General features: G+C 47.0%; 1 protein-coding gene across 1 annotated transcript; it reads right to left on the bottom strand.

The window, feature by feature from the left end:
- Positions 1-25,450: 25,450 nt before the first annotated feature.
- Positions 25,451-54,096, bottom strand: LOC144806006 (uncharacterized). The gene is given in 3 exon segments (XM_078672464.1): positions 25,451-28,182; positions 52,279-52,717; positions 52,802-54,096. Coding segments are annotated over 3 exon segments (2,910 nt in total). The 5' UTR covers positions 53,973-54,096; the 3' UTR covers positions 25,451-26,882.
- Positions 54,097-72,089: the final 17,993 nt, after the last annotated feature.

Genomic DNA, 72,089 nt, shown 5'->3' with positions numbered 1-72,089 from the left:
TGTAAATTTTACCATCCGCACAGAAAATGTTGGCTTCTTCCCACATTTAGGCGGTGGGGTCTCAGACAGTGTCGACCAGCATTTTATCGACTGCAATTGCTAAAGACCGAAGAAGTGTGTTATGTAGCTCTAAACTTTTTAAAATGTATCATGAATCACAGAAAAAATCTTTAAAATATTTTTCCTGATAAAGTAATAACATTGAAATGCATTACTATTTTAACATGCCTGCTTATATTCAATTTATACTGTCTTTTGTATGAACCTTTTTAAAAAAAAAAAATCACTGTATAACCTGCACCTTTTTATCAATTGTATTGCTAATTGTCTCTTTTATGCTTTTCCTTGTGATAAACCGAATAAAGATTTGTTATATTATTTAACTGAGAGACTTTAATCATCTTTTAAGTAATCTTAAGTGTGATATTGTGGATTTTTGTTGTTTGTGGTCTTGTGTTTAAGTCTATATAAAGAACACTTATTTTTATAAAACCTATGTTGTGTCCATCTGTAGTGTTTTCAATGTATTACTGTGTATATTCACAAATGCTTAACACACTCCCTATGAGATTAGCCTGTCTGCTCGTGTCAAGCTACCAAGGGGGTGAGCAGGGGTTATTAAGGAGTGTAATCCCCTTATCCTGACTTAGAAGTAAGGGTCCCTATCTGGACAAAGGTGAATACCATTGCCAACTAGATACCCCCAGATCTAACATTGGTGGTCAGCAGTGAGGATTTGGACTTTGCATTTGTGTTCATATACAGTGATTGGTGTACACTACTAGTGAGTAAAGACCAAACGCGACCACATACTTTGTTTAGAATCTTTTTCCTTGGACTGTTAGTTTTTCATGAAAACTTCCCATTTTTACTACCATGAGTAAACCGTGTTCTATATAAAGGGGGTAACCCATATATACTACCTGGCCTGGGTCAATGAGTACAGTATCAAAATGTGTGGTCGCGGCAGCAAACAAAACTTTTCATGCAATTATAGTAGCATTCCTTTTTCCTACCTCACCCAGAGCACTGTAAAATATTGCACATTTGTTTCAATGTGCAATTGTATGGCTCCTATCTGTAAATACTTTGAATTGAATTGCATCAGATATCCTTGAACGATATAAAGTCAAAGAAGTGGACTTAGACCACATAAATTTGAGTTGTGTTTTGTGCTACTATATTTGCATGAAAAGTTTTGTTTGCTGCCGCGACCACACTTTTTGATACTGTACCATGATTAAACCAGCATCTTTTGCATCTATGGATCTTGAATTTGAGGAAGAAAGGTTGGCAACCTACACTGTGAAACAGCTCAAGTATCTCTGCAGGAAATTGAAAGTTGCTACACCAGGCATTTCTAAAAAGGAAGATTACCAGAAGGCGCTGAGGGCCTGGGTAGAAGCAAGAATTGCCCCTGATCTTGTAGAGCAGCCAGTTGGGGATGCAGATGGGCAAATTGATGGGCCAGAGTTTCCAGCCAGGGGAGGGGTGCCGTCCCTACCTGGCAGCAGCATCTCTTGCAAAGAACTGTCTCCCAGAGAGCTGGAAGACAGGGAGAGAAATAGGGCACTAAAGCTGGAGTTGGCTAAGCTTAAGATGGAGTCAGAGGGAAACAGAGAATAACAGGTTGCCTTTGGAAAGAGAGAGAATGAGAATGTAGCATGAGAGAATGTTGAGGGAGTTAGAAATCAAGGCCAAGGGCTTAGAACTCAGTTCCTCTGGTGGCAGCGCACCATCTGTGCCTTCAGAAGGTGGAGTACATATTCCCAAGGATGTCATCAAAGATTTTCACAAGAATGAAGATATTGGGCAGTGGTTTGCAGCCTATGAGATAGCAATGTTGGCCCACCGGGTCCCTGAGAAGGATTGGGGAGCGGGGTTGAGGGTCGCTTTTTAACTGAAGGTAGGGATACTTTGTTAGACTTGCCCAGTACTCACAGGATGTCTTATGCCCACATGAAGGAAGCACTGATGACAAGGTATGGATTAACTCCAGAGCTCTATAGACAGAGGTTCAGGAATTGTAAGAAACTGGAGGGAACCACTTGGGTAGACTATGTGTCTTTCTTTTGCAGAGCTATGGATGGTTGGGTGAGGGGTAGCAATGTTGATAATTTTCAAGAGCTCTATGACTTGATTGCTAAGGAACACTTGTCTGCTAATTATTTTCCAGAGCTACGCCAACACCTTATTGATAGCAAGTTGAGTAACCCTAGAAAACTTGCTGAAGAGGCGGACCGCTGGGTCAGTACAAGGGTCCACAAGGGTCTTGTGGGAGACTCTGCCAAAGGGGGGCAGGGTCCCCAGCAGAGGAGTGGTGGGGCAAAGGGTAAACAGAGGGAGTTACAAAAAGGTCCCCATAGTAATTCCCAAGAGAACCAGGGTAAGGGTTCCCAGCTTCCCCCTGAAAAGAAGTCAGGACCCCCAAAGGGTAAACATGTTCATAGGGGGCTTGTTACCTGCTTTCAGTGTAAGCAGGTGGGACACCGTTGGTATGATCCCGAGTGTCCTCAGAAAGGACAGTATGTGCCACCCCGTGCACCACCCCGTCAGATGGCCAGTGTAGCCCTGGGTGGGGAGGAGATGGGTGCCCAAGGTGGGTGGGGTCCCGCAGAAATGTCCCTTGTCTCATTAGGAGACTTTGAGGTGGTCCCTCAAACTCAGCTGCCTGCTAACACTAAAAAATACAGGCAGTGGGTAACCATGATTGGCCATAATGTGGAGGCTCTCAGAGACACAGGAGCAAGTGTGACATCTGTCAAGTGTCACTTGGTCTCTGAAGAGCAGGTAGTCCCCAATGCATTCTTCCAGTTGTTGCCGCTGACAAAACAGAGAGCCATTGCAAGGTGGCTCAAGTTCCCTTTGAGTGTGGGGGGGTCTCTGGTACTCTTCAAGTAGCTGTGAGGCCATCCATGCCTGTTGGCTGTCTGTTAGGCAACGATTTAGAAGCTCCCCTTGGGCTAAGGTGTAGAGGAAGTCGCATTTAGAGATGTTGGTCTGCCTGAGTGGGCATGTGTGACCACTCAGTCTATGGCAGTTAAGGGTGTTCAAGAGACCCTGGAGCCTGGTCTTATTCTGGGGCAGAATAAGACCTTTGAAAGGCTTGTCTCCCACTTTTATTGGCCCCAGATGCGGAAGAGTTCAGATACTCATCATAGGACCTGTCAAACTTGTCAGGCAAGTAGGAAGAGTAGGAGGAGGCACAAGGCCCCTCTCCAACCCTTCCCTATAGTCAGTACCCCCTTTGAACGGGTAGGGAGTGGCATTGTGGGGCCACTGGACCCCGAGGCAGCCATGGGCAACAGGTTTATCCTGGACTTGGTGGACCATGCTACCTGGTACCCAGAAGCCATTCCGCTCAGGACAGTGACGGCACCCGTGGTGGGACGTGCACTGATGGGGATCTTCTCCCGTGTGGGGTTCCCCAGAGAGGTTGTGTCTGACCGAGGTACAAAATTCATTTCTAATTATATGAAGTCTCGGTGGAAGGAGTGTGGTGTTCGCTACAAGTTCACCATTCCTTACCACCCACAAGGTAATGGGCTGGTTGAAAGATTCAACCGGACCCTTAAAGGCATGATCATGGGTCTTGAGGAACCAATGAGGTGTAAGTAGGACGTCCTCTTGCCATGCCTTCTGTTTGCCTACCGAGAGGTGCCACAGAAGTCTCTAGGGTTCAGTCCTTTTGAGCCTTTGTATGGTCACCCGGTAAGAGGACCTTTGAGTTTGGTCAAGGAAGGCTGGGAGCAATCTCCCAGGAAACCTCCCCAAGATGTATACAGCTACATGCTGAAACGGTAAACAATATGCTAGATTCAAGATCCTAAACAATTACAAACAGTGAACAAAGCCAGGTCACTGTTTGTAATTGTTTTGGATCTTGTATCAAGCATATTGTTTACCATTTCAGATATTGTGCCCTACAGCTAGCAAGATACATTATTGTTTTGTAGGGGTCCCCGTTTTTCAAAATAGTATAGCTACATGCTGGCCTTCAGGAACCAGACTCAGCGTTTCAGAGATCTTGCTCAGGCGAATCTGGAAGCCAGCTAGGAGGAAATGAAGCGGTGGTACGATCAGAATGCCACTCTGATTGAGCTTCAGCCTGGACAGAAAGTTTATGTCATGGTCACTGTGGAGCCTTGAGCGCTCCAGGACAGGTGGACCGGTCCATATGAGGTGGTGGAATGCAAGAGTGATGTCACCTATCTGGTGAACTTTTGGTCTCCCAGGAACCGCTTGCGGGTTCTGCATGTTAACCGCCTCAAGCCCCACTTAGAAAGGTCCAAAGTGGGCATGCTCCTAGCGACAGATGGTGAAATGGAGGAGGAGACTGAGCCTCTTCCTGACCTCCTGTCTGCAACAGAGCAAGATGGGTCAGTGCATGGTGTCAGCTTCTCTACCACACTGAACCCTGATCAGCAGCAAGATTGTCGCCAGCTGTTGGGGCAATTCTCTGATCTATTTTCCTTGGTTCCTTGTGTCACAGAGTGGTGCGTCCATGATGTGGACACTGGCAACAGTCCTCCTGTCAAGCACAAGGCTTACAGAGTGACTGACAAGGTTAGGGCTTACATTAAGGAGGAAATCTCCAAGATGTTTGCTTTAGGGGTCATTGAGTCCTCCAACAGTCCTTGGGCCAGCCCAGTGGTCTTGGTCCCAAAGGCTGCCTCGCCAGGCGCCACACCCGAACTCTGGTTCTGTGTGGACTACAGAGGGCTCAATTCAGTAACCAGGACTGATGCACACCCCATCCCCAGGAGCTCATTGATCGGTTAGGGGCTGCACGGTACCTCAACACTTTTGATTTGACGTCTGGGTACTGGCAGATTGCCTTGACTGGTGGGGCTAAGTAGAGGTCAGCAATCTCCACACCAGATGGGCACTACCAATTCCGGGTTATGCCCTTTGGGATGAAGAATGCCCCTGCTACCTTTCAGAGGTTGGTCAACCAGGTGTTGGCTGGGCTGGAGGATTTCAGTGCCGGCTACCTGGATGACATTGCAGTGTTCAGCGCCAGTTGGGAAGAGCACTTGCAGCACCTCTGGGAAGTGTGGATGGCACTGCGCAAGGCAGGCCTCACTATCAAGGTGAGTAAGTGCCAGATCAGGCAGGGTTCTGTTGTGTACTTGGGTAACCAGGTAGAAAGCGGCCAGGTGGCGCCCCTACAACCCTAGATTGATATCATCCTGGCATGGGGACCCCCAAAGACTCAGACACAGGTGAGAGCCTTTTTAGGACTCACAGGGTACTACAGGAGGTTTGTCAAGGGGTATGGCAACATTGTTGCACCCTTGACTGAGCTGACTTCCAGGAAGCAGCCAAGAAAGTGAACTGGACTGACACCTGTCAGAAGGCTTTTGAACCCCTGAAGACTGCCTTGGGTACAGCCCCCGTGCTTCATGCGCCCAACTTCTCAAAATATTTCATTGTTCAGACAGACGCTTCAGAGCATGGTGTGGGGGCTGTTCTATCACAGATTAATGAAGAAGGCCTAGACCAACCTGTAGCCTTCATCAGTAGGAGGTTACTCCCACGGGAACAGAGGTGGAGTGCAATTGAGCGTGAGGCATTTGCTGTGGTCTGGACACTGAAGAAATTGAGACCATACTTGTTTGGGGCTCACGTCCGGGTTCAGACCAACCGCAGGCCCCTCAGATGGCTGATGCAGATGAGAGGTGAGAACCCAAAGTTGTTGAGGTGGTCCATTTCCCTACAGGGTATGGACTTTACGGTGAAACACCGCCCTGGTACAGAACACGCCAATGCTGATGGTCAGTCCAGATTTTTCTGCCTTAGTGAAGAGAACTCCCAAGGGGAAGGGTAGGTCTCCCCACATTTCAGCTGGAGGGGACACGTGTTAGACCTGGCATCATTGGCGTGAGTCTCCCTTCCATTTTTTCTGATTGCCTCCTCTGCGTTGATATATTTTTGCTGGTTATATGCTTTGGGCACTGTGGCATTGCTAATCAGTGCCACAGTGCAAGTGCTCCTTATGTTAAATTGATGTACTGATTGGATTTCATGATTGGGTTATTTGATTTATCTGTCAGCCCCTAGTACAGTGCACCATGTGTGCCCATGGCTTGTAAATCAAATGCTGCTGGTGGGCTTGCAGCACTGGTTGTGCCACCCACAGAAGCAGCTTGTAATGTGTGTCTACGGCCTTCCATTGCAAAGCCTTTGTGCAGCCTAGCACTGCCATGTCGACTTGGCCAAGTGCACCCACTTGCCAGTCTCTAAACCTTTCCTTTGCTTCATATTAGACACCCCTATGGTAGGCCCAAGGGCAGGGTGCATTGTAAGTATAAGGTAGGAATGCTCTGATGGGTGTAGCATGTTCTAATAGTGATTTACAGCCATTTTCGTTTTTCACTATTAAAGGCTACCTGTTCTCATAGGCCAGAATGAGCAGCTAGAATATTACACTCTTATAATCCTAACTGACTCAGGGAACACAGTAGAAATTTGAATTTAGTATGCCTGAACTCAGAATAATAAAATACATATTTTAGTAAAGTTTATTTTAATATTCTGTGTTTGCAAATACCACTTTTAGAAAGTAGGTATTTGCTTGCCTAACCATTTGAGCCTGCCTCTGCTGGGTTGTGTATTCCTTGTCTGGGTTTGTGAGTGATAGGGCTGGGGAATTCCAGGAGACCGGCTGGGGTAGCCCGGTGGTGAATTGAGAGATCTACATCTAGATGGGCGGGAGGAGTTGCACCTGGGACCTGAATAGGGCTGGGCCTTCCTTCTACAATGCTGGCCCTGTGGCCTGTCTGATGTCTCGACCCTGCACTGTGAAAGGAGAGGAGGAATCATGTCAACAGAGTGCCCCAGAGCTGTATCTTCCCTCCCCTGTGCTGGCTCCACCTCCTGTGGGGCATCTGATGTCTCTGCCCTGCACAGTGAAAAGAAGAAGAGAGTCATTTAAACAAAGTGCTCAGGAACTGGTTTGGACTAGGCAGAGGCCTCTCTGCCTTCAGAGAACAAAGGATTTGGGGTTATAAATATTGGGACCCTGATCCCAAGAAATTAGATCACTACTGAAACAAGAAATCTTTCTGCCTAGGAGAAGAACCAAGGAAGCTGCAGGAGTTGGACTGCCCCTCTGCCAGTGTGCTGTTTCCTGGGTTGGCCTGCAGTGGTTGCTTTATTGCCGAGGGAAAGGAGAAGGAACTTTGTAAGGACTTTTATCTACAGAATATTCTTCAAGGGCTTGAACTGTACTTGCCTCCTGCTGAAGTCTCAGGTACAAAAGACTTCACCTCCAGCTCCCTCCTCAATTTCCTTGCTGGGAATTCTGACTCCAGTCACTGGAAGCTGGAAGCGCCATGCATCGAGAAGAATCGTGTAGCCGCCGCAGCTGAAATTATCGCAATGTGGGAGAAGCTAAACTTCGTTGCATCTCTCTCGAAGCGTGTGTTCATCAAAGCTGCCTGCTGTCGCATCACCGGAGAAACGTGACACCATCGAGAGAGTCGCCATCGCATTACCGGAGAAGAGTGTCACAGGGCCTGTCGCGGCTCCAAAGTACAGAGTCATCACAAGGCTGCCAGGGCGTCATTGCATCGTCATCCCATCGCCGCATCAAGGGCGCCATCTTCTCGCATCGCAACCAGATAATTGCATCAAGGCGCCATCTTGCGCACCGCAACGGGCCCGCAAGCCGTGAATCTAGGCATCACCTTCGCTCCAGTAAGGCTCACGACGAGTAACCTACCCTGCGCAAGCATTGAGGCAGGACGCAACCGTTCCCCCGGAACACGGAACCGACGCAACTCCCCTTTTGTGAGCCTTTTGTTTACTTTGCGTAGCGCATCCAGGTACTTTGTTGAGAACTTTGTTGCATTTACCAACAACTTGAACTAAGCAACTTGCATCATCTTTTAAGTCATCTTAAGTGTAGTATTGTGGATTTTTGTCATTTGTGGTCTTGTTTAAAACCTGTGTTGTGTTAATCTGTAGTCTTTTCACTGCATTACTGTGTATATTCATAAATGCTTAACACACTGCCTCTGAGATAAGCCTGTCTTCTCGTGCCAAGCTACATAGGGGATGAACAGGGGTTATTAAGGAGTGTAAACCCCTTATTCTGACTTAGAAGTAAGGGTCCCTATTTGGACAAAGGTGAATACCATTGCCAACTAGAGACCCCCAGATCTAATACATCCTCATACATAAAAGTACTTGTAGTTCTCACAGTACACTAGCTGCACATCAGAATCGGCTTGCTCCTATGCAATTCCTCTGTGGCTTCCTTGGTCTTGTGACGTGAATGTTTAGGCCACCAACTTTCGGACCACAACCACCTCAAAACGATGATTCAGTGGAGCAGAAGACATGCACCAGTACCTATTAGGAGGCGGTAAGCCCCGGCCCTACAGGACAGAGACTTCTGTGATACTATAAGTACACATATCGCCATCTTTGAGGAGAACAAAGGGACTGCCTCTATGTGAGAAGTTGGCCTGGTAGGGGATGTTTCCAATTCTGGAACCACCTACTACCTGACCAAACAATCCCTTATGGTGTCTGGTTGTAAGTCAACCTTATTAGACAAGCTATCCTAGGGGTAGCATGGACTAAGCAGCCTAAAGGCTTAACTTAAGAGGTCGTGTTAAGCGAGCTGTTTTACCACATACAATCCTGTAATACCAAATGAAAGGACACCACACAAGTATATATTATAAAAATATATGTGTTTATTACTAAAAACAATCCCCAGTATTCTTTATGAATAAAGGGGCACAAGCGTTAAATCAAAAAGCACTGTTTAAACATACAAGTTGCACAATTATGGATGAGGGCGGGGGGCCACTCAAACCATATACTAAACAAGTGGTATAAGAGAGGCCACTCGAACAGTGGTTAGGCCTAGGGCCTAGGGAATCGCTGGGAGCAGTCAGGACAAGCAATGCTGAAGTCGGGAATGGCCCTCGGGATTCGGGAGATGTGCGGAAAGCGCACGCATGCACCAATGTTAACCAATGGTGCGTAAAAGTCAAAGAGTTAAAGTTTAAGGACACTTCCGCTGAACCTAGAGGAACAAAACTTAACACACAGACCCTAGAGGTGTGCACCAGTGTGGGAACACCGGCGGAGCAAAGTTACCTCACCCACAGGAAGTGGGTGCACAGGGTCGAAGTGGCGTCGGGTTTTGACACGCAGGCTCTTGGTGCTTGAAGCTGAAAGGGCTGCAGGCAGGGTGAAGACGAAGTGTCCGGTGGAGTCCAAGGGTGGACTCAAGTTGTAGAGTACCTGAAAGCAGAGGGGACAGAGTCTGGGTCACTCAGCAGTGACCAGGGTGGAACCAGGACGGAACCAGGCAATGTCGGGCGCAATCAGGTGGTCGTCGAGGAGCTTCTCTCCGCTGTCACGTGGGCTCTGGGGCATCTGCGACGTCCAGGAGCAGGTCACGATCTGTCCCACGCAGGCTCTCACCGTCGGTGCAGTCGGCTTCAGGTTTGGAGCAAACAAGCCTTGGTAAGAGCAATCCACGCAGGATCGGAAGATTGCTTCTCACTCGGACCAGGAAGGTCAGAGTCGGGGCTCCTTTTCAGGAGAGCTGGTGTGGATCTGGAGCAACCAGATTCACGAGTCTTCTTCGGTAGTTCGTCGGCACAGGGACCACAAGCCAGCTGGCAAGTGACCGGGCCAACGCGTTGAGCCAAATCGTGCCAAAGGGCCCCACGCAGCACTCGTCGAGTGTGGAGGGCTGAACTTCGGCTCAGGAGTAGCTCAGGGTGGGGGCTTCTCAAACCCCGGTGTACAGCTTCGAGGGTCACTCGTGGGCTGCACGGTCAGCGTCTCGTGGTCACTTCAAGATGGCGTGCCCCACGCTTCCGGTCGCCTCCACGGGTCTCAGCTTTGCATGGACTGTGGATCGGGCTGTTAGAAGCTGGGCAGGCTTGATCTCGTCGATCTCAGTCGCTCGAGTTCCGGCGGGAACTGCAACTAAGTAGACGTCGAGGGCTGGATGGTGCCTGCTGCTGCAGGGTGGTCACTCCTTGACCACAAGGGAGATTCTTCGGGCTTCCACGTTGAGATGGAGGTCCAAGGGTCCAGAGTTTCGTTTCAAATGTTTCTTCCAGGAAATCTGATGTGCATTGGCACTGCTCCCACTCTTATTCCAATCTGGGGGGCGTGATTACCTGCTAGGTCCCTCCCTATGGGTGGGACCCAGGAAGGGGGTGGATACACCCCTTTCCTTTGATCCAGGCCGCCCTGGCACGAGGGCTGGAGTGCCCCAGAACCGGTTTGGCCGGATTATGCAAGGGGCAGCCTTGTGCGCCCCAAGCAGTGTCTGGTTTCTTTCAAACCTCCCTGCTACAATACACTATCTCCTGTCTGGAGGGCGGTGACACCCTCTTGTGACAGGAAACCCTTTGTCCAGGACCCCCTTGACTGAGTTTCGGTCAGCTCCAGGGGTCCAGACATTTGTCTGTGGCAGAGGCATCCATTTTGTGGATCTTAAGGTCTTTGGAGAAATCAACCGCATTAAAGTAAAGTAACATGTCTTACCCCTCTAGAGGGGTGGAATGCCATCCCCGTCGCCAGAACTGGCGAGGGGATGGTATTCCAAAGCGTATGACACCTTACACGACATGTTTTGATAAAGCCAAACCAAAGTTGCTAAATAACCGCGAGGATTATAAGGCACTTAATAGTATATGGTATGGCATTATCCTGAAACAGCTTAGGGATTTGTTCCCGACGACTGTAGACAGGCTCAGCTCATGCTAGAGCTCCATCTCACATAAAACCACGCACTCAGCCTCCAGGATTGATGAGGCCTTTCTATAGGAGTGGCTCACAGGTTTACATGTGTCCAGATATAGGTTTAGACATAGGTATACTATATCTAAGCAAGGGGTGTGTACACCACCTTACCCCAGCTGAGTGATCAGCCAGTTGTGTCAATTTAAGAACCAGCCAGGGGTGGCAAAAGATATGCTGCAGCCCCTGGTAGGCCTTAGTGGCTCCTATGCCCTGTGCACCTATAGTGCATTCTACAGGGGCTGACAAGGAGTCCATTTCCAATTGTGGTATGTACCTAGGGTACATGGAATCCATTTTACAGAGAGAGCAGATGGCCTGGGGCCCTGATTAGCAGGGAACCAGGTCAACTAAGTCAAAAAAACCAGCTAAACACAGGCAAAAAATCTGGGGTAACCATAGTCAGGTAGCCACCTTCCTACATAACCCCCCCCCAAACGAAAGGAGATAAGGCTATCCTTGGCCAGGTAAGCCTATATTGCCTGAGTGGCCATATAAGGAAGTACCTGCACTAGCATGGGTACCCCCTGTCTCATGGTCCACTAAGCAGTCCCTCACCCTTTGGGTATTAGAGGGTCTCCACCATAGGGAATCACTACCTTGGGTGTGTTTATGCAAAGTTAAAGGCTGGTTTGGATATGGAGTATTGAAGCGAGGCTCTACTAATTTAGGGCTTAGCTTCCTCCAATTATCTTCCACCATGTGTGCCTTTCTCTCTTTAACTGAGTTGCACTGTGCTCTCAGGGTCAACCTCTGGCTACCTAAAGCTGGAGGCTGGGTCCCTCTGTTTGGCTTGCTGGAGGGACAGTTCAGGTTTGGGCCCCTTGGGTCCCAGGTTTGGCTGTGCCCAACAGAATCCATCTGTGGGAGGTCCCTAACTGTTTTTAAGGGGGCTCCCTCAGGAGTTTTTAAAGTTTTCACCTTACTAGGGCTACTAGTTTTGGTGCACCTAATCTTTTGATGGGGGTGCTTTATTTGACAGGGGGCCCTCTGGGTCTCACTGTCCTTCTTGTCCTCTGCAGCCCTGGGCTGGCTAAGGCAAGGTAGAGAGGGGCAGGTTACCTGCTCCAGACTGGGTCCCACCTGAGAAGGGTCCACTGACATCAGAGGTTCTGTCAGGCTAGGCCCAACCACCTCTGGGGCAGTTCCTTCATCAGGGGTAAGATCAGTTCCCGGAGGAGGCTGATCCTGTCCTAAAGTCTGGTGAGGGGGAGATTTCTCTTCCTCCTCCATGCTCTCAGTTTGTGTGGAGTTATCCATCATTTCAGGTTTCACAACACACGTGTCAGTTTGAGTTTGGGCTGTGGCCATCACAGCCCCACCAACCTTTTCAGGAGGAGACTCAGTTTGGGTTTCTGCTGTTATCATAACAGCTTTGCTATTCTGTTCAGGAAGAGCTTTTGCTAAAGATGGGGCAGAGAGTTTCTCAGCCCTACCAACCTTTTCAGGAAGGACATCTTGAATTGGGGCTGTAGCCATTACAGCCCCACTAACCTTTCCATTGGAATTCACCATTCTAGAATGGGTTTCCTGTTCAACCTCAGCCCAGGCTGAGATCTCCAAATCATTACCAAGTAGGCAGTCTACAGGCAAGTTTGGTGACACTGCCACTCTCTTTGGGCCAATGACACCTCCCCAGCTGAGACTTACTACTGCCATGGGATGATTTGTTTGGATTCCATCAATGTTTGTAACCTGGTATGTGGCACCAGGTAAAAGTTGCTTAGAGGGGACTATGCCATCAGCCACCATGGTGATGCTAGCCCCTGTGTCTCTAAAAGCCTCAACTTTCAAACCATTGATGATGGGTTCTTGTCTATACTTGCTCAAAGTATTTGGGCAAGCAGAGAAGTTGGCAAACCCCATGCCAACCTCATAAACAAGATCATTGGGTGATGGGGACCTGGATAGGCCAGGGTCCACCTGATTTCCAAAAGTAAACCCACCCAGATTCCTGGGTGTGCTTCCACTTCCTGGGGGATTACTGCTGACAGTAACAGGAGGTGTTGAAGCTGGCTTTGGAGGTATATTTTCTTTATTGTTATTCTTGGGACAACAGCTGTCTGTTTTGTAATGCCCCACCTGTTTACAGGCATAACAATAAGGCTTTTTCTCAGTTGAAGAAGTGTCTTGGGACCCACCCCCATCCTTGGAGTTTTGGGGCCCTGGGGAAGTCTTTTCTTTATTTTTATCCCCACCCTTATCTTGAGGCTTGGTAGACTCCTTCTTCTGGTTACTGTCCTGATTCTTAGGCCTAATCCTGGTTCTGACCCATTTGTCTGCCTTCTTTCCCAATTCTTGGCAGTGGTTGCTTTATTGCCGAGGGAAAGGAGAAGGAACTTTGTAAGGACTTTTATCTACAGAATATTCTTCAAGGGCTTGAACTGTACTTGCCTCCTGCTGAAGTCTCAGGTACAAAAGACTTCACCTCCAGCTCCCTCCTCAATTTCCTTGCTGGGAATTCTGACTCCAGTCACTGGAAGCTGGAAGCGCCATGCATCGAGAAGAATCGTGTAGCCGCCGCAGCTGAAATTATCGCAATGTGGGAGAAGCTAAACTTCGTTGCATCTCTCTCGAAGCGTGTGTTCATCAAAGCTGCCTGCTGTCGCATCACCGGAGAAACGTGACACCATCGAGAGAGTCGCCATCGCATTACCGGAGAAGAGTGTCACAGGGCCTGTCGCGGCTCCAAAGTACAGAGTCGTCACAAGGCTGCCAGGGCGTCATTGCATCGTCATCCCATCGCCGCATCAAGGGCGCCATCTTCTCGCATCGCAACCAGATAATTGCATCAAGGCGCCATCTTGCGCACCGCAACGGGCCCGCAAGCCGTGAATCTAGGCATCACCTTCGCTCCAGTAAGGCTCACGACGAGTAACCTACCCTGCGCAAGCATTGAGGCAGGACGCAACCGTTCCCCCGGAACACGGAACCGACGCAACTCCCCTTTTGTGAGCCTTTTGTTTACTTTGCGTAGCGCATCCAGGTACTTTGTTGAGAACTTTGTTGCATTTACCAACAACTTGAACTAAGCAACTTGCATCATCTTTTAAGTCATCTTAAGTGTAGTATTGTGGATTTTTGTCATTTGTGGTCTTGTTTAAAACCTGTGTTGTGTTAATCTGTAGTCTTTTCACTGCATTACTGTGTATATTCATAAATGCTTAACACACTGCCTCTGAGATAAGCCTGTCTTCTCGTGCCAAGCTACATAGGGGATGAACAGGGGTTATTAAGGAGTGTAAACCCCTTATTCTGACTTAGAAGTAAGGGTCCCTATTTGGACAAAGGTGAATACCATTGCCAACTAGAGACCCCCAGATCTAATACATCCTCATACATAAAAGTACTTGTAGTTCTCACAGTACACTAGCTGCACATCAGAATCGGCTTGCTCCTATGCAATTCCTCTGTGGCTTCCTTGGTCTTGTGACGTGAATGTTTAGGCCACCAACTTTCGGACCACAACCACCTCAAAACGATGATTCAGTGGAGCAGAAGACATGCACCAGTACCTATTAGGAGGCGGTAAGCCCCGGCCCTACAGGACAGAGACTTCTGTGATACTATAAGTACACATATCGCCATCTTTGAGGAGAACAAAGGGACTGCCTCTATGTGAGAAGTTGGCCTGGTAGGGGATGTTTCCAATTCTGGAACCACCTACTACCTGACCAAACAATCCCTTATGGTGTCTGGTTGTAAGTCAACCTTATTAGACAAGCTATCCTAGGGGTAGCATGGACTAAGCAGCCTAAAGGCTTAACTTAAGAGGTCGTGTTAAGCGAGCTGTTTTACCACATACAATCCTGTAATACCAAATGAAAGGACACCACACAAGTATATATTATAAAAATATATGTGTTTATTACTAAAAACAATCCCCAGTATTCTTTATGAATAAAGGGGCACAAGCGTTAAATCAAAAAGCACTGTTTAAACATACAAGTTGCACAATTATGGATGAGGGCGGGGGGCCACTCAAACCATATACTAAACAAGTGGTATAAGAGAGGCCACTCGAACAGTGGTTAGGCCTAGGGCCTAGGGAATCGCTGGGAGCAGTCAGGACAAGCAATGCTGAAGTCGGGAATGGCCCTCGGGATTCGGGAGATGTGCGGAAAGCGCACGCATGCACCAATGTTAACCAATGGTGCGTAAAAGTCAAAGAGTTAAAGTTTAAGGACACTTCCGCTGAACCTAGAGGAACAAAACTTAACACACAGACCCTAGAGGTGTGCACCAGTGTGGGAACACCGGCGGAGCAAAGTTACCTCACCCACAGGAAGTGGGTGCACAGGGTCGAAGTGGCGTCGGGTTTTGACACGCAGGCTCTTGGTGCTTGAAGCTGAAAGGGCTGCAGGCAGGGTGAAGACGAAGTGTCCGGTGGAGTCCAAGGGTGGACTCAAGTTGTAGAGTACCTGAAAGCAGAGGGGACAGAGTCTGGGTCACTCAGCAGTGACCAGGGTGGAACCAGGACGGAACCAGGCAATGTCGGGCGCAATCAGGTGGTCGTCGAGGAGCTTCTCTCCGCTGTCACGTGGGCTCTGGGGCATCTGCGACGTCCAGGAGCAGGTCACGATCTGTCCCACGCAGGCTCTCACCGTCGGTGCAGTCGGCTTCAGGTTTGGAGCAAACAAGCCTTGGTAAGAGCAATCCACGCAGGATCGGAAGATTGCTTCTCACTCGGACCAGGAAGGTCAGAGTCGGGGCTCCTTTTCAGGAGAGCTGGTGTGGATCTGGAGCAACCAGATTCACGAGTCTTCTTCGGTAGTTCGTCGGCACAGGGACCACAAGCCAGCTGGCAAGTGACCGGGCCAACGCGTTGAGCCAAATCGTGCCAAAGGGCCCCACGCAGCACTCGTCGAGTGTGGAGGGCTGAACTTCGGCTCAGGAGTAGCTCAGGGTGGGGGCTTCTCAAACCCCGGTGTACAGCTTCGAGGGTCACTCGTGGGCTGCACGGTCAGCGTCTCGTGGTCACTTCAAGATGGCGTGCCCCACGCTTCCGGTCGCCTCCACGGGTCTCAGCTTTGCATGGACTGTGGATCGGGCTGTTAGAAGCTGGGCAGGCTTGATCTCGTCGATCTCAGTCGCTCGAGTTCCGGCGGGAACTGCAACTAAGTAGACGTCGAGGGCTGGATGGTGCCTGCTGCTGCAGGGTGGTCACTCCTTGACCACAAGGGAGATTCTTCGGGCTTCCACGTTGAGATGGAGGTCCAAGGGTCCAGAGTTTCGTTTCAAATGTTTCTTCCAGGAAATCTGATGTGCATTGGCACTGCTCCCACTCTTATTCCAATCTGGGGGGCGTGATTACCTGCTAGGTCCCTCCCTATGGGTGGGACCCAGGAAGGGGGTGGATACACCCCTTTCCTTTGATCCAGGCCGCCCTGGCACGAGGGCTGGAGTGCCCCAGAACCGGTTTGGCCGGATTATGCAAGGGGCAGCCTTGTGCGCCCCAAGCAGTGTCTGGTTTCTTTCAAACCTCCCTGCTACAATACACTATCTCCTGTCTGGAGGGCGGTGACACCCTCTTGTGACAGGAAACCCTTTGTCCAGGACCCCCTTGACTGAGTTTCGGTCAGCTCCAGGGGTCCAGACATTTGTCTGTGGCAGAGGCATCCATTTTGTGGATCTTAAGGTCTTTGGAGAAATCAACCGCATTAAAGTAAAGTAACATGTCTTACCCCTCTAGAGGGGTGGAATGCCATCCCCGTCGCCAGAACTGGCGAGGGGATGGTATTCCAAAGCGTATGACACCTTACACGACATGTTTTGATAAAGCCAAACCAAAGTTGCTAAATAACCGCGAGGATTATAAGGCACTTAATAGTATATGGTATGGCATTATCCTGAAACAGCTTAGGGATTTGTTCCCGACGACTGTAGACAGGCTCAGCTCATGCTAGAGCTCCATCTCACATAAAACCACGCACTCAGCCTCCAGGATTGATGAGGCCTTTCTATAGGAGTGGCTCACAGGTTTACATGTGTCCAGATATAGGTTTAGACATAGGTATACTATATCTAAGCAAGGGGTGTGTACACCACCTTACCCCAGCTGAGTGATCAGCCAGTTGTGTCAATTTAAGAACCAGCCAGGGGTGGCAAAAGATATGCTGCAGCCCCTGGTAGGCCTTAGTGGCTCCTATGCCCTGTGCACCTATAGTGCATTCTACAGGGGCTGACAAGGAGTCCATTTCCAATTGTGGTATGTACCTAGGGTACATGGAATCCATTTTACAGAGAGAGCAGATGGCCTGGGGCCCTGATTAGCAGGGAACCAGGTCAACTAAGTCAAAAAAACCAGCTAAACACAGGCAAAAAATCTGGGGTAACCATAGTCAGGTAGCCACCTTCCTACATAACCCCCCCCCAAACGAAAGGAGATAAGGCTATCCTTGGCCAGGTAAGCCTATATTGCCTGAGTGGCCATATAAGGAAGTACCTGCACTAGCATGGGTACCCCCTGTCTCATGGTCCACTAAGCAGTCCCTCACCCTTTGGGTATTAGAGGGTCTCCACCATAGGGAATCACTACCTTGGGTGTGTTTATGCAAAGTTAAAGGCTGGTTTGGATATGGAGTATTGAAGCGAGGCTCTACTAATTTAGGGCTTAGCTTCCTCCAATTATCTTCCACCATGTGTGCCTTTCTCTCTTTAACTGAGTTGCACTGTGCTCTCAGGGTCAACCTCTGGCTACCTAAAGCTGGAGGCTGGGTCCCTCTGTTTGGCTTGCTGGAGGGACAGTTCAGGTTTGGGCCCCTTGGGTCCCAGGTTTGGCTGTGCCCAACAGAATCCATCTGTGGGAGGTCCCTAACTGTTTTTAAGGGGGCTCCCTCAGGAGTTTTTAAAGTTTTCACCTTACTAGGGCTACTAGTTTTGGTGCACCTAATCTTTTGATGGGGGTGCTTTATTTGACAGGGGGCCCTCTGGGTCTCACTGTCCTTCTTGTCCTCTGCAGCCCTGGGCTGGCTAAGGCAAGGTAGAGAGGGGCAGGTTACCTGCTCCAGACTGGGTCCCACCTGAGAAGGGTCCACTGACATCAGAGGTTCTGTCAGGCTAGGCCCAACCACCTCTGGGGCAGTTCCTTCATCAGGGGTAAGATCAGTTCCCGGAGGAGGCTGATCCTGTCCTAAAGTCTGGTGAGGGGGAGATTTCTCTTCCTCCTCCATGCTCTCAGTTTGTGTGGAGTTATCCATCATTTCAGGTTTCACAACACACGTGTCAGTTTGAGTTTGGGCTGTGGCCATCACAGCCCCACCAACCTTTTCAGGAGGAGACTCAGTTTGGGTTTCTGCTGTTATCATAACAGCTTTGCTATTCTGTTCAGGAAGAGCTTTTGCTAAAGATGGGGCAGAGAGTTTCTCAGCCCTACCAACCTTTTCAGGAAGGACATCTTGAATTGGGGCTGTAGCCATTACAGCCCCACTAACCTTTCCATTGGAATTCACCATTCTAGAATGGGTTTCCTGTTCAACCTCAGCCCAGGCTGAGATCTCCAAATCATTACCAAGTAGGCAGTCTACAGGCAAGTTTGGTGACACTGCCACTCTCTTTGGGCCAATGACACCTCCCCAGCTGAGACTTACTACTGCCATGGGATGATTTGTTTGGATTCCATCAATGTTTGTAACCTGGTATGTGGCACCAGGTAAAAGTTGCTTAGAGGGGACTATGCCATCAGCCACCATGGTGATGCTAGCCCCTGTGTCTCTAAAAGCCTCAACTTTCAAACCATTGATGATGGGTTCTTGTCTATACTTGCTCAAAGTATTTGGGCAAGCAGAGAAGTTGGCAAACCCCATGCCAACCTCATAAACAAGATCATTGGGTGATGGGGACCTGGATAGGCCAGGGTCCACCTGATTTCCAAAAGTAAACCCACCCAGATTCCTGGGTGTGCTTCCACTTCCTGGGGGATTACTGCTGACAGTAACAGGAGGTGTTGAAGCTGGCTTTGGAGGTATATTTTCTTTATTGTTATTCTTGGGACAACAGCTGTCTGTTTTGTAATGCCCCACCTGTTTACAGGCATAACAATAAGGCTTTTTCTCAGTTGAAGAAGTGTCTTGGGACCCACCCCCATCCTTGGAGTTTTGGGGCCCTGGGGAAGTCTTTTCTTTATTTTTATCCCCACCCTTATCTTGAGGCTTGGTAGACTCCTTCTTCTGGTTACTGTCCTGATTCTTAGGCCTAATCCTGGTTCTGACCCATTTGTCTGCCTTCTTTCCCAATTCTTGGGGAGAGGTCAGATCAGAGTCTACCAGGTGCTGGTGTAAGAGCTGGTTCTGACAATTACTTAGGATCTGCTCCCTCATAATCAAATTATACAATCCTGTAAAGTCATGTACTTTGCTGCCATGTAGCCAACCCTCCAGAGCCTTAGTAGCACAATCTACAAAATCAGTCCAGTCCTGAGTCTGTGTCTTCTGGGTATCTCTGAACTTCAACCTGTACTGTTCAGTGGTTAAGCCAAACCCATCTATCAGAACACTCTTCAGGACTTTGTAATTGTTTGCATCCTCATGTCTAACAGTGAGGAGCTTATCTCTCCCTTTCTCTGAAAAGGAGTACCATAAGATTGCTGCCCACTGTTCCTCAGGAACCTGCTGTACCATGCAGGCTCTCTCAAGAGCAGTTATCCACTTGTGGATGTCATCCCCTTCCTTGTAGGGGGGCACAATCTTTGTCAGGTTTCTACTATCATAGGACCTGGGTTTCTCTTTAGGAATATTGCTGCCACCAGTGGCATCTAAGCCACACAATTTCTGCTCTCTTGCCAAGGCAAGTTTAGCTTGAGCTAAGGTAAGTTTAGCTTGACTCAGGGCTAACTCCTCTCTCTCTATCTGGAGTCTGACAGCCCTCATTCTAGCCCTATGCTCAATCTTCTGAGAAGCAGTCATGCCTCTCTCTGATTCTCTGGAGGCACTAGAAATATGAGAGTCCCCTGAGGGAGATCTCACCCTTCTGTTGCCTGGGAGAATACCATGGTGGGTTCTGGGGAGGTGCTGGCCCTCTCCATTCCCCAGTAGGTCCAAGTTGGCCTGGCTAAGCCTGCCAACTGGACTCTGGCTACCCTGATCCTGTACTTCTAAGTCCTCAACATCTGAGTCCTCATCTAAGTCATCATCATCTTCCTCCTCCTGAGGGAGATCAGTTTCAGGGGGGTTCCCTCCATTTCCTGTGTCTAGGGAAGCTGCCTTTGCCTTCTCTAAGTCATCCTGTTCTAGGATTTCTACCAGGATTTGGCAGGTGGGGCTTCTGCCCCTTTTTAACCCTCTTGCTTTGCACAAGGCAATCAAGTCTCTGCGGGTTAGTTTGTCATATCCAAAAGTTGCCTGGGTAGGGTCAACTGTCACAGGAGTAGACCCTGAGGCTTTTCCTGTGTCAGACATGGTTACTAGTGAGGTGTAAGTGGTGCACTTACCTACACTAAGTGTTTTCCTACTGTACCTTGCTAGTGAGTTGTAGTCAGGGTGTGCTAATCCCTTCAACCTACAACTACTAAGTTCAGTAGAACTTAATATGCTAAGCTTTTGATTTTATATGTACCTAGAGGTACTTGATGTGATCTTTCAATTTGATATAAAGATTGCAATGGTAAAACAACAGCAAGCTCAAATCCGCACCGCTGCTCACCAATGTGAGAAGTTGGCCTGGTAGGGGATGTTTCCAATTCTGGAACCACCTACTACCTGACCAAACAATCCCTTATGGTGTCTGGTTGTAAGTCAACCTTATTAGACAAGCTATCCTAGGGGTAGCATGGACTAAGCAGCCTAAAGGCTTAACTTAAGAGGTCGTGTTAAGCGAGCTGTTTTACCACATACAATCCTGTAATACCAAATGAAAGGACACCACACAAGTATATATTATAAAAATATATGTGTTTATTACTAAAAACAATCCCCAGTATTCTTTATGAATAAAGGGGCACAAGCGTTAAATCAAAAAGCACTGTTTAAACATACAAGTTGCACAATTATGGATGAGGGCGGGGGGCCACTCAAACCATATACTAAACAAGTGGTATAAGAGAGGCCACTCGAACAGTGGTTAGGCCTAGGGCCTAGGGAATCGCTGGGAGCAGTCAGGACAAGCAATGCTGAAGTCGGGAATGGCCCTCGGGATTCGGGAGATGTGCGGAAAGCGCACGCATGCACCAATGTTAACCAATGGTGCGTAAAAGTCAAAGAGTTAAAGTTTAAGGACACTTCCGCTGAACCTAGAGGAACAAAACTTAACACACAGACCCTAGAGGTGTGCACCAGTGTGGGAACACCGGCGGAGCAAAGTTACCTCACCCACAGGAAGTGGGTGCACAGGGTCGAAGTGGCGTCGGGTTTTGACACGCAGGCTCTTGGTGCTTGAAGCTGAAAGGGCTGCAGGCAGGGTGAAGACGAAGTGTCCGGTGGAGTCCAAGGGTGGACTCAAGTTGTAGAGTACCTGAAAGCAGAGGGGACAGAGTCTGGGTCACTCAGCAGTGACCAGGGTGGAACCAGGACGGAACCAGGCAATGTCGGGCGCAATCAGGTGGTCGTCGAGGAGCTTCTCTCCGCTGTCACGTGGGCTCTGGGGCATCTGCGACGTCCAGGAGCAGGTCACGATCTGTCCCACGCAGGCTCTCACCGTCGGTGCAGTCGGCTTCAGGTTTGGAGCAAACAAGCCTTGGTAAGAGCAATCCATGCAGGATCGGAAGATTGCTTCTCACTCGGACCAGGAAGGTCAGAGTCGGGGCTCCTTTTCAGGGGAGCTGGTGTGGATCTGGAGCAACCAGATTCACGAGTCTTCTTTGGTAGTTCGTCGGCACAGGGACCACAAGCCAGCTGGCAAGTGACCGGGCCAACGCGTTGAGCCAAATCGTGCCAAAGGGCCCCACGCAGCACTCGTCGAGTGTGGAGGGCTGAACTTCGGCTCAGGAGTAGCTCAGGGTGGGGGCTTCTCAAACCCCGGTGTACAGCTTCGAGGGTCACTCGTGGGCTGCACGGTCAGCGTCTCGTGGTCACTTCAAGATGGCGTGCCCCACGCTTCCGGTCGCCTCCACGGGTCTCAGCTTTGCATGGACTGTGGATCGGGCTGTTAGAAGCTGGGCAGGCTTGATCTCGTTGATCTCAGTCGCTTGAGTTCCGGCGGGAACTGCAACTAAGTAGACATCGAGGGCTGGATGGTGCCTGCTGCTGCAGGGTGGTCACTCCTTGACCACAAGGGAGATTCTTCGGGCTTCCACGTTGAGATGGAGGTCCAAGGGTCCAGAGTTTCGTTTCAAATGTTTCTTCCAGGAAATCTGATGTGCATTGGCACTGCTCCCACTCTTATTCCAATCTGGGGGGCGTGATTACCTGCTAGGTCCCTCCCTATGGGTGGGACCCAGGAAGGGGGTGGATACACCCCTTTCCTTTGATCCAGGCCGCCCTGGCACGAGGGCTGGAGTGCCCCAGAACCGGTTTGGCCGGATTATGCAAGGGGCAGCCTTGTGCGCCCCAAGCAGTGTCTGGTTTCTTTCAAACCTCCCTGCTACAATACACTATCTCCTGTCTGGAGGGCGGTGACACCCTCCTGTGACAGGAAACCCTTTGTCCAGGACCCCCTTGACTGAGTTTCGGTCAGCTCCAGGGGTCCAGACATTTGTCTGTGGCAGAGGCATCCATTTTGTGGATCTTAAGGTCTTTGGAGAAATCAACCGCATTAAAGTAAAGTAACATGTCTTACCCCTCTAGAGGGGTGGAATGCCATCCCCGTCGCCAGAACTGGCGAGGGGATGGTATTCCAAAGCGTATGACACCTTACACAACATGTTTTGATAAAGCCAAACCAAAGTTGCTAAATAACCGCGAGGATTATAAGGCACTTAATAGTATATGGTATGGCATTATCCTGAAACAGCTTAGGGATTTGTTCCCGACGGCTGTAGACAGGCTCAGCTCATGCTAGAGCTCCATCTCACATAAAACCACGCACTCAGCCTCCAGGATTGATGAGGCCTTTCTATAGGAGTGGCTCACAGGTTTACATGTGTCCAGATATAGGTTTAGACATAGGTATACTATATCTAAGCAAGGGGTGTGTACACCACCTTACCCCAGCTGAGTGATCAGCCAGTTGTGTCAATTTAAGAACCAGCCAGGGGTGGCAAAAGATATGCTGCAGCCCCTGGTAGGCCTTAGTGGCTCCTATGCCCTGTGCACCTATAGTGCATTCTACAGGGGCTGACAAGGAGTCCATTTCCAATTGTGGTATGTACCTAGGGTACATGGAATCCATTTTACAGAGAGAGCAGATGGCCTGGGGCCCTGATTAGCAGGGAACCAGGTCAACTAAGTCAAAAAAAAACAGCTAAACACAGGCAAAAAATCTGGGGTAACCATAGTCAGGTAGCCACCTTCCTACACTCTACGACAGTGATAGAGTGGGATACCTTTAAGGGTGTCACATAAGGCCTGTGCATCAAGATGTAGCACGGTGTAAAACATGCCTTGTGAGCCAAGAACCTCTCCTATGAACAAACAATATGAACAGCGGAAATATATGTGGGATAGCTGCATGAAACGAGAACCTAATCACCCCTCTCTGAAAGGAGTAAAGAGAGGCGATGGTCAGACTAGGAACACTACACTATCAAATAGTAGCAAGGCTCCTATGGTCGTTGACCCCAAAGACCCCAAGAAACGGCAGTAGATCACCGGTGGGAGAGATATTGAATGTGCAAGCAGATATAAAACAGGCTTTCCAGTAGAACCAGACGTCTGTATACCAGGCTGTGTTGAGAGTGCAGGCACCCCAATTAGATGAGTATTTGAAAAGACTGACGATCCCCAAACTTAAACATCTTCAGGGACATACATCAGATGAAACCCTGACCACTGAGGAAATTGGCTTCATGATTGACTAGATCGCGTGCAACAAAACTTCTGGGATGGACGGGTTACCGGTGGACTTTTACTTAACCTACAGAGCAACCCTCTCGCCAAAGCTACTCCAAATGTACCAACAGGCCAGGCAGGAGGGCACATTGCCGGGATCCCTATGGGAGGCTATGATATTGGTACTGCCTAAGCCCAACAGGGACCCACTGGAGCTACGCTCCTACTGGCCACTGTACACCAACCAAAAGATTTGCAGGAAGGTCCTTTCAAACAGGTTGCTCCCCTGCCTCTCTACATTGGCATCAAGACCAGAATGGTTTCGTACTTGGGAGGAAAGTATATCTTAACCTATGGCGCCTCTCCGGCTGATGGAAAAGAATCTTCATGAATTGCCTCCATACACAGCACTCTCACTAGATATAAAGAAGGCCTTCAACACCCTGGAGTAGTTTTACTTAACGAAAGTGCTAATGTGCATGAAACTAGTCCCAGAAATATTACACTGGATTAATCTCCTCTACACCAACCCGCTGTCCCGCATCCGGACAGGCAGAAATATCAGTTTATTTTGAAGCATGCAGCAAAGATGCCCACTGTCGATTACTTTTGCCCTAGCCATGGATCTGTTCGCTGTCCTGTTTCGGTCACAGGACCCAGCAATCAGTATACCGAGTGAGCCAAATTGAGAGGACATATCACTGTATGCTGATGATGCATTTGTGTACCTCAGGAACGTGCATTCGTATCTACCACAGGTGATGGATGTTCTAGACGATTTTGGTAGGGCTTCTAGACTAAGGCTAAATTTGACCAAATCCAGCTTATATCCCATGCGCAAACTAACAACTTAAAACAGGAAGTGCTGCCACAATTAGCACTGGGGTGGCACCCTAACATCTTCAGGTATTAAGCGATGAACTTACCACATGAAAATGAACGTGTACAGGGCAACTTAGGTGATATCCAAGGTTTGCAGCTCCCTGCAACTATCGACCCATGAGTAGAGTGGAAAAGCAAAAATGCTGTAAATACATTTATACTGCTTCTCGACCCCTCTAGTTTACCTGCCTCTGCGCTTCTTCAGGCAGGAAATTGGACTCTGTTTCTGTTCTTATGGACTTAATCTGGGGAGCGGGCCACGAGAGAGTCGCGCTTCGCAAACTTTATTCTAACTTGGAACGGGATGAGGATGTACATTTAAAATACTAATAAAGAACTACAAACTACTGTGTGACTTGGAAGACGATTATTTCTCAATACAGCCCTTGTTTGTGATCTCGTTACAGTTCTCACATTATCATCTGCACTAGAAGAGATGGGAGCCTGGGGTGTCTGATCACAGAAACTCATTTGCATACAAAGGGGGGTGAAAGCCTGTTCACAAAGCACAACACAACTTGTTTATGTAAAAGTTTGAACATTGCACAGGGAGTGTGATTCAGTGTGAGTGTTGTATGACAGGAGCGGGCAGTCTTAGTTGCTGAGACATGGATCTCTGACGGGTGCCTCTTGAGCTCTTTCAACTGTTTGAGACTGTTTGAGAGGCAGTCTCAAATTCCCGGGGCACAGCTACCAACAGCTTCCCTCATAATCTTTGATTTTTGCATCTACAGGTGATGCAGAAGCCACCTAAGACAGTAACCTTGGTGTGCTTTCTGGAGTCAGCCTGCTTTGCTTTTCCCAAATTTTGGCCAGCAAAGGTAAATGTGTCTTCTACTGAAGTGTTCTTAGCACGCTTTTGGTAACGTGGCTTGAGCAGTATGGCCTAAGGGGCGCTCAAAGGAAAAGCAAAACAGTGGAAGTCACACATTTCAATACAGTTTATTAAAAATAGACAAGGAACTGTAAGATTCAAACCAAGTTTAGAGCAAAAAGAATATTTAATAATTATTAAGAAGCAACATCAAAAGGTGGGCTGTGATTTAAGGATTATTAATTAGCAAAAAACAACTGTCAAAACCAAACAAAAAGGTAAATAAATAAAAAACAAGCAGTTCTACTAAATCAATCAGGAAGTCATCTACAAAATTGTAGCTGACTTTGGTAGCTATGCTCGAGAGGACAAAGATAAGTTTAGTCTCTGGTGATGATTAACACTGGAATTTGATGCAAGGTTTTTGGCTGAATCAGTCTCAGAAGATGACGAGCTGCACAGAAGTGGCTTGAAGTGCAAAATGCCCACAGAGTAGAGTTGGGTCATCAAGTTGAACCTGAATCCACGGCCATCAAAATGTGTGAAACTTCAAGCAGTTACAACAGCTGCGAAGTCTTCGGAGCTTCCAAGTTATGGAGACGGTTCGAAGTTGATGATAAGAGCTAAAGCATGGAACCTGGCAGGCCTGAGGCATGGTTTAGGGGATAGCAGGTTCCATTGGAAACAAAAACAAGATGGAAAGAGGCCACTCATGTGGATCTTTGTAATACAAGGCTGTGTCCTTTTGGAACAGAAGTCATTACGACTATTTAGGAAGGGGCCAAGAATCGTTTGCATATGGCTGACCTCATCTGTAGTTACACAAAGACTAGAGAATGATGTGGTGGGATGTTGCAGAGATTAACTACCAGTCCATCCATCACGTTTAGTTTTTCTCAATGATCAGCCCTACGTGGTACAGACATGAACAGATGTTGGTCCCATAGAGACCTATGCCAAAGGGACTCCTGCTTGAGCCCCCTGTGAGGCTCGTTAAGGCTGGAAACAGTTTGAGGTTCAAGCATTCCAGATCCTTGGGGGCGTGGCCTCAAAGTTCAGGATCGAATGGACTTTGTGGGTCAGTTATTGCTTATAAACACTCAGCAAACAAAACACGCTGAATGGAATGAGGCCACAAATAGTTACAAAAGAATGAGGTTAATTCAAGCATTTCCATTCCACGCTGTGTACTTTTCTCAGTAGACGGTTTGTTGGACAATCAATAGAGCGGTGTCTTTGTGGCTGCTTCATCTAAATGTTTTGTGATGCTGAAAGCTCCTCCTCAGGGTTGACAGTGAGCACCTTTTATTCTCCCACATTGTCTCTTTTATGTGGAAAGGTTACATTTACAACTGAAGTTTTTGTCACATTGAGAGCACGGATCATTTTCTTTCACGTTGTGGGTTCTCTCTTGTTGAATGAAACTGAATCTCCAGCAGACCCTTCCCTGGCATTTAGAACAATGACAAGGTTTTTTCCAGGTAAGTTCTCCCAAATTGAGTGAGACCAGATTTCGGACTGAAACTTTTCCAGCATTCAGAGAGCTAAGAAGGTTTTACCCCAGTGTGAGTTCTCTCATGTCTAGTGAGAGTTGTTTTCAATCTTAAGCTTTTCTGGGATTCAGAACACTGATACGGTTTGAGCCCAGTGTGTGTTCTTTCATGCACAGTAAGGTTGGATTTCTGACCAAAGCTTTTCAAGCATTCAGAGCACTGATAAGGTTTTTGCCCAGTGTGAGTTCTCTCATGGTGAGTGAGAGTCTGTTTCAGTCTGAAGCTTTTCTGGCATTGAGGGCACTGATATGGTTTATGCCCAGTGTGGGTTCTTTCATGCACAGTAAGGTTGGATTTCTGACTGAAGCTTTTTTGGCATTCAGAGCACTGATACGGTTTGAGCCCAGTATGGATTCTCTCATGTTGAGTTAAACCGGATTTGTGATAGTAACCTTTTTGGCATTCAGAACACTGATACCGTTTCTGCCCAGTGTGGTTTCTTTCATGCACAGTAAGGTTGTATTTCTGATTGAAGCTTTTACAGCATTCAGAGCACTGATAAGGTTTTTGTCCAGTGTGGGTCCTTTCATGTGCAGTAAGGCTGGATTTATGACTGAAGCTTTTCAAGCATTCAGTGCACTGATAAGGTTTTTGCCCAGTGTGAGTTCTCTCATGGTGAGTAAGAATTATTTTCCGACTGAAGCTTTTCTGGCATTCAGAGCACTGATAGGGTTTGAGCCCAGTATGGATTCTCTCATGTTGAGTTAAACCGGATTTGTGATAGAAACCTTTTTGGCATTCAGAACACTGATACGGTTTCTGGCCAGTGTGGGTTCTTTCATGTGCAGTAAGGGTAGATTTATGACTGAAGCTTTTACAGCATTCAGAGCATTGATAAGGTTTTTGTCCAGTGTGGGTCCTTTCATGTACAGTAAGGGTAGATTTATGACTGAAGCTTTTAAAGCATTTAGAGCACCGATAAGGTTTTTGTCCAGTGTGGGTTCTTTCATGTGCAGTAAGTCTGGATTTATGATTGAAGCTTTTCTGGCACTCAGAGCACTGATAAGGTTTTTGGCCAGTGTGAGTTCCCTGATGTTGAATCAGACTGCCACTAAAACTGAAGCTTTTTTGGCATTCAGGGCACTGATAAGGTTTTTGCCCAGTGTGGGTTCTTTCATGTGAAGTGAGATTGGATTTGCTACTGAAGCTTTTACAGCATTCAGAGCACTGATAAGGTTTATGCCCAGTGTGGGTTCTTTCCTGTACCGTAAGGCTGGATTTGTGATTGAAGAGTTTCTGGCATTCAGGACACTGATAGGGTTTTCGTCCAGTGCTAGTTTTCTCATGTTGGGTGAGGTGGGATTGATAACTAAAGCTGTTCTCACAGTCATTGCTCTTATTCGAGTTGTTTGTTTCTCCAAGTTGGGTTTGTTCCTGGATACATGCCATCTTAAGACTAAATTTGATTTCTGATTGTGTAGTTGTTTATGTTACAACTCAGCATTAACTTCTAAAGTACATTTCAGATGCTCTTCTTAACATATATTTAACTAATGATAGTTTTTACCTGGAGATCATTTTTCTACCTTTAAAGGCACCAATCTAACTTGTTTTATTAACTTTCACCGAGGAGCCCCTTGTATTGATTAAGATGCCCTCATGGATTCATTTTCTCCAAGTTATGCCCGGGTGAATTCCCTCTAGTTTAATTAGTCTTATTTAGTGATTCTAGTTTATCACATTTGATTTAGGAGTTTTAAGGTCTTTGGGCTTTAGTGTTTGCCTGTTAGGTATGTTCGTTCATACCAGTAATGACCGATGATTAGGGCATGCCAGGGTGGTTTATGAATTATCAATAGCGTAACACTGGGCGCTTTTATACTTTCTGTGCCAGAATATGCTTTTTTGTTCAGTGGTTAATGATCGACTTTGGAGTTACAGGACACTTTGAAACCACTCGGATCAACCCAAGAGACAGAGTTGGTGGGGGAAAATCTTCCTATATTGGAAGTGGTAATCCAGCATCTTTGCTGTAAAGACATCTGAGAAAGTGTATTTAAACAACCTTTTCTCTCCTCTCATCTTCAGGAGACAGAGACAAAAGCTTCCGCTTGTAAACCAGGGATATTAGTCTTTTTGATGGTTCTGTCACATCACAACACGTCTACGGATGCTGATCTGTTGGGGAGGGTTTGCGTCTCCAAAGCATTTCTCATAAACCATCAAACAGAATTTACAACACTGAGTTTTCTCAAGTGCACTGTGTAGGTATCAGTTGTGGCCAATGTTCTCCTCAATCTCAGTTTCCTGACACTTGATAAACATTTATGGTAATTTTCCTTTAGGGATTTGACAACTTTCACATTCACCAGTTTCTTCCGCACCAACATCCTCACCATTCCTGGCACATAGAATGTGTTTTCTTCTCAAGAGCTCGAGAATGTTTTAACTTTCCTTGAAATAATCCTTTTCGTTGCGTTTCACTAAATTTAAACCTTCTTTTTTCTCTTCATGCTTCAGTCACCTGTAGAAACGGAGTCAGAAATTGTAAATGAAAACAAAGAAAAAATATTTATGACCTTATACTTTGCACAAAGAATGTATTGACAAAAACAAGCCAGGAAATCAGTTGAGTATCAATTCTGATAGTGGTGAAACAGCTCAGGGACACTGTAAATCGGGAGCTACGGATCACTGGAACTCATAGATGTGGGAGAAAACGTAATTAATATTTAAGAAAGAAACACAAGTTGCACATATATTGTGACACAGATTCTCAGCAGCAGCCAACACTATCAATTTACAACTACTGTGGCAAAGGCTGGCATCACAAAGAGATATTTGTAATACTTTTAATTAATTATCTCCTGCCCACCTAGACTGTTAATCTATTCGTTTTTCCAGTGATCTAGAACAATTATTGAACAATTTATTGAACAAAGGTATTTGCTTTGTTGTAATCACTGCTTTAAATGCCACCATAGACTGACGCTGTGTCCAGTAAGCTCAGTGGAATTCACTATTTCAAATTGTGCGGATGATAAGGACTTACTTGGTGCCCAGAACTCATCACACTCCTCCGACAGGCCCCAGGCACTGCAACACCTGAAAAAGAGAAAAAAACAGCACAACAGTAAAGGAAACAAAAAGGGTCTAGAAAAGAAAAACACAAAACAGAAGAAAGAGATAAAAGGCTATCTTCCACTCGCACCACATGTTCCAGCACAGGAAACTGTGCAGCAGGTGCTTGTGAACCCATAGGTTACTTCTAAAGACAGTGCCCCCAAGGTCAGCACCAGGTGCAGCTCCACCGGTTGCACCACCCTAAAGCAAGCCTTGTGTGCATGTGTGTCCACACACATATACTGTGTCTTTTGCTTGTAGTAGATAAGACTGAAAAGGATAGTTTAGGAGGACGTAAAGAGATGGAAGTCAGATCAAGAGAGAAAGACGGCAAAAGAACAGTCAGAGGGGGAGAGTATCACGTGGTGTAGAGGAGGAGACAAATGTACCAATAGTTAACGAACTGCTGGGCAAAACCGACCTAAAAAGGAATCGGACCTGCACTACACCCCCAACATTTCCAGGAGGAATGTGGCTCCATCATATTATTATCAGAAGTTTGATAACAAGAAGGTTAGTGTACAGAAGGAGTCAAATGTTGAAGCTGAAGAGACAAAAACAAAACAGAGATGAAGAAAGGGAATAGAGAAAGAAGAAACAGGGTAAAAGGAAACTTAAGAGTTATAGGAATCCTTACCTGACAGTTATATTATATTTTGTTCCTCCAAGGGTGGCAGCCCGCTGCACTGCCTGGTCAGCCCAGAATACCTTGAAAGGAAGTAAAGAAATAGTTTTGCGTCAGATGACTATCACACTTCATCACATTTTTCAAAAAAAGTCCTGAACTTACAAAACAAAAGAATCTCTTGTTCTCTGGAGGCCATTGTGAAGCAAATATGGGTATGAATAAACACTTTTTTGGTTCACCAAGAACCATGAACCCTTGCTGGAAAAGGTCTCTGTGAATATAGAGTGCACCCACAGTCTCAGAGAACAAACCATAACAACCCAGTCCATGTCTTCATAACCCCCATCTTTCCATTTACAACCCGTGAAACTTGCAAATCAAAACAATCTGGTTTGCAAAGGTATGTTAAATTCCTTGTACATAATTCTGCCCCGTTCATAAATCCGTCAACCAGACTCTTAGATTTATACAAACCATGCTCTCGGAGGAACTGCAATTCATGCTCAAGCTGATGCAGAGTTCGAATGCTGAGCAATGGAAGCAACAAAGCATCAATGTGTTGGCGCTTTGTATTTAAAAATTATCTGAAGGGATGATGCAGAGGGTCAGTGTCTAGTGAGCCCCACAAGACGGAATTCGGAATTGAACCTTCAGAAGACAAAGCTTAGAACATTGAAATGTTAAGATCTATTGAAGACAATGGAGCAGCAGCAGCAGCCTATATATACAACCTGATATTGGCCCGCTGCTCTCAACAATACAATGTCCTAATACACAGCCTCTGCCTCTCCAAAATATTTGGATTGGGCAAGAGAAGGCAGAAGATAGAGGCTGGAATCAGGGCACACAGGAGCCTCCCCCCTTCCTCCTCCCGTAGCTTGCAATGTCACTGGCGTCTCGGAAGGAGGGGGGGTTCTGCTCATCTCCTGCATCTCCCCGGCTCACGTGAATGATGAAAAGCAGTTTAGCCGAGCCCAGGGAGAACCAGGGGCTGACTTCAGCCTCCTTTAACAGCTATTGCTGTGAATGTTCAACAATTAACCACCGTGGTCCAGCTTGCGGCTGTTAACCTTTGAACATTCACAGCAACAGCTGTGAAATAAAGGTTTCGGAGTACCGGAGGTGTTTCTACCCCCTCGGTCTCTGGGACACCATTGTTTTATTAATTAACACATTCTGCCCTCATTGTGCAAACAGTGCAACGGCCTTATAGTCAGCCGTAGCAGGCAATACTGCCCATTAAAGGACCGCTCCCTTGGTAAAGGCCCTTGCCTTTGGAGCTACAACAAGCTTCAAAGCTATATTAAAGGTTTCAAATAATTACTGAAGGCATAAACATGGTTACTCAGATAGAGAAATAATTATCATAATATTTGCAGGAGGATCACATATTGGTAACCTCTAAAGTATATCAAAAGCCAGATTCAGAAACAACTTTAGCTGTAAAGTCAATAGACAGACCACCACAACAAATGTGTGCTAAGAAATATCAAATAGCAAACTAGCATAGAACCTGCTTAGTTAGAAATCAAGGAAAAGTTCTTAAGTACAAAATCAGTAAGAGGAATGACATGTAATCTGCCTTTAGGAAAAGTGTAAAATAAAACAATTCCAGCAAATATCCCAAAACAGTACATTTTATACGTTTTTAGACTGAGAGAACACATTATTGACATGGTTCATGATGAGGTAAAATTGACAGCAATCAATGAATAGTCATGAAAACATGGCACAACAAAATGTAATGTAATAAACCACACCTACAAAATGAATAATTAATTGTGACTCTTCCCCAAAAAGCCACAAGTAATTTTACAAGGTTATTCCCTAACATAATAACTGGATCTTAATCACAGTTTAAGTTTGTGGCCATTCATCATTGACCCAATTTGTAGAATTAGTAAAAACTCCTAGTATAGATGCAAGTTGTGGAAAATCCTTTTTAATCACTTAAGGATTTTGTTGAAATTCTGAATTTGTTGAGATTTTGGCGTTCTATTCTGCACTGGGCTGTGTGACTATCTGGACTGAAGGCATGTTCCAATATATCTGCCTTTGATTCTGCATGCTCGGCACAGAGGCCAGTTGGGCTGGGACCATTAATTGAGACATCCCATTCGGTGCCATCTGATTCATGTTCCATTTTCCCAGGTTCCTGCAAACATCGCAAGGATCATGTCTTATTCTGCACATTATTAGTGTTTGAGGTATTTAAATTGCCACTGTTAGTAAAACCTATACCCTAAGCAGGGCCGGACTGGCCGTAACGGGCTTCCAGTGTTTCCCCGGGAGGCTGGAAGAGTGGGGGCTGATTGTTCAGTGCTGGGAAACATATTGGTCACTGGTGGCTGGTTTTGCTGTGGTGTTGCTATAACACCCCCCAGCTACAAAAGAGGCAGGGAGCTGGTTCGTCAAAATTGTCAGGCCTGGTTTGGGTTCCCAGTTTTGATCTTCTTCTGCTTAGTAACAAAATTGTCACTAGAGTACTTTGGTTACAACAAAGTCTCATCCAGAATGTTGGTCTGCAGCCTCTCACATTTTGCTGGATATGTGCACTAACCTCTGGATGCAACGCTAAATGATGCGTCCTCCTTTACCCGGTCTTCGACTTTGCAATATTGTCTGTAGATCTGCATTAATCTCTTGTAATATATAATGAAATATTTTGAGGCGCTTCACTCTGTGGCTCTTCAATTGGCCAGTTTACAAACAACTTACACTGATTCCACAAATCTCTTGGGACAACAATTAACAAACTTAAACTCAGCTCTCAATCACCCTGCCTGGACGAACAGGTCTCATCACCACTGCATCCCTCCTGGACAGGCCCCACCTTCTATGAACCACCCAAACACAGGACGGGCCTCACCTCATCTGCACCCCTGGACAGGCCTCTTCCCCTCTGCTCCCCTGGACACCTCACCTCATCTGCACCCCTGGACGGGCCTCACCTCCTCTGACCCCTGGACAGGCCTCACTTCCTCTGCACCCCTGGACAGGCCTCACCTCCTCTGCCCCCTTGACAGACCACAACTCCTCAGCACCCCTGGACATGCCTCACCTCTTCAGCCCACCTGGACAGGCCTCATCTCCTCTGCACCCATGAACATGCTTCACCTCCTCTGCACTCCTGGACAGGCCTCACCTCATCTGTACCCCTAGACAGGCCTCTCCCCCTCTGTACCCCTGGACACAGGCCTCACCTCCTGTGCACCCCTGGACAGGCCTCACCTCCTCTGACCCCCTGAACAGACCTTTCCTCCTCTGCACCCCTGGACAGGCCACACCTCCTCTATGTCCCCCTGGACAGGCCTCTCCTCCTCTGCACCCCTGGACAGGCCTCACCTCATCTGCACCCCTGGACATGCCTCACCTCCTCTGCACCTCTGGACAGGCCTCTCCTCCTCTGCACCCTTGACAGACCACACCTCCTCAGCACCCCTGGACATGCCTCACCTCTTCAGCCCACCTGGACAGGCCTCATCTCCTCTGCACCCATGAACATGCTTCACCTCCTCTGCACTCCTGGACAGGCCTCACCTCATCTGTACCCCTAGACAGGCCTCTCCCCCTCTGTACCCCTGGACACAGGCCTCACCTCCTGTGCACCCCTGGACAGGCCTCACCTCCTCTGACCCCATGAACAGACCTTTCCTCCTCTGCACCCCTGGACAGGCCTCGCCTCCTCTATGTCCCCCTGGACAGGCCTCTCCTCCTCTGCACCCCTGGACAGGCCTCACCTCATCTGCACCCCTGGACAGGCCTCACCTCCTCTGCACCCTTGGACAGGCCTCTCCTCCTCTGCACCCCTGGACAGGCCTCACCTCCTCTGCACCCTTGACAGGCCTTGCCTCCTCTGCACCCCCGGACAGCCCTCACCTCCTCTGACCCCCTGAACAAGCCTCTCGTCCTCTGCACCCCTGGACAGGCCTCCCTCCTCTGCACCCTGGTCAGGCCTCACCTCCTCTGCCCCCTGGACAGGCCTCTCCTCCTCTGCCCCTGGACAGGCCTCGCCTCCTCAGCACCCCTGGACAGGCCTCTCCTCCTCTGCACCCCTGGACAGGCCTCACCTCCTCTGCACCCCTGGACAGGCCTCTCCACTTCTGACCCTGGACAGGCCTCACCTCCTCAGCACCCCTGGACAGGCCTCTCCTCCTCTGCACCCCTGGACAGGCCTCTCCTCCTCTGTACCCCTGGACAGGCCTCATCTCCTCTGCACCCCTGGACAGGCCTCACCTCCTCTACACCCCTGGGCAGGCCTCACCTCCTCTGCTCCCTTGGACAGGCCTCTCCTCCTCTGCACCCCTGGACAGGCCTCACCTCCTCTGCACCCTTGACAGGCCACGCCTCCTCTGCACCCCTGGACAGGCCTCTCCTCCTCTGCACCCCTGAACAGGCCTCAACTCCTCTGACCCCCTGAACAAGCCTCTCGTCCTCTGCACCCCTGGACTGGCCTCTCCTCCTCTGCACCCCTGGAGGGGGCCTCTCCTCCTCTTCACCCCTGGACAGGACTCACCTCCTCTGCTCCTCTGGACAGGCCTCACCTCCTCTGCTCCCATGGACTGGCCTCTCCTCCTCTGCACCCCTAGACAGGCCTCACCTCCTCTGCATCCCTGGACAGGCCTCACATCCTCTGCACCCCTGGACAGGCCTCACCTCCTCTGCACCCCTGGACAGGCCTCTCCTCCTCTGACCCTGGACAGGCCTCACCTCCTCTGACCCCCTGAACAGGCCTCTCCTCCTCTGCACCCCTGGACAGGCCTCAGCTCCTCTGCACCCCTGGACAGGCCTCTCCTCCTCTGACCCTGAACAGGCCTCTCCTCCGCAGCAACCCTGGACAGGCCTCTCCTCCTCTATACCCCTGGACAGGTCTCACCTCCGCTGCACCCCTGGACAGGCCTCACCTCCTCTGCACCCTTGACAGGCCACGCCTCCTCTGCACCCCTGGACAGGCCTCTCCTCCTCTGCACCCCTGGACAGGCCTCACCTCCTCTGACCCCCTGAACAAGCCTCTCGTCCTCTGCACCCCTGGACTGGCCTCTCCTCCTCTGCACCCCTGGAGGGGGCCTCTCCTCCTCTTCACCCCTGGACAGGACTCACCTCCTCTGCTCCTCTGGACAGGCCTCACCTCCTCTGCTCCCATGGACTGGCCTCTCCTCCTCTGCACCCCTAGACAGGCCTCACCTCCTCTGCATCCCTGGACAGGCCTCACATCCTCTGCACCCCTGGACAGGCCTCACCTCCTCTGCACCCCTGGACAGGCCTCTCCTCCTCTGACCCTGGACAGGCCTCACCTCCTCTGACCCCCTGAACAGGCCTCTCCTCCTCTGCACCCCTGGACAGGCCTCAGCTCCTCTGCACCCCTGGACAGGCCTCTCCTCCTCTGACCCTGAACAGGCCTCTCCTCCGCAGCAACCCTGGACAGGCCTCTCCTCCTCTATACCCCTGGACAGGTCTCACCTCCGCTGCACCCCTGGACAGGCCTCACCTCCTCTGCACCCTTGACAGGCCACGCCTCCTCTGCACCCCTGGACAGGCCTCTCCTCCTCTGCACCCCTGGACAGGCCTCACCTCCTCTGACCCCCTGAACAAGCCTCTCGTCCTCTGCACCCCTGGACTGGCCTCTCCTCCTCTGCACCCCTGGAGGGGGCCTCTCCTCCTCTTCACCCCTGGACAGGACTCACCTCCTCTGCTCCTCTGGACAGGCCTCACCTCCTCTGCTCCCATGGACTGGCCTCTCCTCCTCTGCACCCCTAGACAGGCCTCACCTCCTCTGCATCCCTGGACAGGCCTCACATCCTCTGCACCCCTGGACAGGCCTCACCTCCTCTGCACCCCTGGACAGGCCTCTCCTCCTCTGACCCTGGACAGGCCTCACCTCCTCTGACCCCCTGAACAGGCCTCTCCTCCTCTGCACCCCTGGACAGGCCTCAGCTCCTCTGCACCCCTGGACAGGCCTCTCCTCCTCTGACCCTGGACAGGCCTCTCCTCCTCTATACCCCTGGACAGGCCTCACCTCCTCTGTACCCCTGGACAGGCCTCAGCTCCTCTGCACCCCTGGACAGGCCTCAGCTCCTCTGCACCCCTGGACAGGCCTCACCTCCTCTGCACCCCTGGACAGGCCTCAGCTCCTCTGCACCCCTGGACAGGCCTCACCTCCTCTGCACCCCTGGACAGGCCTCAGCTCCTCTGCACCCCTGGACAGGCCTCACCTCCTCTGCACCCCTACTCAGGCTCAGCAGGAGGAAGATCCATGGATCAATAAATTGCAGCCAAGTGAGTTGGCAGCTCTCCTACCTGATCAGAAACCTGTCCTGGCTCTCTCCTCCTCCTGGGGCGGGGGGGGGGGGGCATGGGCAGATCTGGGGTCAGATGGGGGGTCTGTGAGGGCTCCTTCCTCCTCTGCAACAGGCTGGACACAAAGCACAGGGAGGAAGTGATGTCAGCACTTGCGACTGGTGCTGTCTCTGCCATCGCTGACCCGGAAAAGGAAACCCTTCTCCCTTTCACACAAAGTGCAGCTCAGAGGGTTTCTTCAGCAGGCGAGGAGCGCCCTCTGGTGGCCGCTGACCGAACCTCCGACTCCAGGCTCCAGCAGTGAATACATTTCACACAAACAAGCATTGGTGCCTGTAAAGACCTGGGATTTCAGATGTCACAGACGTGAATGTTTTTAAGGGTCAGACAGCTCAACTACAGGGCCTCACACTTGGTTGCTGCTGTAAAAAGTATTTATAGCTTCACTTGAGATGAGCATCTTCCAAACACTGATGTAAAGGACTAAAGTGTATTTACAGAAAGGTGATAACTGGAAATGACAGTCTTTATTTCAATGAATATATCTGTATTTCAATGAATATATCTGTATTTCAATGAATATATCTGAGCATATTGGTCAGTTTTCCAATTAAACTGGGCAGCTTATTTATTCCTTTAAATAATTTATTTGCAGTTTTCCAAATCCACAACGTCCTAGATAGCAAAGTAAACAGAGGTAAATACCATGGAGTTTAAGACACCAGATCAGTGACAATGCGGCATAGGACATGTGTCAAAGCGACAATTGAAGGAACAGCTTAATTTTAATTTTCCTGTGCCTGTGGCTTATTCCTTATACTTAATACGGTTTTATATCCTCGAACAAGACTGAATTGTAGGATCTAATTAGGTTTTGAGATTCTGGTTTAAGAGCACAACTGTCTCCTAAAATATTAGGATAGCGGTCTCTTGCAGGCTTTGTTTTTTTGTTTACAGTAACCACCATCCTCTCTCAACAAAGATTCACTGACAAAAATAAAGCAATATATCTTTGAAACAATTAATTCCCAAGATAGTACAATGATGGTTGCTGTTACGGTGTGAAAGGTTAGATTTATATGATTACGTTGCACTAGGATGGGTCGACTAACTGTTTGGTGTTAGAAGGGGTGATCTCAGGGGGGGACAGAGGACGTTCTCCGGACCACCCCGGAACCCACCTCTCCCAGGAGCGCTGCTGAGCACAGGCGTAAGACCCTCACCGGAGGGGACTTCGCATTTAGGATCGTACGTGCAGAGATTCTACCACTCGATAAATAGACACCACACAGTTGTGTACTGAGTAACAAGTTCTTTATCAAGCAGTAGTTATTACTTTCTTTCGGGTCAAAAGGTTATATATTTACAATTAGTTCAAGGGTTCGTAAGATCTGGATTGTAGGGGTGTGGGAAGCAGGACAGTCACGGTCCTTGGGCCAAGATGGGCGTATCCGGCGCACAGCTCTCAATCCTCGAGCCGGGGGATACGGGGCTGCCGTAGATGTTGATCATACTGGGTGCTCCACTCACCCTCCTCGAACCACGTTGTTTTGGTAGTGCCGTTGGTCCAGCCGGACCAGAGTACCCTCGAGCCGCGACCGGATCAGTAGGGCTCAAGTAGTAGTGAGCGGAGTGTCCTTCAGTTCTTGGGGAGCCGCGACCACGTCAGCAGGGCTCCAGCAGAGGTTGTTACAGGGAACTGCGACCAAGGCAGCAGGGCTCCAGCAGAGGTTGTTAGGGGGAGCCGCGACCAAGTCAGCAGGGCTCCAGCAGAGGTCGTTACAGGGAGCCGCGACCAAGTCAGCAGGGCTCAAGCAGAGATTGAGACGGGTATGTTCCTTCCGCCAAGATGAGCCGCAACCACGTCAGCAGGGCTCGCAAAGGTTCCCAAGTTCGGATAGCGATCTTCTTTCAAGATGGTTGAGCCGGGACCAGGTCAGCAGGGCTCTTCTCGTCCAGGATTCAACTGCCCGCTAGTTCCAGAGGGGGCCCTGTTATAGTCCTCTTTCCCTTTGAAGTCCCAGCCCTCGCAGGCGGTTATCTGGTGCCCGGGGCTTATTGTCGGGGTTTCCTGCCCTTCGGCCCTTTGATCCCTTGAAGATGGGTCTGGGGGTTTCCAGACACCCAGCAGGGAGTGGAGCCGGCTCTCGGGGAGGCCGGAGGTGCGATCGTAACTAGTCCTCAAGAGGAGGCCAGAGGGGTGATCGAAACTACTCTGCCCTATCTCACTCAGAGAAAGCCCTCCACCCCCCAGCCGGACATGGTGCGTCTGGTGCCTAAGTTTCGCTGGGGCCGGGGTCCTGCAGGGGGCTATGGAGCCAGGGACCTTAGGGAAGGGGGATGGCTACCGGAAGCCCTTGGGGTGATGCGGGTTATGGGCGGCCGGTACCAGGAGGATAGATGGCGGGATGCGGGGGTGGTCGTCCTTTTTGTAGGGTCATGGAGGGAGCGGGGCAGACAGAGGACGGGATGACCGGGGGTTTCTGCTGCACAGGGGTAACTGTCGGGGCGCTGAGGGTCGGGGAGAACCACACCACGAGGCCAGGTCCAACACGCGTCCCCCCAGCTGAAAGGCAGGGAGAACTACCCATCCCCTTGGGGGTTCTCTTCACTGAGGTGGAAAAACCTGGACAGGCCATCCGCGTTGGCGTGGTCAGTACCAGGGCAGTGTTCTACAGTGAAGTCCATCCCCTGGAGGGAAATAGACCACCGCAGCAGCTTGGGGTTCTTTCCTCTCATCTGCATTAACCACCGTAAGGGCCGATGGTCGGTTTGGACCCGGAAGTGAGTTCGAACAGGTAGGGCCTCAGCTTCTTCAGGGGCCAAACTACTGCGAAGGCCTCCCGCTCGATGGTACTCCACCTTTGCTCCCGAGGTAGTACCCTCCGGCTAATTAATGTGACTGGCTGATCTATGCCCTTCTCGTTTAGCTGGGATAGGACTGCCCCGATGCCATGCTCGGAGGAGTCAGTTTGAACCACAAATTCCCGAGAGTAGTCGGGGGCCTGGAGTACTGGGGCAGTGCACATGGCGGTCTTTAAAGCTTCTAACGCCTCTTGGCAGGAGGGGGTCCAGCGCACCTTCTTTGGCTGTTTCTTGGAGGTTAACTCTGTGAGTGGGACTACTATGCTGCCATAGTGTGCTGCGATAGCTCAAGGTGGTGGCAGCACCTTGCTACATCGTTTTTTAGGCAAGCAGATTGCGAGGGACTCTCCTCTGCTACTTCTTTTATCCCGTGGTATCGCACTACGATCTTTTTAAAAATAACAAACAATTGATTTAAGAATTGTGTTGTGTGTATATTTTTAACTGTACCTTTTTAAACAATCCCCCTGAGAACTGCACCCGGTCTCCCTGTGCCCCGTTCCACCACGGCTTCTTGGTGCCAATTGTTGTGGAGGGCCAGGTCGGGCGCCATCTTGAGTGAGTCCCGGTCCCCTGCGGGACCCGAGTTAGCGGTCCAGCTAAGGGAGGGGCTTGGGGCATAAATAGTGATGCACTTCAGGACGCGCAGCGGCCACGCGCAGCGGGCGCGCCGTTTATGCGCCGAAGGAGTGCCAAAGGAGGGCCCGTCCGTGCTCCGGTCGTGCTCAGTGCCAGTCCCCCTGCCAGTACTCATAGGAAACTTCACCCTACCAGTTTTAAGTACTCACGTGATGACCTTATTGCCCTGAATGTCATGCCCTGTGGGAGAGATAATCCCTGGGAGGTGGCTGATAGCTCTTCCCGGGAGTGCACTGCTTGTAACTTCTGTTTCCACCCCACATTAAGCTGCTAGGTTCGACCCAGTATCGGCCCCATGCTGATCAGAGCTGGTTTAATTAACGCCAGGTCTATGGTCAAGCATGCTGCCGATATCTTCGAGCTTTTGGCAGAGAAGCAGTTCGATCTTTTATTTATTACAGAAACCTGGTTAAATGCCTCATGTGCCCCGGTGGTGGAGTTAGCCATTCCCTGCGGTTTTAAAATCACGAGGGCAGACCGCCCGCTCGGCAGAGGGGGCGGCATCGCTGCGATCTATAGGGATCAATGGGTCTTCGCCTGCGAGCCCCAGGATTATCTCGGGGATACGGAAGTGCTCCATTTCTCGTTTGTGTTTAATCCACATTTTTCAGTAGGAGGCACATTGGTTTACCGACCTCCGGGTCATGTTGGGAACTTTGTTGGGAATCTTGAGGAGGTCATTATTCCGCGTGCCCTGATATATTCAAGATATCTCCTTCTTGGAGATTTTAATATACACATCGATGTCTTAGACTCCATTGAGGCCTTCCGCCTCGGAGAAGCCCTCTCTATGGCCCACCTTAAACAATGGGTTGCTTCCTCAACCCATGATGGTGGCCATCTTCTCGACTTAGTCTGCTCTAACTTTGACATTGATATGGCAACCCCTGAGAGTGTGACTTGGTCTGATCATAAGCTGGTCAGGTTCTCCGGGTCCTTGGATGCGGTAAAGGAGAGTGGCCCCTCACTTGCCCATTCACAGAAAATTAATCTAGTCATCCTGGCCGATTCTCTGTCCCTAACCCACCCAAAACTGCCCCCGGAGATTGAGATTGAAGCGGCGGTTAACACCTTTAATACTTGGGTGGAGCTTGGGTCTGCTGCATCCATCAATAAGGGTTGTATCCGTAGGATGCGGTCTATTCCCTCCAAACCATGGTTCACCCACACCCTTCGGGAGCAGAGACTGGGATGTAAGAAGCTCGAATGGGTGTGGAGACAAACCTACCAACCTAAAGCTAAGAGTGACCTGCGTGCGGCGCAAAGAAATTACTATGCTGCCATTAGAATTGCTAAGAGCAGCTACTACGCAGGGCGAATCGCAAATGCTAACAACAATAGTGAGGACATTTTTTCGATTGTAAAAAGCTTCCTATTACCATGTGCCGCGCAACCTACACTGCCCTTATCCGAACAGTGGTGTGAAGAGCTTTCTTCTTTTTTTATTGACAAACTTGCTAAAATCCAAGAAGACCTACGTACCATCTGCGACGGCTTTCAGTCTTCTCCTGTTCCTCTCCCCACTGCTATGCTGAAGTCAACTGAGCAGTTTGCTTCTTTCTCCCCCCGACCGTGTCCGACATTACCACAGTCCTCATGGCCTTGAAGTCAGGGTCTCCCTCCGATCCCTGCCATGCCAGTGTCCTCGGGGAGGTAGCTGAAACAGAAAGCGAAGAGATTACCCAGATTATTAATCTTTCCTTCTCTTCTGCCACCGTCCCTTCCTGTTGGAAGCAAGCCAAATTGCTGCCGCTTCTAAAAAAGACTGGCCTTGATCCAGCTGTACCTTCTAATTATCGTCCCATCTCGTTATTGCCTGCCTTAGCAAAAGTCTGCGAGAAGATCGCTTTTAAGCAACTGGATAAGTTCATTGAATCTTCTCAAGCATTGCACCCTGCTCAATCAGGATTCCGGGCCGCTTACAGTACCGAAACGGCACTGGTCGAAGTGTCGGAGGCTATTCGGGAGTGTCTGGACGGAGGTGGCAGAGCAGCTCTGATTTTATTAGATCTCCCTGCCGCCTTCGACACGGTACCCCATTCATTACTCCTCACTAGACTAGCGGCCGTTGGTATCATAGGCTCTGCACTAGACTGGCAGACGTCCTTTTTGGATAATAGGACACAACAGGTCTGGATGCCTCCTTTTGCCTCCCTCCCTAAGAAACTCACTACAGGAGTCCCCCAGGGGTCTACGCTGAGCCCCCTGCTTTTTAATGTTTATCTGACCCCTCTGACTTATCTGGCAGAACAACTGGGGGCCAAAATTATGGCTTACGCCGATGACACCCAACTTTTGTTCGCCTGGCCTAAGGACAATTTGGATGCGTCGGCGGTCCAACTCTGCCTCTCATCTGTCTTCCGCTGGCTAGCACTTGCTCAGCTCAAGTGTAATGAAGACAAGTCTGAGATGATCTTCTATGGCTCCTTTCCGGATAAATTTAGTGATCATCTATGGCCACGCGACCTGCCTTGTCCAAAATCCATCGGGGGCCCTGCAAAAAACCTTGGAGTTTGGTTTGGAAATGACCTTAAGTTTGAAGACCATATAAAAAAACTTACGGGGGTCTGTTTTGCCACTCTCAAGGCTCTCCGTAGGTTTTTTCCCCTCCTTCTGAGAGAGGCTAAAGAAAGGCTTTTGCGAGCCTTAATACTTTCCAGGCTCGACTACGCGAACGGACTGTTCTGTGGTATTTCATCTTTCATGATCCAACGTCTCCAGGTCATCCAAAATGCGGCCGCAAGGCTGCTGTTTAATCTCCCTATGAGATCTAGTGTCCGCTCCTGTCTCCGCACCCTTCATTGGCTTCCGGTTGTCCATCGGATTATGTTTAAAATTCTTGTCCTTGCCTTTCGCGCGGTCCCTCTGACCGGCCCCGTTTACCTGAGGTAAAGGTTTGCCCTGTACATTCCCAATCGATGCCTTCGTTCGGCCAATCAGTATCAATTGAGGGTTCCCAGATTTAAACTCTCCCGATTAGGCAGCCAGTCCATTTCGGTCAAGGCCTCCAGGGTTTGGAATGCTCTCCCTTTCCATCTCAGAGCTGCTTCGACCATCACGGCCTTTAAGAAGGGGCTGAAAACTCATCTGTTTAACATCATTCTTTAACTCCCCTAATCTTTCTTCGACCTCTGAATCTGTCTTACCTTAACAACTATTCAAATAGCATTCTAAATGGAACATACAATAGAACACATAGTAAGGATTCCGAAAAGACTAGAACAGAAGATTACAAAATGCTTGGTGCCTCTCTAAAACAAACTTCACATCTACGACCTTCTAACCGATGCAAAACCAGACATACTATTTGTTAGACCTGTCAGCCCTAGGGTGGTCTTTCCCTATTTTTTTCGCCCTTGCCTAATTTTTTCCCACCTTCTTTTTGTTGGCCTTAGGTCTCCGGGCACCTTCCCATTGCTAAACAATGCTATGGTGCAGGTGTTCTCCCCTACCAATATGGCTGCCACAGGCCCCTGCTACTGCAGAGTGGACTTGATAGTAGCACCCAAGTTGCCAGGAGCTGGCTGGAACCCTTAAACATTGTTGCCATACCAGCCTGCCTTCCCTGCCCATAGCTAGAGTGAGGAAGCTCCTGGAACCTTCCGGAATAGAGGAGTGGTCACCAACTGCCATCTCAGAGAGTGGTGACCTGACCTGGGACTATAAAAGAAAAAGGAGGGAAACTTTCCAGTCAGTTGGGGCATCATTGACCTGGGGGACCCTACTCAGGAGACTTAGGAGGTAGGGCCTAGTCAGAAACCTATACCACTGGGGGTGACAGGGTTTAGGCGCTGCCCACCAAGTTGTGTCAGGAACACTGAACAAGCCCACTGATCTGGCCCAGTGGGAGGGGAACCCAGGGACCACCTACAGTGACCTGCTGAGGAAACCTGTCAGCAGCCTTCAACTCAACCCCCCCCCACCTCTTCAAGCAATCAAGAATCTGCTTCCGCAAAAAGGGGCCAGAACCAGACTGATTTGGAGATGGCCATGTCTGAACTGGGGTGGCATGCTGAGCAAAATAACGATGGATTAAACCAAGATCTGTGACTGGGGGTGAATGTTTTGCCATTGTGCAACATTCCGTCCATCATCTTGTGTGTTTTGCTGTTTACCCTATGTGGGAAGGGTATGCCCAGACGTGGATCCCGTGCTCACTACGCCACTGGAGTCAAGCTATCCTGGCTGAAGACGGCTGATAGCCAGAAACCAGTCCTAGTCGTTGATTGCGGTCCAGAGAGGACATGGCTTGGCAGTGCGGGCTAGACTGTTCCCATGAGGCACAGGGTCAAGACTAATATGCATATGGCCATGTCTGAACTGGGGTGGCTTGGTGAGCAAAATAACGATGTATTAAACCCAGATCTGTGACTGGGGGTGAATGTTTTGCCATTGTGCAACATTCCGTCCATCATCTTGTGTGTTTTGCTCAACATTTGGTTTGACAAACCCAATATGACCCATCCGAAAACAATAATTACTGGCCTAGATGCACTGAACCTGCATCAGATTGTCCACAAACCACACACATCGCCAGACATAGCCTAGATGTCATTTTTGCTAATACTGAACTAGTTACCTTTCAAACTATAACTCCAGTCACATGGTCAGACCACCACTTGCTTGCTTTCCAACATAAAACAACACTAAGCAAATCACCTAAAACTCCCTTACATCCATCCACCTATTCATTTAGAAACACAACTAACATCCAGTACAAATCTGGAAACAATACATTCTGTTCAAAAACTATATAAGTGGCTACAGGAAGCTTTTGACATCCTTATACAACTCAAAACCACTCAACAGAACAAAAGAAAAAAAGCTCCTTGGAGGAACATAGAGATAAAAAACATGAAAAACTATAAATTAGAAAGCTGCAACGTACCTGGCTCAAAACAAACACCAAACAAGACAAACTTCACCTACAGAAAATTAACAGATTATACAAGTCAGCTATCAAAAAAGTTTAAAAAATATATTATTCAGACAGAATTCAAACTGCTAAATGTGCAAATAAAGAATTCTATCAAATACTTAATTTTGTAAAACAAATTGCCTTGAAGTAATTCATCCTGTTACTCAAGATTTCACAGACAAACTGGCAAATCATTACACAGACAAAGCAGACACACTGGACTCATACTTAAAACAGAGACAAAGCACCAGCACTAACCCTTGTACAAAACAACAACCCAAGAGTACTATGACCCAGGCTCTCCATTCCTTCCAACACATCTCACACAATTAATTTATGGACCTGATCAAAGCAAGCAGGCCTGCCGGCAGCCCTTCTGACGCGTGTCCACCACAATCTTTCAAGACAATTCTTTTATCAACCTCTGCTTCCACTCCAGTAAAAAGAATCATCAACGATTCCTTAACTACCGGACTATTTCCAGAAGAACTCGAAATGTCACACATACACCCTTTACTGAAAAAAAACCACTTGGATCAGCTGAACCCTGACAACTACAGACCCACTACAAATCAACCTATCCTGGGCAAACTGATAGAAAGAGCAGCGTTTGCCCAGATGTCACAATTCATTGACGAAAATGCTATACTTTCAGACTTCCAAACGGGATTCCATCCGGGCAGAGGCACAGAATCTGCCCTCCTTGCCATCGGGGATGACCTAAAGAATACAGTAGACCTCAATGGGGTTGCTGAACTACTCCTCTTCAACCTCTCGGCTGCCTTTGACACGGTTGACCATGACACTCTGAAACAAAGACTCTATGAAGCCGGCATAGAGGGGACTGCTCTAGACTGGATCGCGTCCTACCTTCGTAACAGAACTAATGTCATCCACACCCCACTTTTCTCATCCAAACCGTACTCCGCAAAAGCAGGGGTCCCTCAAGGCTCTATCATCTCACCCATGCTTTTCAACATCTTCATAAAGTCATTACCAGTATTGATCAATTCATTTCACCTCACGTGCTATAACTATGCAGATGACACACACATACTCCTTCAACTGAAGTTCCCCAAAGACACTGGAAAATCCCTAATGCTCAGTTGTCTCAGAGCTATGGATCAGTGGATGACTTGGAGCCATCTCAAATTGAATGCTTCCAAAAACGGAAATACCCACATGTGGCGATTTAAAACATTATGACCCGCTTTCCTCCTGGCCTGTTGAACTGGAATCACCGGCTAACGTATCGTAGGAAGTTAGAAACCTCGGAATTACCATGGACTCCAAGCTATCAATGAATACCCAAGTGGACAAACTAGCAAGATTAAGCATTGTCACTATAACAACACTGCAACAAATTTTCCCTCATTTGGGATTTCCACACAAGGTCCAAGTTACCATCTCCCTTGTTTTGTCCAAACTCGATTATGCCAATAGCCTCTACCACGGATCACCTTTAACAACCATCAAAAGACTACAACAGATACAGAACTCGGCTGCCAGACTACTCTTGCATATCAAACCAGGAGACCACATCTCACCTGTCTTGAAAGCCCTGCATTGGTTACCGGTTGCCAGAAGATCCACGTTCAAGCTACTTTGTATCACCCACAAAGCACTACATGGAATGGGACCGCTCTTCAACAGGAATAAAATCACCAAACACATTCAACAAAGGAACATCTGCTCTAAAGGGGCATTGTGCCTCAAAATACCAAGATACCAGCAAAAAAAACATGGGTGGCACATCCTTCTCTGTTCAAGCAGCCAAACGATGGAACTCTTTACCCCCAACATAAGATCCACTAACAACCACCTTATCTTGAGAAAACTACTCAAGAATTTGCTCTTCCCCACCGAAGCACTATACGCAAAGAGAAACTTACAGATTATCCCTCTGTACCTATCTTTGTGTATTGCGTTGTATAAACATGTAGAATAATTATGTTGTTAATAAAAAATTGTAAAAAAAAATTAAAAATCATCTTTGGTCTACATGTACTTTCTTCCATTGTGCATCTATGTACCTTCCATGTACTTGTATCTGTGTGTCAATTACTTTTCTCCTGAAAAATCATATCCATAATTAGTCACCAAATACATGTGCTATATACAATGTGAAACTGTTAACTTTGCATCGTGCTTTTAATAGTGCATCCATTTGAGTACTCATGATCGCATTTTATAAGTATTTTCTTGTATTCTCCAAACATGTTTTTCCCTCATATACTGAATGTTCAAACATGTTGAATTCTTCCCGCTTTCACATTGTATATAGCACATGTATTTCGGGACTAATTAGCTTTCAATGTTTTTTATGTGTTTCATCACAATGTATATACTTCTCGGAAATAATGATGTCTCAGGTTTATTATGCCAGTGTTAATGCATTATCATAACTCAGGCATCTGTCACACGTGACGGGAGCTTTCGTCTCCTTCTCCGGTAATCGGCGCATGGCCTTGCGAGTCTTTCAACTCTGGCCATTAGCGCACGTCCTCAGTAACCTTTTCCCGCGGCCTCCGGTATTTAATTATCCTCCTGGCGGGGTCACGCTTGCAATTCATTTGTTGCTGCGACACCGAACTGTGAGGACCCCTGTCTTCAGGTAATTAACCACACAACTCGCGGCGTAATTGTAATGCTTTTACAGCCGGCTGCCTTTCCTTGCCAGCATGACTAAGCTTTCACACATTTACTTCACAGACTGCTGATCGCCTTGAACCGTGGTTAACACACGGACCACGATGGCACCCCCACCTTTACAACTTTGCCCAGGCTTCATTCCTGAATAACACTGAGATATGTCTGATCAGCACTGTAACCGACGTATACACTATCCTCGATGCCGGTCCAGTACTTAAGGCATTTTCTCCCCATTTTTCCTCCTTAGTTCATTAATCTCCTTGATGGTTACCCCAAATGGAATTTACTAGTGAATCCGACATGGCTTGATGAACTCATCCCTTGACTTCTCACCACATGCGAAGGGTAAGCCTTACCTTTTTCAACCACGCGCACTGCTTCTTGATGCACACCTTTACATACAGCAATGGACCTGACCCAAGCTTTTATTCCCATTAGGCGACTTATCCACCTTCATCCAGGTTGCCCCACACCACCCCAGTCCTGAAGAAGATCCGCACGGCTGAGGTTGTGAAATTCCCTTGTGCCCTAAGTCGGATCGAAACGTAGATGCTCTTGGATAGGCCTAGACTTACCCTTTTGTGTTCTCTATAATGCAAATTTTGAATTTTATTCTGCAATTTTACATATGACTTAAATTGTGTACAAATACATGTGGAGCTAGGCTGCTTATGACGGTGAATGACAACCGATCATAGTGTTTTTGAAAATAATATGCATCTCTTGTTTTCTCCTAGGTCACTGATTTCTTTCCTTCTTAACACTGAGCACTCCTCATCCTATTAGCACGTCCCCCCTTTTGGAGCAACCTTTACTTAACCGGTAATTCTTGAATATTACCTGTCTCTTGAATATTACTTGCGTATTCACCAGAAAAACTAGTACATTAAATTACTTGGTGAACATATATTTTTTGGTCTGTTTTGTCTGTTTATCCTTATGTATAACTGAGTTTTTGAAATGTGCAAGCAGATATAAACCAGGCTTTCCTGTAGTACCAGACATCTGTATACCAGGCTGTGTTGGGAGTGCAAGCGCCCCAATTAGATGAGTATTTGAATAGACTGTCGATCCCCAGACTTAACCCCCTTCAGAGACATTCACCAGATGAAACCCTGACCACTGAGGAAATTGGCTTCATGATTGACTAGATCGCGTGCAACAAAACTTGGATGGACGGGTTCCCGGTTGACTTTTACTTCACCTATAGAGCAACCCTCACTCCAAACCTTCTCCAAATGTACCAACAGGCCTGGCAGGAGGGCACATTGCCAGGATCCCTATGGGAGGCTATGATATTGGTACTGCCTAAGCCCAACAGGGACCCCCTGGAGCTACGCTCCTACTGGCCACCGTACACCGACAACAAGATTCGCAGGAAGGTCCTTGCAAACAGGTTGCTCCCCTGCCTCTCTACATTGGCACCAAGACCAGAATGCTTTCGTACCAGGGAGAAAAATGTGTCTAAACCTATGGCGCCTCTGCAGCTGATGGAAAAGAATCTTCAAGAATTTGCCTCCATAAACAACACTCTCAGTAGATGTAGAGAAGGCCTTCGACACCCCGGAGTAGTTTTATTTAACGAAAGTGCTGATGTGCATGGATCTAGGTGCAGAAATACCGCACTTGATAAATTGCTGGCCCGCATCCGGACAGGCAGAGATCTCAGTTTCTTTTAAAGCATGTGGCAAAGATACCTGCTGTTGATTACTTTCGCCCTAGTCATGGACCTGTTCGCTGGTCAGTTTCGTTTGCAGGACCCAGCAGTCGGTATACCAAGTGGGCAAAATTGGGAGGTAATTTCACTGTATGCTGATGACACATTTGTGTACCTCAGGAATCTGCAGGTGTATCTACCTCAGGTGATAGAGGTTCTAGATGATTTTGGTAGGGATTCTGGACTGAGGCTAAATTGGACCAAATCCAGCTTATATCCCATGCGCAAACTCACAACTGAGAACAGGAAGTGCTGCCCCAATTAGCACTGGGGTGGCACCCTTACATATTCAGGTATTTAGGGGTGAATTTACTACACCGAACAACAACTTATACAGGGCAACTTAGGTGATGTCCAATGTTTGCAACTCCCTGTCATTTTGGGGCTCCCTGCCGCTATCGACCCATGGGTAGAGTGGAAGTTGCAAAAATGCTGTTAATACATTTATACTGCTTCTCGACCCCCCCAGTTTACCCGCCTCTGCGCTTCTTCAGGAAATCGGACTCTGTTTCTGGTTTTATGGACTTAATCTGGGCAGCGGGCCACAAGAGAGTCGCGCTTCGTAAGCTATACTCTACCTTGGAACAGGCTGGGTGGATGTACATTTAAAAGACTAATAAAGAACTACAAACTACTGTGTGACTTGAAGACAATTATTTCTCAATACAGCCCTTGTTTGTGATCTCGTTCTCGTTACAGTTCTCACATTATCATCCGCACTAGAAGATATGGGAGCCTGGGGTGTCTGATCACATAAACTCATTTACATACAAAGGGGGGTGAAAGCCTGTTCACAAAGCACAACACAACTTGTTTATGTAAAAGTTTGTACATTGCACAGGGATTGTGATTCACGTAACAGTGTGGGTATTGTATGCAGGAGCGAGCAGTCTTAGTTGCTGAGATATGAATCTCTGACAGGTGGATCTTTAGCTCTTTCAACTGTTTGAGAGAGGGTGGCAGACTCAAATTCTGGGGGCGCAGATACCAACATATTCCCTCATAATCTTTGATTTTTGCATCTACAGGTGGTGCAGATGCCACCTAAGAGAGTAACCTTAGTGTGCTCTCTGGAGTCAGCCTGCTTTGCTTTTCCCAAACTTTGGCCAGCAAAGGTAAATGTGTCTTCTACTCAAGTGTTCTTAGCTCGCTTTTGGTAACGTGGCTTGAGCAGTATGGCCTAAGGGACGCTCGAAGGTAAAGCAAAACAGTGGAAGTCACAAATTTCAATACAGTTTATTAAAAATAGACAAGGAACTGTAAGATTCAAACCAAGTTTAGAGCAAAAAGAATATTTAATAATTATTCAGAAGCAAAATCTAAAGGTGGGCTGTGATTTAAGGATTATTAATTAGCAAAAACAACTGTCAAAACCAAACAAAAAGGTTAATAAATTAAAAAGAAAAGCAGATCCACTGAATCAATCAGGAAGTCACCTACAAAATTGTAGCTGACTTCGGTAGCTATGCTCGAGAGGACAAAGATAAGTTTAGTCTCTGGTGATGATTAACACTGGAATTTGAAGCAAGGTTTTGGCTGAATCAGTCTCAGAAGGTGGCGAGATGCACAGAAGTGGCTTGAAGTGCAAAATTCCCACAGAGTAGAGTTGGGCTATCAAGTTGAACCTGAATCCACGGCCATCAACATGCGGGAAACTTCAAGCAGTTACAACAGCTGCGAAGTCTTCAGAGCTCCAAGTTATGGAGATGGTTCAAAGTTGATGAGAAGAGCCAAAGCATGGAACGTGGCAGGCCTGAGGCATGGTTTAGGGGATAGCAGGTTCCATTTGAAACAAAAAGAAGATGGAAAGAGGCCACTCGTGTGGACCTTTGTAATATGAAGCTGTGTCCCATTGGAACAGAAGTCATTAGGACTATTTAGGGTGGAGCCAAGAATGGTTTGCATATGGCTGGCCTTGTCTGTAGTCACACAAAGACTAGAGAATGATGTGGTGGGATATTGCAGAGATTAGCTACCAGTTCATCCATCACCGTAGGTTTTTCTCAATGATCAGCCCTACGTGGTACAGACATGAACAGATGTTGGTCTCATAGAGACGTTCGACAAAGGGACTCCTGCTTCAGCCCCCTGGTGAGGCTCGTTAAGGCTGGAAACAGTTCGAGGTTACATGCATTCCAGACCCTTGGGGGCGTGGCCTCAAAGTTCAGGATCGCATGGCCTTTGAGAGTCAGAGCCACAGCTTATAAACACTCAGGAAGCAAAACACACTGAATGGAATGAGGCCACAAATAGTTACAAAAGAATGAGGTTAATTCAAGCATTTCCATCCCTCGCTGTGCGCTTTTCTCAGTAGACAGTTTGTAGGACAATCAATAGAGCGGAGGCTTTGTGGCTGCTTCATGTAAATGTTTTGCGATGCTGAAAGCTCCTCCTCAGGGTTTACAGTGAGCACCTTTTATTCTCCCACATTGTCTCTCCTATGTGGAAAGGCTACATTTACAACTGAAGTTTTTGTCACATTGAGAGCACGGGTCATTTTCTTTCTCATTGTGGGTTCTCTCATGTTGAATGAAACGGAATCTCCAGCTGTCGCTTCCCAGGCATTTAGAACAAAGACAAGGTTTTTTCCAGGTAAGTTCTCCCAAATTGAAGACCAGATTTCCGACTGAAACTTTTCCAGCATTCTGAGAGCTAATAAGGTCTTTCCCCAGTGTGAGTTCTTTCATGTCTAGTGAGAGTCTTTTTCAGTCGGAAGCTTTCCTGGCATTCAGAGCACTGAAACGGTTTATACCCAGTGTGGGTTCTTTCATGTACAGTAAGGTTGGATTTCTGACTGAATCTTTTCCAGCATTCAGAGCACTGATAAGGTTTTTGTCCAGTGTGAGTTCTCTCATGTGTAGAGAGATATACTTTCTTACTGAAGCTTTTCCAGCATTCAGGGCACTGATAATGTTTTTGTCCAGTGTGGGTTCTTTCATGATCAATTAAACCAGATCTATCTCTGAAGTTTTTTTGGCATTCAGAGCACTGATACGGTTTGAGCCCAGTATGGATTCTCTCATGTTGAGTTAAACTGGATTTGTCACAAAAACTTTTTTGGCATTCAGGGCACTGATACGTTTTTTGTCCAGTGTGGGTTCTTTCATGAAAAATTAAACCAGATCTATGTCTGAAGTTTTTTTGGCATTCAGAGCACTGATACGGTTTGAGCCCAGTGTGGGTTCTTTCATGTACAGTAAGGTTGGATTTCCGATTGAAGCTTTTCTAGCATTCAGAGCACTGATAAGGTTTTTGTCCAGTGTGAGTTCTCTTGTGTTCAATTAAACTGCATCTCTGACTAAATCCTTTCCGGCATTCAGAGCACTGATACGGTTTCTGCCCAGTGTGAGTTCTCTCATGGAGAGTGAGAGATATTTTATGACTGAAGCATTTCTGGCATTCAGAGCACTGATACGGTTTGAACCCAGTATGGATTCTCTGATGTAGAGTTAAACCGGATTTCTGATAAAAACCTTTCTGGCATTCAGAGCACTGATACGGTTTGAACCCAGTATGGATTTTCTGATGTAGAGTTAAACCGGATTTCTGATAGAAAACTTTTTGGCATTCAGAACACTCATACGGCTTATGCCCAGTGTGGGTCCTTTCATGTTGAGTTAGATGGCCTTTCTGACTGAAGCTTTTCCAGCATTCAGAGCACTGATAAGGTTTTTGTCCAGTATGGGCTCTCTCATGTTGAGAGAGAGTCGAGTTACTACTGAAGCTTTTACAGAATTCAGAGCACTGATAAGGTTTTTGTCCAGTGTGAGTTACCTGATGTTGAATCAGACTGCCACGAAAACTGAAGCTTTTTTGGCATATGGAGCACTGATATGGTTTTTGTCCAGTGTGAGTTCTTTCATGTGCCCTAAGGTTGGATTTCTGACGGAAGCATTTACAGCATTCCGAGCACTGATAAGGTTTTTGTCCAGTGTGGGTTCTTTCATGTACAGTAAGGCTGGATTTCTGACGGAAGCATTTACAGCATTCAGAGCACTGATAAGGTTTTTGTCCAGTGTGGGTTCTTTCATGTAAAGTGAGATTGGATTTGCTACTGAAGCTTTTCTGGCATTCAGGGTACTGATACGTTTTATGCCCAGTATGGGTTATTTCATGTAACGTAAGGTTGGTTTTGAGACTGAAGTCTTTCTGGCATTCAGGACACTGATAGTGTTTTCGTCCAGAGCTAGTTTTCTCATGTTTAGTGAGGTGGGATTGATAACTAAAGCTGTTCTCACATTTATTGTGCTTATTCGAGTTATTTGTTTCTCCAAGTTGGGTTTGTTCCTGAATACAAGTCATCTTAAGACTGAATCGGATTTCTGATTGTGTACTTGTTTATGTTATAACTCAGCATTAACTTCTAAAATACATTTCAGATGCTCTTCTTAATATATGTATTTAACTAATGATAGTTTTTACCTGGAGATCATTTTCCTACCTTTAAAGGCACAGATTTAACTTGTCTTATAAACTTTCACTGAGGAGCTCCTTGTATTTATTAAAATGCTCCTCATGGATTCATTTTCTCCAAGTTATGCCCGGGTGAATTCTCTCATGTTTAATTAGTCTCATTTAGAGATTCTAGTTTCTTCATATTTGATTTAGGAGTTTTAAAAGCACTAATAAGGCCTTTGGGGTTTAGTGTTTGCCTGTAAGGTATGTTTGTACATACAAGTAATGACAGATGATTAGGGCATGCCAGGGTGGTTTATGAATTATCAATAGCGCAACACTGGCCCCTTTTATACTTTCTGTGCCAGTATATGCATTTTTGCTCAGTGGCTAAGACAGGTACATGATCCACTTTGGAAGTTACAGGATACTTTGAAACCACTCGGATCAACCCAAGAGACAGAGCAGGTGGGGAAAATCTTCCTATATTGGAAACGATAATCCAGCATCTTTACTGTAACGACATCTGGGAAAGCGTATTTACAATGACTTTCTTTTAAATAATCTTTTCCTTCCTCTTGTCTCCAGGAGACGGAGTCAAAAGCTTGCACTTGTAAACCGAGGATATCAGTCTTTTTGACGGTTCTGTCACATCACAACACGTCTACGGATGCTGATCTGTTGGGGAGGGTTTGGGTCTCCAAAGCATTTCTCGTAAACCATCAAACAGAATTTACAGCACTGAGTTTTCTCAAGTGCACGGCGTGGGGATCAATTGTGGCCAATGCTCTCCTTAATCTCAGTTATTGACACTTGGTAAGTATTTATGGTCCTTTTACTTTAGGGATTTGACAACTTTCACAATCACCAGTTTCTTCCGCTACAACATCCTCACCATTCCTGGCACATATAATGTGTTTCTTCTCTAGAGTTTGAGAATGTTTTAACTTTCATTGAAATAATCCTTTTTGTTGTGTTTCTCTAAATGTAAACCTTCTTTTTTCTGTTCATGCTTCAGTCACCTGTAGAAATGGAGTCAGAGATTGTAAATGAACACAAAGAAAAAATATTTATGACCGTATACTTTGCACAAAGAAAGTATTGACAAAAACAAGATAGGAAATCAGTTGAGTTGCATTTCTGATCGTGGTGAAACAGTGTAGATCGGGAGCTTGGTATTACTGGAACTCAAGGATGTGAGAGCAAACGTAACTAATATTTAAGAAAGAAACACAAGTTGCACATATATTGTGACACAGATTCTCAGAAGCAGCCAACACTATCAATTTACAATTTCTGTGGCAAAGGCTGGCATCACAATGAGATATCTGTAATACTTTTAATAAATGATCATATGGTATTTACTCCCCTGCCCACCTAGACTGTTCATCTATTCCTTTTTCCAGTGATCTAGGAAGGGACATTTTATTGAACGAAGGGATTGGCCTTGTTGCACTCAGTGCTTTAAATGTTACTGTAGACTGACCCTGTGTCCAGTTAGCTCAGTGGAATTTACAGTTTCAAATTGTGCGGATAATAAGGACTTACTTGGTGGCCCAGAACTCATCATGCTCCTTCGACAGGACCCGGGCACTGCAACAACTGAAAAAGAGAAAAAAAAGCACAACACTAGAGGAAACCGAAAAGGGTCAAGAAAAGAAAAACACAAAACAGAGGAAAGAGAAAAAAGGCTACCTTCCACTCTCATCACATTTTCCCGCACAGAAAACTGTGCAGCAGATGCTTGTGAACCCATAAGTTACTTTTAAACACAGTCAGGTGCATCTCCACCAGTCGCACCACCCTAAAGCAAGTCCTGTGTGCATGTGTGCCCACGCACATGTACTGTGTCTTTTGCTTGTAGTTGACAAGACAGAAAAGAACAGGATGGGAGTACACAAAAGATGGAAGTCAGATCCAGAGAGAAACGACGCCGAAAGACAGACAGATGGAGGATAGTCTCACCTGGTGTAGAGGAGGAGACAAATGTGATAATAGTTAAGGAACTGCTGCGCAAAACTGATTTAAAAAGGAACTGGGCCTGCAGTGCACCCCCCAACATGTTCCAGGAGGAATATGGCTCCATCAGGTGATTATCCGAAGTTTGATAACAACAAGAATAGTGCACTGAGGGAGTCAAATGTTGAAGTTGAAGAGACAAAAACAACAGAGCTCAAGAAAGGGAATAAAGTAAGAAGAAACAGGGGAAAAGGAAACTTAGAGTTATAGGAATCCTTACCTGACAGTTATATTCTTTTTTGTTCCTCTGAGGGTGGCAGCCACGCTGCACCACCTGGTCATCCCAGAATACCTTGAAAGGAAGTAAAGAAATAGTTTTGCGTCAGACGACAATCACACTTCATCACGTCTTCCAAATAACAGTCCTGAACTTCCAAAATAAAAGAATCTCTTATTCTCTGGAGGCCATTGCCAAGTAACTCTGGTTATGAATAAATACTTTTTTTGGTTCAAGAACCAGAATCCTTTGCAGGAAAAGGTCTCTGTTAATATGGAGTGCACTCACAGTTTCAGAGAACCATCCCCAACAACCCAGTCCACGTCTTCATAACCCCCATATTTCCATTTCTAGCCCATGAAACTTGGGAATCAAAACAATCTGGTTCACAAAAGGTATGTTAAAGTCCTTGTACATAATTCTGCCTACCATTCATAAATGATTCAATCAGACTCTTAGATTTTTCCAAACCATGTTCTCTGAGCAACTGCAATTCAAGCTCAAGCTGATGCAGAGTTCGAATGCTGATCAATGTAAGCAACAAGGCATCAATGTGTTGGCGCTTTGAATGTATACATTATTTAAAGGTGTGATGTGGAGGGTCAGAGTCTTTTGAGACCTACAGGACGATGACCCAAGGACTATAATTTGGAATAAATCCTTTGCAAGACAAAGCTTAGAATATTGAAATGTTGAGACCTCCATTGAAGACAACGGAGCAGCAGCAGCCTATACAACCTGATATAGACACGCTGCTCTCAACATTACAATGTCCTTATACACAGCCTCTGTCTCTCCAAAATTTATGTATTGGGCAGGAGAAGGCAGAAGATAGAGCCTGCAGCAGGGCACAAAAGAGACTGCCCCCTTCCTCCTCCGGTAGCTCGCTGTGTCACTAGCGTCTCAGAAGGAGGGTGGGGGGTCTACTCACCTCCTGCATCTCCCCGGCTCACCTGAATAATGAAAAGAGGTTTAGCCAAGCCCAGGGAGAACCAGGGGCTGACTTCAGCCTCCTTTCACAGCTATTGCTGTGAATGTTCAACAATTGACCCCTGTGGTCCTACATGCGGCTGTTAGCTGTTGAACATTCAAGGCAACAGCTGTGAAACAAAGGTTTCAGAGTACCGGAGGTGTTTCAACCCCCTCGGTCTCTGGGACACCGTTGTTTTATTAACACGTTCTACCCTCATGGGGCAAACAGTGTAAAGACCTTATAGTCAGCCATAGCAGGCAATACTGCCCATTAAAGGACCGCTCCCTTGGTAAAGGCCCTTGCCTTTGGAGCTACAACAAGCTTCAAAGCTATATTAAAGGTTTCAAATAATTACTGAAGGCATAAACATGGTTACTCCGTCAGAGAAATAATTATCATAATATTTTCAGGAGAATCACATAAATGTAACTTCTAAAGTATATCAAAAGTCAGAATCAGAAATAACTCTAGCTGTAAAGTCAATAGACAGACCACCACAACAAATGTGTGCTAAGAAATAAGAAAACGTTTTTCTATAATATCAAAGAGCAAACTGTCATAGAATCTGCTTAGTTAAAAATCAAGGAAAAGTTCTTAAGTACAAAATCAGTAAGAGGACTGACATGTAGTCTGACTTTAGGAAAAGTGTAAAATAAAACAATTCCAGCAAATATCCCAAAATAATACATTTTATACGTTTTTAGACAGAGAGAACACATTATTGACATGGTTCATGATGAGATAAAAATGACAACAATCAATGAATGTTCATGAAAGCATGACACAACAAAATGTGATTTAATAAACCACACCCCCAAAATGAATAATGAATTGTGACTCTTCCCCTAAAATCCACAAGTCATTTTACAAGGTTATTCCCTAACATAATAACGGGCTCTTAATCACAGTTTAAGTTTGTGGCCATTCATCATTGACCCAATTTGTACGGGAACATTTGCTGCCAGCTTATTAGTTGTTTAATAGAAATGCCTACAACCTGCACTCCTTTCCCAAGAGGGGTGGGTTGGGCGTTCCTGTAAGTCTGACTGTGGCACGGGAGGCACATTTATTGATTAAAAGAGATGCCAGATTCCCATTTACTTCTTCTTCAAAGGGCCACTCTGGGTGACCTCTACGACTGCACCAAGCATGCAATCCTTCTCCCGTCTCAGGCACCGTCATTGAGTCTGATTCTGTCCAGTAGAAACTCCTAGTGTAGGAGAAAGTTGTGGAAAATCATTATTAATTAAAAAAGAATTTTGTTGAAATCCTAAATTTGTTAAGAATTTTGGCGTTCTATTCTGCACTGGGCTGTAGGGCCATCGGGACTGAAGGCATGTTCCAATATATCTGCCTTTGATTCTACATGCTCGTCACAGAGGCCAGTTAAATTGCCACTGTCAGTAAAACCTATACCGTGAGCAGGGCCGGACTGGCCGTAACGGGCTTCGGGTGTTTCCCCGGGAGGCTGGGACAGTGGGGGGCAATTGTTCAGGGCTTGGAAACATATTTGTTATGGGGGGCTGGTTTTGCTGTGGTGATGCTATATTGCCCGCCAGCAACAAAAGTGGCAGGGGCCGTCAAAATTGTCAGGCCTGGTTTGGGATCCCAGTCTGGCCTCTAGGTCTGCACCAAGCACGCAATCCTTCTCCCGTCTCAGGCACCGTCATTGTGTCTGATTCAGTGCAGTAGAAACTCTAAGTGTAGATGCAAGTTGTGGAAAATCATTATTAATCAAAAAAGGATTTTGCTGAAATCTTACATTTGTTGAGAATTTGACGTTCTATCCTGCCCCGGGCCGTCAAAATAGTCAGTCCTGGTTTGGGTTCCCAGTCCGGCCCTGACCCAGAGGAACAACATTTCCTCCTTGCACATAATGAACATCATTACTCTGCACACCAACGCCGTGCATATCCAAATTCACACCAGCAACAAACCCAGAATCAAAACGAGAATACAATCCATGAGAATCAATTTCATCACCCTTCTGGAACATTTTTGTCTGAGCGCTCATTATTTTTTCTTTGATATTTTTCTGCTTAGTAACAAAATTGTCACTACAGAACTTTGCATAAAACAAAATCACATCCAAAATGTTTGTCTGCAGCCCCTCACATTTAGCACTAACCTCTGGATGCAGCGCTAAAAGATGCGCCCTCTTTTACCCGGTCTTCGACTTTGCAATATTGTCTGTAAATCTGCATTATTCTCTTGTAATATAATACAATATTTTGAGGCGTTTTACTCTGTGGCTCTTCAATTGGCCAGTTTACAAGCAACTTACACTCAATCCACAAATCTCTTGGGACAACAATTAACAAACTCAGCTCTCGACCACCCCGTCTGGACGAACAGGCCTCATCTCCACTGCATCCCTCTTGGAGAGGCCCCACCTCCATTATACCACCCAAGCACATGACAGACCTCACCTCCCCTACACCCTCCTGAACAGGCCTCACTCACCTCCTCTGAGCCCCATGGAAAGGCCTCCCTTCCTCTGCGTCCCCCCCGATAGGTCTCGCCTCCTCTGCACTTCCCTCCAAACAGGCCACACCCACTCTACATCACATGGACAGGCCTCACCCCCTCTGCACCCCTGGACAGGCCTCTCCTCCTCTGCACCCCTGGACAGGCCTTGATTCCTCTGCACCTCCCTCCAAACAGGCCTCACCCTCTATAGATCCCATGGACAGTCCTCACCTCCTCTGGACCTGCTGGACAGGCCTCACCTTCTTTGTGCCTCCCCCGGGACAGGCTTCACTCTCCACAGGTCTCACCTGCTCTGCCCCTCACCCCCTCTCCACAGGTCTCACCTTCTCTGTACCTCCCGGACAGGTCTCACCTCGGCTGCACCCTCCCTGTACAGAACAGGCCTTACCTCCTCTGCATCGCTGGACAGGCCCCACTTCCTCTGCACCCCTGGACAGGCCTCACCCCCTATACATCCCATGGACAGTCCTCACCTCCTCTACACCTGCTGGACAGGCCTCACCTTCTTTGTGCCTCCCCCTGGACAGGCTTCACCTCTTCTAATCTCCCCCCGACAGGACAGGTCTCACCTCATCTGCACCTCACCCCCTCTCCACAGGTCTCACCTTCTCTGTACCACCTGGACAGGTCTCACCTCGGCTGTACCCCCCTGGACAGAACAGAACAGGCCTTACCTCCTCTGCACCGCTGGACAAATCTCATCTTCTCTGCACCCCCTGGACAGGCCTCTCCTCCTCTGCACCCCTGGACAGGCCTCGCTCCTCCTCTGCACCCCTGGCCAGTCCTCACCTCCTCTACACCCCTCGACAGGCCTCGCCTCCTCTGCACCCTGGACAAGCCTCGCTCCTCCTCTGCACCCCTGGACAGGCCTCACCTTCTCTGCACTCCCTGGACAGGCCTTCCCTGCTCTGCACCACCCTGGACAGGCATCACCTCTGCTGCACCTCCCATCCCCTTGCCCGACATGCCTCATCTCCTCTGCACCCATGTGGATAGACCTCACCTACTCTGCCCCCCCTCTGGAAATTGCCTCCTCCCCTCTGCATCCCACTGGACAGGCCTCACCTCTTTAGCACACTCCGCCCCTTCATGCAGGCCTCACCGCCTCTGCACCCCCTCTGGACAGTCCCCACATCATCTGCACCACCCAGTAAAGGATAAGCCTCACCTCCTCTCCACCCAATGGACAGGCCTCACCTCCACTGCACCCCCCTGGACAAGCCTCACCTACAATGCAGCTCCCTGGACACTCCTCACGTCCTCTGCACCCACTGCACTGGCATCCCCTCCTCTGAACCATGCTGCACAGGCCTCACCTTCTCTATACCTCCCTGGACAGGTCTCACCTCCTCTGCACCCCTTGGACATTCCTAACCTCCTCTGCACCCCACTAGACAGGCCTCACTTCCTCTGCACCCCCCTGGACAGGCCTCATCTATTCTGCACCCCCGAGCTCTGGACAGGCCTCACCTCCTCTGAACTACTTTGGACAGCCCCCCTTCCCTGACAGGCTGTTATATAGTCTAAAAGTACATGTGATTGAAAACCCTGAGGTAGAGAAGGAAGATGAAAATAATTTTATTTTTCAGATTGAGGAAGGAAACTTGGAGAAAAAAACACAGTATCCTACATGTGAGATTAGTCTTGATGGGGAAAATTCAAGGTATATGCAGACTCATGTTCCCCTTTTACTCTAATGGAAAAGAACATTTTTAACGAGAAGTTTTCTAAGCTTAACATCAAGTTGGAAAATGCTGATATAAGTCCATCTGGGTACAATAGAGAACCTATACCCTTAGAAGGGATGGTGAGAATAAGAATTTCATTTAAAAATAGACACACAGTGGGGAAGGTGTATATAACCAAGCAGGGATTGGTTCTTCTGGGGTGGAAACATCAGAAAGAATTAGAAATTACCCTGGAGTCCAATAATCATGATCAAGTTTTACTTATTGATCCCCCAGAAATCGGAACCAATCTCACTAAATAATTCCCAGATGATTTTAATGAAAATTTGGGCTTGTTAAAAAATGACATGCATAAAATTGCTCTAAAAGAAGGTGCTGTCCCAATAGTTTGCAAAACACGTACTATTTCTTGACTTATGAGAGAACCTTTAAGATTAGAAATTGAAAAATTGGTCAACCAAGGTGTAATTCAAGAAATAGAGAGCTCTGCTTGGTTGGCACCCATAGTCATCACAACCAAGGATAGTGGTCAGAGTATTAGACTATGTGTGGACTTTAGGGCCTTAAATGCTAACATTTTAGTTGACAGACATCCTTTACCGAGGATCAATAAAATGTTGAGTACGATACAAGGACCAACATTTTTAGTGTTCTTGATCTTTCCTCGGCCTATTATCAAATCTAGTTACATCCTGAATCTCAACCTTTGACAGAATTCACCACCCCATTTGGCAACTACAAATGCTTGAGGATGCCATTTGGGTTGGCGTCTGCAGCTTCGGCATTTCAATGTACAATGCAACATGTACTTAAAGATTGCCCCAAGAATATGTGTTTTCAGGACGATATTTTGATCTACGGTTCAAGTGAAACAGAACACAATTCTAATGCTGGTATGGTCCTCAAAAGACGGAGATAGGTAGGGTTCACTACAAAAGAAAGCAAATGTAAACTAGGTGTTACATCTGTGGACTATCTAGGTCACACAATCTCTGAGGAGGGCATAAAACCTAAGATAGATCTCGTTGAAACTGTGAGAAGAGCCCCTACCCCAACGTGTAAAGAGGAAATTCTGCCTTTCCTAGATTTGGTTGAATATATGGGCAAGTATATCAGAAATTTTGCAATGCTATCTCAACCTCTCATTTGGGGCATAGAACAAAAAGAAGCTTTAGAGAGCATAAAGGAATCCATAATTTCTGCCCCGTCCATTGGGAACTTCAATGTGGATAAAGACACTATTATTTCCACAGATGCAAGTGGTAAAGGCATTGGAGGATTGACAAGAAGGTGAATGTAGTGGCTTTCGCCTCTAGAATACTAACAGGGGCTGAATCAAATTATTCTACAGTAGAAAAAGTAGGTTTTGGCTGTTTTTTGGTCAATAAAACACTTCAGATTCAATGCATGGGGCCTACCATTTGAAGTACATACGGATCACAAACCCCTATTGTCCTTGTTCACTAAAAAGGATATGGAGAATATGACCCCCGCATTGCAAAATGGGCATTAGGGCTACAAGGATTCAATTTCAAAATGGTGTATGTTCCTGGCCAACAGAATAAAGTAGCGGATTTTCTATCAAGGGCACCAGTGGAAAAGGAAAATGTTGAATCCACAGGTAACAAAGGGGTTCTGGAGGTAAGGCTTCCAGCTGTAACAAAAGACCAGTAGGACTTTCACATGGAGCATGATGATATCATCAGCAAAGTGAAATCATATGTCATCAATGGTTGGCCTATCAAATGTAAAGAACTTCCAGGGAAAATACAACCATTTTGGAACGTAAGAGAAGACCTATCGAATGAGGCGAAGTTTCTTCTCAAGTCAGGGAAAATAGTTCCTCCGGATGGACTGAGATTCCAAAAAATAGATGTTACACATGAAGGGCATTTGGGGAGGAGTCTCTGCAAGGCAAGATTAAGGTCTGAATATTGGTTCCCTGGAATGGATCAGTTAATGGAAGAAAAAGTGAAAGACTGTTATGCATGTGGAATGAGTGATAAATCCAGAACAACCACGTGCACCCCTCTCATCCCAGTTGAGGTCCCTAAGTCTCCTTGGGACTAACTAGGTTTTGACATCACTGGTCCTATACATGCAGAGGGACCTCAGGATTGGTACCTATCAGTGCTTATTGATTATTATTCAAACTGGGTTACTTACATATTTGTGAACAACATCAACACAAAGTCCCTAATTGTTTTCTTGAGTGACGTATTCTCTATAAACCTGCATGCACTATTCAAAGGTGCCAACTCTCCTGTACTCCATGCGTAGCTCATTCTAAGTTTGCTTTGTGGCAATTAATTTTAGTCCTGATGATGATCCCATATTATATGTAGGATCGAAACGCCGTCGACAATTGTGTGGTAACACTGTAATAATTAATGGATTACCTAATGTGTATACTACATGAGGTCGGCTAGATGACTACTAAACCCTACTAGCGCCTCCCCTTGCTAAAACTGCCTGTATTTATGTAATTTCTGTTTCCTTGGTTGTGTTGTATGTATCGGATACAGGATTGTATCCCACTGTATTCTTGTTCGTTTTATTTGATTTTCATTCATTTACATTGATTAAATTTGTGTCTGGCTGGACACCTTGCTTATAGTACAGATTGTTGTCTATAATTTGCATCTCTAACCCCTATCCTTATAAATTAAGGAACTTTGTTGTTTTTATAGAGTATTCTCTAAGGAGGGCATTCCCTCTACCACAGTCACGGACAATGGCGTCCAGTTGGTGTCAGAGGAAATGAAGGACTTTCTTATGGACATGTCAATACCCCACATATGCACACCATTGTATTGTCCAAAGATTAATGGAAAGGTTGAGAGGGCTAATCGAATGATAAAAGAGTGCTTTCAACTGGCAGTCATGTCCGGTAAACCCATTGAACCAGCTATCAGAGATACGCTATGGTCATACCATACTGCACCAAGTCTCACCACAGGTCATACTCTCTTTGAACTTTTGAGTGGGGGGGAAGCGGGCTCAAAGTTGTCCCCAACTGGCTGTGCCCTAAAGATAAGGTGTGGGTCAATCCAGGAGAGTTCAGGATGAGTGTGGAATCCATACAAAAGAAGTACAAGGAGTGGTACGACAGGAAATGGGGTGCAAAAGACAGGTCTCTCAGACGGGGCAAAATGTTTACATCAGGAAACCTGAGGGCCTGAGTGGTAAAGGCGACAAATATTATGCTCCAGAGAAAATAAGCGAGATTAAAAAGAATGTTGTCATTTTGGAAGATGGGAAAAAATGGAGTATGCATTGTGTCGCCATAGGCCAGAATGAGGTAGAACATAGGGTGGCCAGCAGACCTCTTGCCCAGAATACTCGGTCTGATGAGGTCCAGGCGAGAAGAGGAATAAGGCAAAGAAACTTTCCAGGTTGGCACAAAGAATACAGAAATATGTGAAGGATGACATACTTATTGTAACATTCTGTGTTTGTTAGGTCTTCTGCACAAGACCAAATATTGGAACTTTGTTGCCTGTTTAGCCCTTTCCCTTTCCTCCACCTATTCCCTCTTATCCTCTTCCATCTTCCTTTCTCCAGTCTACTTTTCCACACTTCTTGTTCTCTACCTCTCACTTGGCTTCCTCTCTTCCCTTCAGGGAGGAAGATGTGTTATATCTTGTCCCCTTGGTACTTTCCCCCACCCCTCCTCCCGCTCATCTTTGGTTCTACTTAGAATGTTCCGATTGGAGGCAGCCTTGGAATGCTGATGAGGCTGCGCTTGACTAGGATCAGCAGGCACCAGCAAGCCGAGGGTGCCGGTTCTATTGATCTTAAATAAAGAAGTTTCACTTATCTTCTTTGTGGAGTTTTACTTCACAGGCCTCATCTCCTATGCACCCCCCTGGACAGGACAGGTTTCATCTCATTTGCGCCCGTGCTGAACAGGCCTCACCTCCTCTGCATACTGAACAACAAGACTCACCTCTTCTGCACCCCCCAGAACAGGCGTCGCCTCCTCTGCACCCCGTAGACAGGCCTCACCTACTCTATATCACCCTGGACAGACTTCACCTTTTCTGCACCTCACGGACAGGCCTCACCTCTTCTACACCCCACTGGACATGCATCAACTCCTCTGCAACCCCAGCAGGCCTCCTCTGTACCGCACCCCCAGCTCAGGACAGGCCCCAACTCCTCTGCAATCTCCTGGACAGGCCTCACCTCCTCTGCAGCTCTCTGGACAGAACAGCTCTCCCCTCTGCACTCCCTCGGACAAGCCTCACCTGCCCTGCACACCCCTGGACAGGACTTATCTTCCCTGCACCCACCTTGACAGGCCTCACCTCCACTGCACCCCTGGACAGGCCTCACCTCCTCTGCACCCCTAGACAGGCCTTACCTCCTCTGCATCCCTGGACAGGCCTCACCTCCTTAGCACCTCTCCCAGACAGGCCTCACCTTTTCTACACACCCCTGGACAAGCCTCACCACCTCTACACCCCCCTGGACAGGCCTCAACTCCTCTGCACCCCCCTGGACAGGCCTCCTTTGTAACTCACTGGACATGAGAGGCCTCACCTCCTCTGCACATCTCCCACCAGAAAAGCATCACCTCCTCTGCACCCCCTCGGTACAGGCACAACATCGTCTGCACCCCCAGCAAAAGACAGACCTCACCTCCTCTACACCCCCTCTGGACAGACCTCATTTTCTCTGCACCCCTAACACCTGACAGGCCTCATCTTCTCTGTAATTTAAAGTTTAAGGACACTTAGAAGTTGACTCGGAACAAACCCTTTTTGACTTAGATGGTTCTAGAGCCAACACCCGTGGGAGCACTGGGGTACTTGTGTTACCTAAGCCAGGAAAGCCGGGACCATAGGTGCCAAATGGTGTCGGGTCGCGTTGTCGTTTTCAATAGCGAGTTGCTGCAAAGTGCTGCTGCCGTGAAGAGGAGAAGTGTCCGAATAGATCCAATCCGGGCACCGACGCTGCAACACTCGACATCCTTTGTGGGACAGCTCGAATCCAGCTCCTGTTTGTCATCGACGCCTCCTGGTCCCCGTGGCTGAAGAGTCAAGCTTCCCCTCATCTCATCTAAAGCACCCTACATCGGTGGGCATTCGACTATCATGCCCCCGGTCTCTGGCAAGTGACCCACACCCTGTCCCCTCTGCTTTCAGGTTCTTCTCATCTTCGATCCAGGCTTGGATCTCTTCGGACACTTCTCCTCTTCCCGGCAGCAGCACTTTGCAGCAACTCGCCATTAAAAATAACAACGTGACCCGACACCATTTGGCACCTATGCTTCCGGCTTTCCTGGGCTAGGTAACTCAACTACTCCGGTGCTCCCGTGAGTGTCGGCCCTAGAACCATCTAAGTCCAAAAGGGTTTGATCCTAGTCAACTTCTAAGTGTCCTTAAACTTTAAATTTCCAACGGCGACTTTACCCATAGAAGCTAACGGCGCTTGCGGCTGTGTTCCCACACTGCACGCGTTCCCCGTGGGTTCCCTGTGTCACTACCTTGGGTGGTTCCACAGGGGCCCAGCGATTCTACAGGCTCTAGGCCTTGTGTCCAGTCAAGTCGTGGTTCTTATACCACTATTTTAGTATATGGTTTGGTCCCCCCAGGGGCTTATCGTAAACTGTGCTATTTACTGTGAGTATTTGACTTGTAACTTGTGTACTTCGAATTCTAAGCTCATAAAGAGACTAAGGGGTGTGTTTTTTTGAATAAATACATATATTTTATATATATATATATATATATATACCTGGTGTGGTTCTCATTTGGTCATTCAAGAGATTATAGACTGCTAAAACAGGCTGCTTCATAATCCTTCAAAACTTAGACTGAAGGCTGCTCTCCATAGTTACCACTAGGACAGCTTTCAATAAAGGTTGTCTTTAATCTAACATCAATAAGGGTTGTTTGGACTGGTGCAAGGTGCCCACTATAACTAGTGGACAGCATATGCCAGGCCAACTTCTCACACTAACCTCCTCTGCCCCCTGGACAGGCCTCACCTCCTCTGCACCCTTCTCTTCCTCTGCACCATGGACAGGCCTCTCCTCCTCGGCACCCCTGGACAGGCCTTACCTCCTCTGCACACCTGGACAGGCCTCTTCTCCTCTGCACACCTGGACAGGCCTCTCCTCCTCTGCACCCCTGGACAGACCTCTCCTCCTCTGCACCCCTGGACAGGCATCACCTCCTCTGCCCCCTGGATAGGCGTCAGCTCCTCTGCACCCCTGGACAGGCCTCGCCTCCTCTGTACCCCTTACAGACCTCTCCTCCTCTGTACCCCTGGACAGTCCTCACCTCCTCTGCCCCCTGGAAAGGAGTCAGCTCCTCTGCACCCCTGGACATGCCTCTCCTCCTCTGCACCCCCTGGACAGGCCTCACCTCCTCTGCCCCTGGACATGCCTCACCTCCTCTGCCCCTGGACAGGCTTCACCTTGAAGTGTAGTTCCTATATTCCCAATAGGCTCTGCGCATTGGAATAACATAAACGATAGTTTAGACGTAGGACAGAGGTTGACTAGGTCTCTACTAAATATGTTAGACTTAATTATGAATGCCAGCTAGCTCAGAGGTCACTAGAAACTTTCTCGAGTGAACAGGAAGGAGTCAACTTTCCTGAATAGACAAGAAGGGATTAGTTTCTAACAACCACATACACATGACAACTTTGCTCCCCCAGAATAAGGAGTATATCTCCAGAGTCGCGGAAAACAATAGACAGCTATTTCACTCAGTCAATCGTGCATGCTTAGTTTCACCAGAGTGCAGAAAAATAGAGAGACGGGCGTTTTCAATAAAAGTTGTTATTTATTGAGCAGTCTTCTTTCTCATGCAAGAGAAGTGAATTGCCACAATTGCAATACTTGTCATAAAGTAAAGTGCGTACAGTAAAAGGAGTATTATGAAATAATACTGTAAAAGCATTTATATGGTTTCTGAGCCATATGATACTTGAAATGGATAAAATACATACAATGATAAAAGTTGACTAAACGTGCTCAACTGGTGTTTCTAAAATACGCCTGCCCCGGTGTAACTAACCTAAGCTTAGTACGTGGGAAGGAGTAAGTAAGTTGCAATTTAAGTTAAGATAGTTTTTGCCAAGAATCTGAATCAAGAATTCTCTACGGATCTAATCAGCTCCTTACCTTGGTTATAGAATGAAGGAGGTCTTGTATCTCAGGACTCGATCTCCCAGCAACCCGCAAGGGTGACTGGAAACACTGGAGCTGGATTTCTCAGCAGGAGAAAAGACAGCGTCTCTCTCAGTGCGTCAATGGGGGGGTCGCCTTCCTTCGGCTCTCGTTATATCTGGGCTTCGGGTAAGAAGATAGCCAACCTGCTCCAAACCACTGTGTGTTTGCTTAAGGCAAGCGCTGGTATATTTATACCTGGAAGGTGCCGAGTATCAGAATTACCCCCTGATATTCAAGTTGATCTAGGATCTCCCTGACTTGCTTTTTAGCTTCTTGCTTAACAGGATACTGCCTCTGTGCAGTAGGTTGATTTTTTTACTGAATTTTATGGTGAGGAGAATCCTCATCCCATCCTACATGATTTTTATATAATGCAGGAGCTTGGGCTACTGCCCATTTTCAAGCATATGTGTATTTTTTATGAATTAGAATGTGATTTGAGAAGGCAGGCATAATGATTTCTTCATTAAAGATCCATCAGGCACTCATTTTTACGTATCCTCAATAATGTTCAAATTCGTTTTTTGTGCGACTCCCTCCAAGTGTTTTGTCTAGGAACACTGTCTTCAATGAACAAATTTGGAGCAAGTGGAATTTCCACTTCCAAGCGGTGGTGTGCACAATTGTACTCAGACCTGATTTAGGTCTTAATCCATCTTTTTCCAATTAAGTAAATAATTTTTACACCATTGATCAAATTATTTCCCCAGTTCAAACAAATTTATCTTCATCTTTTCTTTCAATGGATCCTTTATGTAAATTCATTCTTTACAAAAAGCTCTTGGTTATACATTCCATATCCACCCATTTCGGGTCTGTTTCGACCCTTCCTCAGGGGTCTGTTAGGAAAAAGCAAGGAAATGTTTTGAGCCATTCAGTCACATATTCCAGTATGTAAAACAAAAATTACACAATCCAAAGCATAATATCTTATTGCGTTTTGGTAGGTCAGTCTGTATTATACAACTCAAAACCACAGTGAAACTAATGTAAAGGCTGCTGTATACCGTATCAGGTTTTATCACCATTTCAAAAACACTGACTGAAGTGAAAACATAAACAGTACAATATAAAAACAATCAAACTCTGGTTTCAATCGATTGAAAACTGCAAGTGCTATTTAATCCAAATCACTCGGGTTCTCTGCGTCTTAGTTATCAATCCACGTTAAACCGTGTACGAGTATCTAGACTCAGTTGTGTATATTGCCAAACTCTGATGTCCTAGTTGACCCAATTCCGAGCGTCGAGTTAAAACTAACGTTTTTACTCCAATGTACACACAAGTTTCAATGTTTAAAGAAACGAAAAACTTTTCCGTGTTTATGCTTACAGGAAATGTAAAAGTATTCGCGCCTCGATCTCTCGCCAATCAGAATGCCGCTAGCTACCTAGAACATTACCTCCCTTCTCTTATGTCCTCACATTGGCTTACTGTACGATCACGTGACAGTTATCTCGCACAGTTGAATTACATTCAAAAAGAAAAAAAGTATTGACAATCTTACGATTATAAATATATTCTGGAGTTCATTCAACATTAAAGCGCCTACGGGAACATTTTCTAAGTTAAAGACACTCTTTTCGGTGACAAGAAGATTTACTCGTAATGTAACAAAATCAAAGCAAAATAATAATTTCTATTTTCCATGAGCGTGTCATGATAATACATGCTGTAATCGTGTATAAAATTAATACATGCTGAAGTGATAAAACCTTCAAGTGAAAACCAGTGAAGTTAAGTTCATGTCAGCCATTTTGGAATGGGGTAAACTGAATGTTCACTACAAAAAGTAATGTAAGCAGGGGTACAATAAATGCAGTCCTAATGTGTGTTCATAGAAAGCAGGATAATTCTATCCTGTCGTTAAGTCCTTGAGGTTGTAAACTTCCCATTTTTCGAATCCAGAAATACTCAGATCTCAATCTTTGCTTATGTGTATCTCTGTCTGGTTGTGGTTTAATCACCTCTAATATGGTGAAGCGAAGCTGTGAAATGTTATGACCTGCTTCCATCCAATGCATTGCCACTGTCGATTTTGAGTTTTTTTGTCGAATACTGCTTTTATGTTCCGTAATTCTTACTTTAATTTTTGGCTCAGTCTGCCCTACGTGTAAATTCCCGCAGGGGCATTTTATGACATAAATCACTCCTTTAGTGTCACAAGTGCTGGAATGGAGCAGAGAGATCTTCTTACCTGTCATTGGGTGTGTGAAGGTTTGACCAGTCATAACGTTGTTGCAGTGTGTGCAGTGTTCACATTTTTGCATTCCTTTGTAAGTTTTGTCTTCCATTACTATTTTCTGTCGTTTTAACAGTTTGTTTAGGTTCTTTGACCTGTTTTACGCAAATGTAATTCGGTTTGCAAAAACTGATTGAAGATCATGTTCTTGCGTTATCAGTGACCAATGTTTTCGCATGATGTTGGTGATCTGAGTAGACTGCATTGAGTGTTTCAACACACACACTGTCAATTTAGTCTCAGTTTTTTCTTTCTTCTTCATGAGAGACTCTCTACTCATACTCATTACTTTGTTTTTAGTTTCTTCTAGTAAAGTTTTAGGGTAACCACGTTTCAGATATTTTTGGATCTGGTTATTGATGGTAGTTGTCAAGTCATTTGAGTCAGACGTGATTCTTTTCTGACGAATAAATTGGGACAAAGGTAAATGTTTTTAAGAGAGTGATGGTGGAAGCTGTTATAATGTAAGCCACTATTTCTGTCAGTGTCTTTGATGTGTACTTTTGTGTGTAGCTGTCCATTCACGATGTTAATGTTTACATCCAAAAATGAAAGTTCGTGTTGACTCATTTGATGTGTGAATTTTATACGTTCATGTTGCAAATTGAGAACCTGAATATTTTTGACCAACTTTTCTTTAGCTCCTCTCCATATTATGAAAATATCATCAATATATCTTTTGAATACCGTGAGACCAGATGACCAATTTGGATTGTTGATTATATGATCATTTTCGAATTTCGCCATAAAGGTATTCACGTAGGAAGGCACCCCCGCGAAACCCATCGACGTTCCACTGCATTGTTCATAGAATTCGTTTTCCCATTCTAAGTAACTGTGAAATAACGCGAAGTGTAATAATTCCAACATGAAAACTTTCTCAGACCCTGCAATGTCGTTCTCCAGTAAACACCATTCCATAGCTTCTAACCCCTCATTATGAAGGATGGAGGTGTACAATGATGTCACGTCAATGGAACATAACCATGTTTCTTCATTCGCTGCAATTTCAATCGTTTCCAATGTGTTAAAAAATGAGGTCATATATTTTATATAGGTGCACCATTTTTGTACCAACGGTTGCAGGAACCAATCTAGGTATTGGCCTAGTGGTTCTGAAAGTGATCCACATGCAGAGACTATCGGTCTAAAAGACGGTTTGGTGACGTTTTTATGAATTTTTGGGAGCATATAAAACTGAGGTCT

The sequence above is a fragment of the Lissotriton helveticus genome (genome assembly GCF_964261635.1).
Source record: "Lissotriton helveticus chromosome 1_1 unlocalized genomic scaffold, aLisHel1.1 SUPER_1_unloc_39, whole genome shotgun sequence".
In the NCBI taxonomy this organism is placed as follows: domain Eukaryota; kingdom Metazoa; phylum Chordata; class Amphibia; order Caudata; family Salamandridae; genus Lissotriton; species Lissotriton helveticus.
The sequence above is the reverse complement of the archived record's forward strand: the minus strand, read 5'-3'. Positions and strand labels throughout refer to the sequence as shown.